This window comes from Lepeophtheirus salmonis, chromosome 6 (assembly GCF_016086655.4).
Source record: "Lepeophtheirus salmonis chromosome 6, UVic_Lsal_1.4, whole genome shotgun sequence".
NCBI classification, from domain to species: Eukaryota; Metazoa; Arthropoda; class Copepoda; order Siphonostomatoida; family Caligidae; genus Lepeophtheirus; species Lepeophtheirus salmonis.
Genome location: NC_052136.2, coordinates 14,773,390 through 14,845,478, shown reverse-complemented (window position 1 = coordinate 14,845,478; position 72,089 = coordinate 14,773,390). Strand labels below are relative to the sequence as shown.

At 31.9% G+C, this 72,089-nt stretch overlaps 1 protein-coding gene across 2 annotated transcripts; it reads left to right on the top strand.

The window, feature by feature from the left end:
• Nucleotides 1–18,473: 18,473 nt before the first annotated feature.
• Nucleotides 18,474–45,705, top strand: LOC121119943 (uncharacterized). Of its 2 annotated transcripts, none has more exons than XM_040714786.2 (6): nt 18,474–19,060; nt 40,867–41,098; nt 41,159–42,159; nt 42,229–42,408; nt 43,052–43,452; nt 44,737–45,705. In XM_040714786.2, the coding sequence occupies exons 1-3, from the start codon at nt 18,753–18,755 to the stop codon at nt 41,975–41,977; spliced, it is 1,359 nt and encodes a 452-aa protein (XP_040570720.1). In that variant the 5' UTR covers nt 18,474–18,752; the 3' UTR covers nt 41,978–42,159; nt 42,229–42,408; nt 43,052–43,452; nt 44,737–45,705. The 2 variants fall into 2 exon arrangements, with proteins under 2 accessions (XP_040570720.1, XP_040570721.1); XM_040714787.2 differs by lacking the exon at nt 18,474–19,060 and adding an exon at nt 37,937–38,145.
• Nucleotides 45,706–72,089: the final 26,384 nt, after the last annotated feature.

Genomic DNA, 72,089 nt, shown 5'->3' with positions numbered 1-72,089 from the left:
GGGCATCCTTCGCCATAAGAATCAAAGGAAACTGAGTCCAATTACGGAATAGTAGATGAGGAATGATTAAAATGGCATGGGTGACCCTAGGTTCTTTCTTTCCTTTTTCTTCTTCCTCTTCTTAAAATTCCCATGTACTTACTTACATTGTAAATAAACACATCTGGGCTAAATAACAGGCTCTAATAATAGTTGATAAACGAGCCATTGGGTCATACACTCACAAAACAAAAAAAAAAGATTTAAAAATAGTTTTTTTCTTTTTATTTAAAAAAATAGGATCTTTTCAAATATACAACATGTCACAACAATATTTTTTTTGTTTAATCCTGCGTAATATTTAAAGAGGTAACAGGGGTTGGTTACTCTTCAGTAATTACAACCCACACTCAGATTAGTGATGGCATGGATCTTGGGTATGAATCGGTTTTGCAAGCCGCTAAACTGAGAAACACGGGTAACCCCCGAATTGTTTTTCAAACAGTTAAAAGAACCCTAAATTTTGCTACCACCGTTTGCCAAAAATCAACCTGGCAGTTTAAAAAAAATAATAGAAGATTGGGTAATTTTCAGTTTTTAAATATATTTAAGAGAAGGAAGGTACATGGCATACTACAGACAAGAAGGAACAGTTCAAACATCCTTTACCAAGGAGCGGTCCATGCATCCCCCAAAAAAGTAGTAAAATATCATATATCTCCTAACATTAGGGAAAAATAACAAATTACTTAATACACAAAGATTATTTCCGCACATCTGAGGACTACCTAAGTACCTTATAAGCAATAGGTGGATACTTGCCCCTACTCCTTCCTTCTCGTCTCCTGTATTACATACGTAATACCTTTGTAAAAAAAATTGTTTAAAAAAACCCGAATCTCCAGCTTAATCAAGAAAAAAGGGTCAAATCCGGATCAGAATCACTCAAATTTAAATTAATACCTGGAAACCGTTGGCTAAAGCAAATATATCTTTACTCATTCTTGCTTGTCTCTATTATTGCATAACAAGGGCGTTCGTCGGGGCCGGGCTGGAGGGACTTGAGATCCCCCTAATTCTATTAACGTTTATCATTACTTCCACTCAAAAAAAGAAGAAGAAAAAAACTTTCCATGTCCTCTCTTCGAAGAAAGAGATGTAATTTGTTAAAATTAAGGCTCGAGCCCAAAAAAAAGTTAAGAACTTTCTTCTTTTAAAAAATTAAGCCCTCTCTAAAATAAAACCCAGTGGACGCCCCTGTATAGGTATTAACTTTACGACAACAACAAAAAGCTAAGAAAGAACCGGATCTCCAGCATAATCGTAATTTAAGAATCTGTTACATCAAGCACGTCTTTTTTTTCTTTTTTTTTTAGCCAAAAAATTATCAACACTGTTATATATTTACTAAAAAATAGGTTTATATTTATAAAATACTAGCAGGGGGTGCCCATGTTGCAGGGCTGAATTGTGGGTAATAGAAACAAAAATTGATGGTAGAAGAAAAGAGAAAACGAGAGGAATGTAGAAAGATACAGAGGGATAAGTGAAGAGGTGTGATATGAGAGAAGGAGATAGATATACATAGAAAGAAGAAAGGGAAATGATGTTTTACGTCGGTCAAAAACTGACTATTTATGACCTTGGAGGCCCAAAAAAATATGATAGGAACATGCTTGCATATTTTATAGGTCTACGTTACTAAATTTCAGACTGATCTGCTCCACCATTTTCGATTACATATGTAATTACACCAACAACAAACTTATAAATATATATATAACATGATAAATTATTTGGAAGTGCTTCAAAAAAACTTTTAAGAGGGATGGAGCACCCCCAGAAGGGGGCTAGCAAAGCCATTGCGTTACATCACTAGTACAAACTATACCTATAATTATGTCGTATAAATATATATGCTGATCTTGTAAGAAATAATATTATAATCTCTGATGAATGAGGAGGCACCTGGAAGGAATAATCATCAAACCTGGAAGAACTCTCAAAAAATAATAATAATATCCAGCATACCTTTACGAACCATTAGTCAGATACTTATTGTATATATTTATATATATATGTTACAACCCCCTATTTGTAAAAAAAAATTGTAAGAAAGAAGTCTCTTCTCTGTTTCTTGGCATTCTTCTTTTCCTTGTCATTATTATTTTTATTATTCTATATACAATGTATGTACAATACAAAAAATTGATTTCTGTAACAGATAAGAAAGAGAGAGAGAGAGGGAAAAAAACGATATTTTCTCCGTTTCTGACGAAAAGAAAGAAAAAATAAAGAAAAGTTTCTTGGACTCTTTTATTATTATTATTCTTATTATAATAAGGAGGAAGTCGTAAATAATTGTACAACATTCAGAAGTTGGACTCAACAACCTACTTGGATTGAGGAGTAAGGGGCTGAACAACACCTCACACGTACCCATAAGTTGGTTTTCTTACTCTAAATCCTAGGATTTCTTGGTGTTTCGCATAGCAATTTATAATACATTTTCGATAAAAAAAATATTTCCTTGTAGAAATGTATTATTGGTCACGTCATATATCTTAAGGACGCGTCCGTAAGATTCAATCTAACAGGTCCGTTTCCCCAATAAGTATATAACATTGTGATGAATTTTTTAACTCACAAATTCTTCATTCGTTCATTTTGTAAATGATTATAGTATTATTTTTGAGTATAGTTACAATTTTGACCGCACGTCATATTTTCTCTTTCTATCTCAAAATTGGAGACAATCTAAGCGAAAACTTACGCACGGAACAACCTTTTTGTCCACTAGAGGCTTTGAGTGAAATTTAATATTATTCCCAAATTAACCAAGCAAACTATAGGAATTCCCCTTTTTATCTTAACTAAAAACTGAATTTTGACAAGGAGAAGACTAAATTGATGCATCATAAATAAAAATTATACTTTAGCGTCCTTTGTTGTATTTTAAAAGTGACGTCTAGTGGGGAGAAACGTTTCTATATCATTTCAGCATTTTTGAAGATTCCAATATTTAAATAGTCTATTTTTGTTCTGCAATATGATAATTCACTCCCTTGTTGCACGGTTTATGTACCTGCATATACCCAAGGAATATGTCAAAGGGACTCAGAGATAGGTCAACTCAGGAACCAAAAATGGGTAGTTAGGTTGAACATCCCTTTATCAAGTTATGATTGTAGTAGTTGATGGATGGAAATGGATTTGGGTGTTGAAACATGAAGAAACATAAATTTCCAAGTGAGTGAACGAGAGGGCTTCGTGTTGATATTTATTTACCTGATGATGATATTTTGTCTATTCTTCTTCCACTTGCTGTTGTGGTTGATTATTATAGAGTCAAAAAACATCATGAAAAAACTGTCGAACGAAACTTGTAATTTAAGAATAATATGTTCTTTACAACTATTATTATCTATTTACAACAACATAAAAAGAGGTTTGTGTGTCATATTTTTGATATTTGATAGAATGGGGCATAACTACATAGGAATTTGAAGTACTCTAATTGTGGTAGATGTTTCATAAATAATACATCCCCTTAATAAAATTATATAAGGACTGAATGTTTTAAACCCATTTGATATGTCTTTTTTTATTTGTTTTGTAGGGGAGACACCAAGAGAAAAAACGTTTGCGGGACGGTCAAAGCAACAGTTGAATTGCAAAAGGAGGAAAAAGAAAGAAACAATTAAAAGAAAAAAGAAAATTGTCAAAAAAAAAAATTCTCATCGTAAACTTTTCCCCAAATAACATTATGAGAAAAGTTTGCTTGTTATAAAGGAGGGAGTAGAGAAGAGAGTTTTTAACCCACTCGATGTTGATTGATACGTCATGTTATATGTGATTGGTCAACACAAAAACAACTCTCAACATAAATTAAGAAACTAGAAAAAACCCAATTTGTTTTTAGATTTTACTTGTTTATAAATATCGAATGACTTTTTTCGGTCAAATATGGGTTATGCGAAGTTCTTTCAAAAAATAAGGGTCTTTGTATTTTGAAGCAAAATATATTTATTTATTCATAAATGAGTATGTTCTCCCCTTCAAAGTAATCCCTCTCAGATACAATACAATTGTGCCTATACTTTTTCCAATCATCGAAGCAATTCTCATAAGCACTTTTCGATTTAGACTTGATCTCTTCCAGTGATGCAGTCCTTATCTCCTCAATCCTTTCAAATCTCCGTCCTTTGAGAGGTTTCTGCAGATTTGAGAATAAGAAAAAGTAGCATGGGGCTAAATCCGATAAAAGTGGTCCCTCAGGCATGATTGTGTTGTTGTTCATGGCTGAAAAATGCGAGAAATTATTTTGGTAAAATTTAAGCAGTTTCAGAACAAACTTTGCTGACACCCGTTTCATTCCCAAAATTTTCAAACAAATTTTTGCACAAAAGCCAACCGTCAATATCATCAATAACTTATTTGATAGTAATTCGACGGTTTTCATACACAATTTTCTTCACAGCTTCAACGTTTGTATTTGTTGTTGACGTGCTGGCTCGTCATCTGCATCTTCCCAGCCATCATGGAAGAGTTTGTATTACTTGTAAATATATTTTTTTTACTCAGAACAGAATCACCATATACCATTGTCAACATTTCAAGTGTTTCTTTGATCCATGTTTTCATTAGCAAAAAATTGTCAAACACACAAAAAAAATCTAACTTTTATACCTCTTACAAACAAATTGAACATATTATATAGCTGAAATATTAAAAATATGTTCGTGGTAAGTGTACTAACATATAAAAATCGAGCATACCAAATGTACCTTTCCCGTGAAATTTGAAAAATCCTCTTACTTTTTGAACACACCAAGTACATTCTGATTTCTGGTCTAGATTAAGATAGGAAGGACTACATATAAGCTATTAGACGTTGTTTAGCTCCGGTATAACTTTTCAAGTATAATTTATCATATCATTTTTTTCTTACTGTTTAGAGAATTTTTACAATCCAAACTTACTTATGATAAAAATCCTAACACTTACATACATGAAATATGGGGCCTTTTTGGTTGATAATAGAACTTATTCTCAGGTGGTCCTTGTAAAAAAGAAAGAAAATGCAGTAATCCTTCTTAAAGGGATTTGAGCCTATGCAACCGGCAGAAATTATTCAACTGCAATAAATATGTATCTTCGTACAAAATTTGTCAAATATTTTCTTTATTTTCTAAGGTTACTAAAAAAATATGATTTTTATTCTTGTAAATGCACTTTTTTTTTCCTTTGACACATACTCAAGAGAAAAGAAAGATAGTAGTAAATTTTTTTAGCTTTATAATAATCCCTTCTGCCCAAAAAAATGAACCATAAAGCAATAAACTTTGTTTTTGTTTTTTTTTTCACTTAAATGTTCATGATCAATCATTTTTTTTTTTTTTTTTTTTTTTTTTTTTTTTTTTTTCAAGATTATATCGAGGATTTATTAAGGAATTTACTTCATTTTGTATACTCGTTTTCTATCTCTTTTTTTCTTTTTTCTTTAAGGAAGAGTTTGATAATTGGAGAAATATTTTGCCAAAATGAATTATTTCAAATATTGCGTTATTTTCATAAATAAAGAAAACTTCGATATTGTCATCAAAAGTAAAGTGTACAGAAAAGGGCCTTTGGCTCCCCTGTTGTAGCAGCAATACTCATCATTAATGTAGGTTATTTGTAATTAAGGCAACAGAGTTGTAAACAATATTCCCTCTCGGTATGTGTAAAAACTGAAACATGACAAATTTAAAAAAATGTTTTGGAGGCCAAGAGCATCTTATCTGTCATGGTGTTTTATTAAATTAGTTACACGCAGCTTTTTAGCGTGGTGTCATTTCTTATTTATTCGGTCGAGTCCATTTCAGTTCTAGGGTGGGTCCCATTAGTCCTTAAGACAGGCACTTAAAACTTTTTCAGTGATAATATATGTATATTGGTAGTGTAGTTTCACCCCTTATGTATTCGGTCCAATAGAGTGTTCGTAACAGCGTAATCAATCCTCGGGACTGATCCTTAATACAGTTCGTCGTCCCTCGAATTGTTAGTACATATAAGAACTGATTAAAAAGAATAAATAAAGTTAAGTGACGTCATGAAGGACCAACCATTATCAGTCTTAGGATTGATATACAGGACTGACCTGGACCAAGGCTGAAATGGAAAGTACTGCAGTCTTAATAAGAATCGATACAGCACTAGTGAGAGAAGAATAAAATAAACACAAATACCAGTCTGTATCTATCAAGGACATAGTTAGAAATTACTCCCACGTCAATCTACAATTCTGGTTTGAGTCCAACAAAGAAAATACACTTAAAACTCCCCTACAAATCCTTTATCATTCATGACCACTAGTGTTGGATCGGTCCTAGAACTGATTGCCTAATCAATCCTCCTCCCCCCCCTTTTTTTCATCGGTCCGAACTTTTTTACTATTCAACAGTCCTAAGCACTGATACTCATACCTAGGATTGACAAATAAAATAATAAATGATAGCTAGAACGTATAATATTAAGTTTTAGCCACACACTTCCTACTTAAAACTTATGATATATTGTCTAGGTTATGTTGGTCAAAAGATAGGACATGGTTAGTAATTACGTCATTTCAGCTGTTGTAGCTACCATAAAAGACCGATAAGGACCGATACTAGGACTGACAAATTTGATTAGGATCGGGTTGATAGGACTGAAGTCTTTCAAACCCGATGCAACACTAATTACCAAACATACTTTATATTAGTGATGGGACGATTAATTGAGATCGGAGAATAGGTTTTTTTTTCTGGAACGGGGATTGGTATCGGAAAAATAATACTTTAGGCTTCCTATTAATTTTCTAAGTGATAATAAAAAAATATCCCCCATACCTTTTTCAGGTTAATAACTAGAAAATTTAATATTTGAAGTTTAATATAATTTTTGTTCGAAGAATTTAATTTTCGAGAATAGCTGTGGATTTTGGATTTTTTTTCCATAAAATTGAATATCTGAAATTATTTTCTTAAAAATAATATTTTTTTACAGCTGTAGATTTTGGAAATTCTTCCCGAAAAAAAAAATTTTTTACAGCTGTAGATTTTGGAAATTCTTCCCGAACAAAAATATTTTTTTGAAAATAGCTGTAGATTTTTGAAAAATTTTAATTTTTGAAATTTTTTTCGATAATTTTTAATTTTTTTTTTTCAAAAAAATTCCAAAACCAAGCCCCCCCCCCCCTAATATAATATAATCCTGTGGACGGTCCTGATAGTAAAATGGTATTTTTTTTAACTATTATTTAAGGTTATATTATTCCAACTATATATTTACAAATTATTCTGGAGCATAAAAATATGCTTTGCTACGCGAGTCCTAAGTTCAATAATCCACGTCAACTCGGTTCAAAATAAAAAATAACCCCAACACATCCCTAAATAAAAATAATTGACTTTGTGTATAAGAAGTTGTCTTCCATGTACCATATATTATTTTTGTTTGAATATAATTCATTTTGTCTAAAATAGCGGCATTGAAACAAATGATAGAAGTTAACGAAGAGATCCAAACTGATTTTCCGTTTTAAAAAAGACAACAGTGTACTCGTTGTTCTAAAAGAACAAGGTTGAAATATCTCATTTACATGAAAATAAATGTATACATACTTTGTCTCCATGAACAAATGTCTCTTTTCAAGATTTCACTAATGAATTATAAATAAATACATAGAGACTAGTGATTATCTCCCGGCATTTCTTTGTTATTTATTATAAAGTAAATTTTGGGAAATCTTGCTATACTTAAATGAATTATTTTCATATATTTATAATATATATAAAACTAATATTTCACAATACATGAATAAAAAGTGGTTTATCTAATCGTTCGCAAGCACAGGAAAAAATAAGTAAAACGCAGCTGTGACTATATTTTTTATTCGATTTTTTAATTTTTTTTTATTTTCCTAAGAATTAATATTAAATAGCATAAATTTGGCTTTCATAAACCTAGGAATGACTTCTTGTCAACCATCTATTGTTCCTCGAGTTATGCTTCTGGCTTTGACCGAATATTTTTATCATCTGAGAAGAGCAGACAAGATCTTTCATGGAAGATTTCTGTTTTTTCTTTATCAAGGCAGTGGTTTGTGTGTGCATTTCCTTCCTGTTTGACAAAAGATGTCCCTTGCGATGTGCATAGCTGTGCTTTCATAAGTCTTCATTGATGAAACGACGGGCAGTTGAACGGGACACTAAGTCGATGCTGTCATAGATCGCGTTTATGGGCTGGCCAGGATTCTTCTCCATGTTTTTTCCCCAACAAAGCAGGACTTTGGACGATTATGGACACTTCCGTGTGTCAAGGCTTTCTGAAAAATTATCGTCAATGGGTCTTCCCCGTCCTATTTGACACGTTTTCTGACCTTTTGGACGAATCGAGTAGTACACCCAACCGCTTCACCAAAATAATTGCTGTCTTTTTTTAGCATTTAAATTGTACAAAATATACAAAAGTGAACAACGTTTTTGTTCCTGATTAAAAGAAGACGGGTGAACGTAGTCATAAGTAAACGTAATGAGCATCTAACGTGGTAGAGATATTCGTACCGGATTTAGACTCCATTAGTTTATATTTGTATTAAAACCGGTTAGTAGGGGGATGGGATGAGGCCAGGGAAAATTGCAAACTTTTAAAAGAACTATCCTTTAGACAAAGAAAATTTTCGTAGAATTAAAAGCTTATGGAAATCCATTCTACCTAAAGCTATAAAACAAAATGACAAAATGCGCCTGTCAGCTTGAGTAGATTCCTTGTCGTACTAATTTCCTTTTTCTCGCTCACTTGAAGAAGTCTGAGGACAACTTGTTCCACTTCTCCTTGATCACGGCCTTCCGGGTATCGATATTCAGGTGAGAAGTCTTGTTCTTCTTGCCCTCTCAGGCGCTCCAAATAGCAAAGTCCAGGGGATTCCCGAATCTAATAAGTCTGCCGGCCAGAAGGAAGCAATGTTACCCTGCAGAAATGTTGCACCTTCTTTATGCCTCGGGGTTTAGACGAAGCTTTTCAGGCCTAGGTCTTCGTCAATGGCTTTCCTGGTGGTCTTGAAGTCGTCTCCATCTCATTTGCCATCTTCCTCATGGATTTCGTCCAGCCCTTCACAATTTCCTCCTTGACCATGGCCACGAACTCGCCACTCCTCTTCCTGCAATGGCCTTTGCTTTCAGGCTTCCTGGAGACTGTGTAGGAGTTGTTCATCGCCTTTTTGGCCAAGGATACGTTGACAATGGTTGATATCTCTTTGGGATCGACTTGTGCAAGGTGGAGATCACACACCCTCTGCTGTTTGGATTGTTACTCGGACATTTCTGATTGCACAAAAACAAAACAAACATCAAATTGTAGCTTTTTGTCAGTTCTTTAAAATAGCTTAAGTACAAAAATGTCAGAGTTTTACAACTGAGGCTAAACAGCTTCAAGAGGATTCTAATTTTCGAGTCTTGACCCTATATATGATAAAAAATGTGGGGGAGGGATTCATCCCCCAATAAGTGCCTAACGACAACAGTGCTCAAGACTGTGAACTTGTTCAAGTGATGAAAGTGTTGATTGCTTGAGCTTCTTAAGGCTCCAAATCATCTTTATTGATATATATATTCATTAATTACATAATTATAATTATTATTTTTCGTAAAAATGTTATTTTATTCACAAATAAAATAAATTTACTCTGTATTATACAAACTTATGCTAAGATCGTAGTGATTCCCCGGATTTTTTCTTGAATTCCGTGATGACAAACAATTCATCACGAAATTCTGTGAAAAGTTGCATGACTCTGCTGTTATCATTATACATGACTTCATTTTTATGAAACTGCCCTCCTTAACCACTTTTGAATGGATTCTGTCCATCAGGCCTTGAGTAAAAGTACGGGAAACATACAATTTAAATAGGAGTATTTGCTACTGAGATGGTGATGTTAGAAATATCTATGAACTCCTTTTTTTGCTCCATCATCAAGTGTTCCTACAATACGAGGAATTACACACTCAATAAATAAAGATCCGAACAATTTTTTAAATTTTCCCGCCAATTATGAATTACCCATTTTACAAGTATTTTTACATGCGTGTTGCGTCTACAAGTACTATACGAGCACATCCCAACTTCTTCTAAGGAAATTTCACTTTAAAAAAAAATCTCAGATAGAGGTCAAGTTGAATTTAAAACAAGCTAATTAAAGCCCTTTTTCACCCCACTCTTCATAATGGCAACAAATAACTTTGCAAATGAATAGAAAATATTGGAAGAGAAGCGAGGTAGGATAAAGGAACTTTAACGAGTGAAAACTGCTTAGTGTGAGGCCCCAATGTATATATATATATACAAAAGTTTTAAATAACTTGAATATTTAATCATTTAAAATGAATCTCTCAAAAGAAAAGAATAAAGATTTTGTGGGGTATATTTATAGAAATAAATTTACTGTTTTTTGTTGTTGTTGTTGTTTTTTTTGCCTTACTTTGGTTCTCTTCGATCTTTGACCTTTGCCGAATATATGAGTATACAATATAACATGTATGGTTCCCCACAGTGGGGCCCTCTTTTTTCCTTTTTTTTTTGAAGCAACTTTATTTCCACATCATTAGAACTGTATCCAATCTTACAAACGTTGTATTTTTTGGCAATTTAAAATACATAGTGTAAAGTTAGAGACGACATCATCTACTGAGTTACATTGATAAGAATCTAAGAAATATGAGGGGGGGGAGGTAATGTTCTCTTTCATGTGGAGAGTTATGATCAATGTATATGAGTAAGTATCGTGTTACACAGGTAGGTAGGTGTAGATTGTTGGGTTTATAGGTAAAATTTTAGAAGGGTAATTCTTTTTGTACATATGTATATTGTTGTATAGGAAACGATATTGTTTGTTTAAAAGTCTAGCTTTTCAGAGGTCATTGGAGGGAGGATTCAGCCATGAACTATGGACATAAAATTTTATATAAAAAGTACTCCGATATTTAAATATTGAGAAGTTTTCCTTTTTAAACCCGTTCATGAACTCATGGACTGTAAGGTCCAGGACTACCACGTAGATGATGCTATTTTTTATTTCTATTCACCTCATTATAAAAATGACTGAAGTTGAAAATTAAAGACTGAGCAAACGAACTCGTTCATGGATTTTGTGACGTTCCAATGCTTAGGATTACGTTGCATTTTTTGTTTTGTTTTATAAATGGTTTGCTTCCTGCATTCTAATCAATCATCTATCCAAGGGCACTGAAACCCATTCAAAAGTGCAGAGCCAGTTTGACGAAGATGACGTCATTTATTGATGATAACATAATCATACAACTTTTCCCTGTTATTAGGTACCTCCAAAATGATTGAGACTGCCCTAATCATGCCACATAGTCTTATCCAGGTGGGATAACTTCGTAGCAATGTTTCTCTAACTCTCCATACTGCCGGGAGAGTTTCTCTTCCTTCACTAGCATCAAACCCCAGTGGACACCGCGTATAAGGTCGTCATCAAAATCGTAATCCTGGAGCAGGTGCTTCAGCTTACAGTAGAGAAATTGGCCACAGAGATTGAGATCCAGGATTTTAGAAACTCTGTTTGATCATTCCCACCTTTCTCCGCGTTAAAAACTACCAGGTCTTGTTGGCTATGTGGGCACATGCGTTGTACCAAAGAAGTAGAAGTTCCTTCAGGTGAGTTTTGTTCTTCTTTAGGCTGGAAACCCACTGGGATGGTAGCTCAAATAGGGTTTGTTCTTTACATAGTCCTTGACTTGGGCAATGTTGTTGGTTATCTTTGTCTCCCGAGGACGTCCTGATGAAACACCATTCTTGAGCTTAAAAGTGCCATCTCAGATCTCACCAGCCCCCCCCCTCGAAAGATGGTTGTACAACTAGGGCAGGCATCAAGGTAAATGATAGTGAGGTTAATGTGGATCTAAGACAATGTTTTGCCCACTTGATAACATTTCAAAAAGTAAGAGCCAAAGTTGTGAGTCTCCATTTTCAGCGATGAATGGAGAAATATCTGCAAATGTGTCATTCAGACATTAGCTATTTAGTCTCTGAATAACTATGGATTATTTTTCCACTCTAAAACTCATGAGAAAATTGATGCTGGTGAAATTTGTATATCGAATTCTTTTCCTTCCCTTCAAATGAACCTGTCACTTTGTTTTTGGAACAACCTAACATTATCCTTCAAAAAGTGGATAGAGCAAATGGGCCCTCATTGCCACAATAGAGTGTAAGCGGTCAATAGCTCTCTATTTCGATGCTTATGTGCATTAGTGCATCCATTAATTTGTACTTATCAAGGTTCTTTGTAACTAAGGCTATATGGCTTCAAATTACTCGCAAGAATTAAAATATCCGAGTAATACCCTGTTCAACTATCAAAGTCCGAATTTCAATTATGCATGTCTATTTATGCTCGAAAAAAATACGCAAGACCTTATCACTATCACGAAAGTTGATTATACAATCAGATTATCTTAAGCCCATTAGTAATGAAAGTATATAGTAGCAGATCGCTAACTTATCACTTCCGACACTGCCAACAATTTCACAGAGGCACTCAAAAAATACACCATACTATTATCATAAAACAGAGCTCCACGAGAAAATGATCATTATGTAAACATTGAAAGGGTCTGGTTCAATCTATTTATGTTTTTTTCTTCAAATATGAGTTTTAAAATTACTTTTTCAAAAATAAGTGGAGATTTATCTTTTAAAACAATCGCGTAACGGCGATTTTTTCCCTCTCATTTCTTTGAAAAGTTTGTTTATTTTAAATTCAAATATATTAACAGTTCGGCAATGTGTGTTGTGGTTCACATACTTTTTTTTTTTTTTTTTTGCATATATTATTACCCTTGCTCAACAATTTACTCAATTGGCTTTAATTATATGTATGAAAAGTACTTGGTTTTTGCATAAGTACAAACATCATATGGAGTCAAGCATTATACTCACTCATGGAATGAGATGATAAAAAATAATTTGGGAATGAATGGATTTTTTCTTATCGTAAAGAGACCCAATTTGGTGGGGGTGGGTTTTCTCTGACAAAATGTAAAAATTTGACATCATAAAAAACTTTATGACTTGGAAAAATTCTCTTTTTCTTAATTTAAAAGAATATATAAAAAATATTTTGTGAATCTTATCTAATCGCTCTTTTTTGAATAATTGGGGATTTAATATTTTGGTGCGCCTGTGTGTTTGAGTCAGTATCCAAGGGATGTACTCAATAACACAATTTGAGTGTAGTAGTCTTGTGTCAACTGAAACATTTAAAGGATCGAATTGACTCCCTGATTTTTCAAAACTTGAATCAAATAAAGTAAGTCAATATTCAAATTCGAAAGAAGAAGAGTCAACTACATATTTTATTGGTGAATTATTGTAATTTTCATCATTAAATCTCGTTAAATAGTGTTTTGAGTTTTGTGACACTAAGGGATTTGGAGAGAGGTTTAACCTCATCAAAAACTCTTAGTTGTGTCCTCTCGAACTAAATTATTGTCTAATCAATTCTAATTGAACATGAGCAAACTAAAAAATATATTATCCGCAAGGTGGTGGAACAATATGTAGCTTAATGTTTAAACTAGTTGTTAAAAAGAATGGCATATGCTAAATATAATTTTCACAACGCTCTCTAGTGTGTAAAATACACTTTTATTTATAATAATATTATCCTTTAGGGAGTTATATTCTTTACCGACAACTACGTTGCTTGGGTTTCAAACTAATATAAGTAAAAAACCTCATTCCCCATGAAGGGTGGGGGGCATATATTGGTGATGTCATCAGGGATGTTTGCAGAATTTTTTTAGGGGTGGGCCCATTGCTGTCGATTAAGCCTTTTTTGGGACAATTTTGATTAAAAAGTTTTTTGTTTCTTATTTTAATACCGAGTTTGAGAAACATTTTTTATTTGGGAATGTTCAAAGTTTTCTGAACAGACTAAATAAACAAGAATAACATTTTTTTTTTTTAGGCATGAGGAATATTTTTATTCAAAGCAAGAAATCCACTACAAGGTTCCACCACACGACACCACATTTACTAAAAGATATTACTAGCTTATGAATAGTCATCAAACAAAAAAACACAAAAAAATCTCCGTAATAGTTCCTGAAAATACGGTAAATAAGACATAAAGTACGCACTGAAAGTATGTAATGGAATATTATGAATAAATGGACAATGCCTACCAGTGTTCAGGCTCAATCCAAGACATATTTTTTCCTCATGTTTCTTTAATTGGTAAGATGGAGTTTCACTGATTAAGTATAAGTAAATATTATAGTATTACAATTACTTCGTCTGACCAAGGAATTGTCCTGAAAGCCCATATATATAAATGATGTATATTTCCTTTTCTAGGAACAACCGTGACGCGAACCTACGCGCATTGAAAATAAGAGATTAATTTCTCCGTTGAACCTTTGTCCTTTTTTTTTTTTTTTTTTTTTTTTTGCTTCTGTATTAACTTATTTTTTATAGACCAATCTATAACGATATTATGGACCAAATAAACATAAAGTGTAATGGTCTCAGACCGGTCAAGGATTTCAAGACTTAAATCCAAACACTACATAGTCTCAAAATAATCTTTTCTCTTTTATTTCATGGCTTAACTTATCTACCCAACTCGATTCTTAACACACATAGCCCCCTCTACAGCGTGCCGTCGTTGTTTAACAACGAACTTTGAGCGTATGTGCAAATGGACCATTGTTTTTTTTATTTTGGCGGGTAGTTAGAAGTGTTTGGCGTCAGTTAAATAAAATGGCATCGATCAAAGATGGGGGAATGTCCTTGTAGTCATTGGGACCGGACAAGACAATCCTAATATTATAAACTCCTTTGTCTGAAGAGTAAGGAAGGAACTGGAAGAGAGTGGAGGTGATTATGAATCAATAACAATACATATTGATAACAAGATAAGGTCAGACTGACAAAAGGATCAAAATTTCATTGCAAATATGGAAAAAAATAATCCAAATCGATGTGAGTAATTGCCAGGGATCTCAACTGTTCTAAAAGACGGATCAAGAAGTGTGTGCCAGATGATGATAAGATGCAAGAAGCTCAACATTGACCTGGTTGTCAGAATTATTTGTGACTTTATTGGACGCAGTGTTTGGCCTCAAATCTCCCCGGACCTCAACCCCGTGGACTTTTTTGTGAAGGCTGTAGTTGATTGACATCATAAAAATCCTACTGTAACATAAAATCGGAAGTAATGTCCAAGATCCGGGAGGAATTTTAGAATTTGCCACAAGAGACTCTCATCAAGACCTGTTCCCTCTCCAAGGTCGAGTAAAAGCCATTATTGAGGCCAAAGGCGATTATATTGAACTATAACGAATTTTAATAATTCATCTTTATTTGCATTTGTTTATTTTAAAGTCAGATGATTCGTTAAAACAAAAATCCTTTTATTCATTCAATGCTAATGGCGTTTGTTGTTAAATACTCGTATATGTTTTTTATAAAAAAAAGAAACTTGTCAATTGAGCACATACTTGACTACAATAAAAAGTAAAAAAAAACTATAGCCAATTCGTTCCGAATTATTATAACAGTAAATTCGATTTTATTTTTCTCCTTTTCTTCTCTTTCTCTCTAGGCTCTTCAAAGTTGAAAAAAAAGCGTACGTACTTTCATTCTACAGTGTTAAGCGTTCTTACAAGAACAAGAGGGGTGGTTTTTGTAGAATCGTTAGGATCTGTAATTATTATTCTCTTTTAAAAAACGGGGGAGAAAAAACTTTAAAAATAATTCTTCTAAACGATATATTAAAATACTTTTTCAGGAGTTGTACATATTTTGGTCCATCTCATCGACAAATTAAATTTATAAAACAGCGTGTATAACCAATATGTTGTTGCTATTATTGTAAAACTTGGTGGTATTTTGGTTTTGAGTTCGGGGTTCAGGTATTTTTTCTAGACCAAAATTCAGACTACGGACCCAATCTCAATCGTAGACCGTATGTTGCACAGGATCAACAGCGATATTTCGGTCTAGACTGTGAATCAATATTCAAATCAGATACCAAAATCCAATTCGAATATCGAAATTTCATTTTTATATAAATGTTCAACGTATTTTTTTTATTTTTTCAAATAAAAAAACTATTAGAACGTCAAGGGTCGAATCAAGACCGATTTAACAAATCGATTGTTATTGCTTTGAAGAAACTCTGTTCAAGACCGATTAATTTTTTATTTTGTAGGGTTACAAATTCAAATCATAGACCAAACTTCAAATTGAAGATCGATTATTTTTTAATGTAGGGAATAGTTTTGTGTATTCTTACAATTAAAAAATTCCTACAAAAAATGACGTGGGGCCGGATCAAGAACGATTTAAAAAATAATTTGTTATTCCTGCGTTGAAACTCCGTTGGAGGGAGAATTATATTTTTCGATGAAGTGTTGAGGGATATTTTCTAAGCCTTGAATGGAAATTCAAATCAAATATCAAAAGCAAAATCTCATTTTTTTAAATTTTATTTTTCATGTATTGTATTATTTTTGTATTCCTCAAACTCTTTTTCCTATATAAAAAAATGACGTGTGGCCGTTTCAAAATCTAATTTTGTAATGAAATCGGTCCAGACCCCAGATGAACATCATTATTTAATATTATAACAGTTTTCAGGGACTTCAACGGAAATTAATGATTTCGTTACATTACCAGAAAATTTAATATAATTTTTCACAGAAAAATAATTTTCTGTGAATTTCTATGGATTTTTGAAATTTGTCTTCAAAAAAAATTTCTGTGAAGAGCTATAGATTTTTGAGAATAGCTATGGATTTTTGAATTTTTTTTCCAAAATTAATTTTTTTGAGAATAGGGGTTCGAAATTATTTTGTGAATTTTTGAAATTTTTTTCAAAAAAAACTTAATTTTTGAAATTTAACTTTTTTTTTCAATTTTTTTTAATTTTTTGGCAGACAAAAACCAAGCCTAGGAACATACCCCCCTCCCACCCACAACAAAAAAATATATATATAATTTGCGGACGCCTCATGTTTCAAACCGGTCTAGAATTATTTTCAGACGGTAAACCAACACTAAATGTTATTGACTCAACTTCTTCTCTCATGGGAATTTGAGAATTTGCATACGTTGTTGTTATTGTAGATATTATGAGTCAATAATCATAGTTTATATTTGCATAAAATAATATATTTTTTGAATGCCTGAAATATTGATGGATTCTTGGACCTATGGATTTTATATCTTTTTTTATAATTATTTTCATTAAAAAGTAAATATTAATTAACTAATGCATTTTTTAAAAAGAATTTTAGAAAATATTTCAATTATTGTATTATTATTATTTTCTTATAGAATAACAACATCGTTTTCAAGGAAGGGATTATTTAATTCTACTCATCTCTTGCTTTAAATAAATAAATCTATAAAAAGATTCACTGATTAATGATGCTGGCTTCATATTGGAATTTTTATTTTTCTTGTATTTATTAATTCTGTAAATAAATAAGATGTACCTAGTTGTATTATCAAATGTTGCCCGCTAGGGACAGTCTCTCAATAAAAAACAGTATGTTGTACATATAAATGAAAAGAGGGAAAACTCCCTCTTGAATGAACCTTTTCAACAAATACAAAAATAACTTTATGGAGCGGCGTCCGCAAGGGATGGGCTATCCCCCCCTCCCCCCTTAAGGAATTTTTCCTTTTTACTATAACTTTTTTTGGCCGATTATGCAATAGAGCAAAAAAATTACTATTTGATTTTTATTCCCCATTTTTATTTTAGTAGCTTTTTTTTTTGAAATTTTTTGTGAATAGCTGTGATTTTTTAAATTTTTTTTCTTAATATTTTAATTTTTTTTTTAAAAGTTAATAATTGAAGTTTAATTTTTGAAATGATTTTCCAAAAATTTAATTTTCCACCAACATTTATGGAACTTTTGTAAAAAATTTCAAACAGATTTTATTTTTTGTTAATAGTTTAGGATATTTGACATTTTTTCCGAAAAATTTAATTTTTGAAATTAAATTTCGCAAAAATTTATTTTCTGTCAATATCTATGGACTATTTGAATATATTTTTTTTCAAAAAAAAAAATCTAAAACCCAAGACCGCTTCAAAATATATTCCTGCGGACGTCGTTTTATGAGTCAAGACAACATGGAATATCCACTCAACGTTGAAGACCTTATGTCATCGTCTCTATTATATACCCACATTTATAAAAATTGGAATAATTTTCCTAATTTTAATTGAATATTTTGTGTACTGTACAGAATATATATTTGTAGCTTTACAATCTACGTTCAGAATAATAATAACATAAATGTGTATTTAAAAAGAAAAGAAGGGATGAAGGAAAAGCACACGCCCGTAACGGTATAATGCAAGCCCGGCTTCTTCTTCTTTTACCAGAAAAGAAAAGGAATAATAATAATAAGTAAACGCGCATCATGTTGCCGGAAAAAAAATATGTAACTAGTTCTTTAATTCTGTACTTACTTAGTTAGACTTTTTCGATCCTAACGTTCAGGTGCTGTGCTGTGGTTAGTAGTGGAGTTATTATATAGCAAACAGTTTTTCATTCAATTACTATTTGCTTATCAGCTGAGGAGGGGGTATTCTTCAAATATTTTTCGTGATTTGTGCCCTTTTTGTGATATACAAACCTATTGTTAACTTCCCCCTGGATGCGGTTTTGAGGGAGGGTTTTGCTTTCAATAGCAGCAGGAACATGAAGGTGGAAGTGAAAGAGGAATGTAAAGGGATGGACTATGAGGACTTCCTTCTATATCGTTGGTCCTCCCTTGCTTTAGGTGATGGTGAATCCTCTTCCTTCGAAACGTTGTTTCCTCTCTTCCCGCCCCCTGGAACGGATAAAGGAGGGATTGGCAAGAAAAAACATAAAAAGTGTCGTAACTGCAAAAGGAAAAAACGGCGCCTTCTCAAGGAGTCTAAGAATGAATGGAAGAAATTAATGAAGAAGGCGTTGAGTGGCGCAGATGAAGGGGAATGCGAAAATGGGACTCAGATCAAGAGAAGGTAAGATATTCGTGGACAGTTTTTTGTTGTTTTTTTTTTATCAAAGAGAGTACAAGAAACATCTTCTATTAAGGGAAACGAAGAAGAACCATGTTCTTTTTATTCTTATTATCGCTCTCTTGTTCCTCGTTCTTTCAATTCTCATAAATTAAAAGAAGGAATATATAGTCATTATCCCGTCAATCTTTGTCGTTTTTTGTTTTTTTGGAATGAAAAAAAAATGGTTTAATTTTCTACAGAAACAATAACAACCGGCTACGAAAAATAAATAACCAACCATCCTTCAAAATTAACAACCCCTTCCATTCCAACTATATCTCAACTAAAAATCCCTTACCATTATAACAAAAAGAAATACGTGAAAGCAAAATTATGGGACCAACATTTTGTTATTTAAAAAAAAATTAACATCTGGAGCTCAAAAAGTAGTCATGAAAGACGGAAAAATAAAATATAATCGATATAAACATCATTACCATTAACTAAATAATAAAAAGATGTGACGTCACACAACCCCTCTCTTTGGGGATAAGGATCTTCCCTAGCCACACCATCATATTTTGTGTGTGAATGTTAATATGTAGACAGCTAAACTTGAGGATCAGGCCCCCCGCATCCCCTGAAGGTATCAGGCAAATAGTTAGTACAAATATAGGAACATACATAAATGGGTTATCCAAAGGGAAAATTGTCAAATTCAAAGGATTTTCTATAAAAAAGATATTCGTATATGTACATATTTTGATTCAAAAGAAGCGAGTATTATAATCATAACAAAGGTGTTGTCTACCACTTTTGGGGGGTTTGATCAGGACCACCCATGTGCTGGCATGTTCCATGCCTTTTATATAATATTTTTTTTCGCTTATCTTTATTATTTATGGTGGAAGGAGCGATAGGCAGACAAGATATCTAATGAAGTCTCCGTCACAAAATGATGATTCTATTCAAATGAATTCATCGTTTGATCTTTCTTAGATATGTATATCCTACGATCCATGTACAAATGTAGTTATTCTCCCCAATCAAAAAATATCCTTATTTTGGCTAAATTTAATTTAAATATTTTTGTAAGTATTGGACAAAACGATACGGAATGTCTAGAGTTGTATATTTTAAGCATTTTGACGTGTGATTTTTTTATATAGTATTAAGCAATTAGAAAAGTGTTTTTATTTTATTTTATAAAGCTGATAAATATATATTTCTTTAATTCTTGAGGAGATAACATCTAAAATAACCACCTGTACGTGTGCTCATGAAATATAGAGAGTACCTCTGAGGATTTGTTGTTGATAAGTTATTATTATCATTGTTGGACTCAGAGTAAGATTGAAGGTCGACAACGGAGTTATTACTTCCATGATCATCGCTGGATACGGTTTGGGATGTGTGATTATTTCCTTTCTCTAATGGCTACTTGAAGCTAATTAAATAAGCAGGCTACTTAGCTAAGCTGCTCTCGGCCTTCAAAGTAATCTTTAAATGTCAGAATTATGTGAATTACTAATCTTATCTTTAACTCAACACAACCTCTTATATATTATTTTTTTGAAAGAGTACTTAAAAATATGACCTAAAATGGTAGCAGGGCTTTTTTTGGTTGCAAATATCGAGTTACTTTGGTACGTAGTTACTAGATTTAATCCTTGTTGGACTCAGAGTAGAATTGATGATTGATATCAGAGTAATTCCTGCCAATATCCTTGCTCGATACGGAGTGGTATTTGTTTGTTTAGTTCCTTTGTCTAATGATTTCTCTCAGCCTTCAAAACATTCTTTAAAATGTCAGGAGTTTCATGTCAATTACGGTTTATTTTATAACATACCGGTAGTGTCTAAAATGGGCATCTCTATTATTGGGGGTCACTCATGGCTTGGTCTGTTCTCGTTTCGCCTCTTTGATTAATGATGATTGCTCGCTAAACATTATTTTGTATTCATTTACATATATATAAGCTCATCAGCATGTCTCAATTTAGCATAAATATAAATTTCCGTACATATTATGAACATTTTCTGATGATTCATTCTTGTGGTTCATCATCATCCCCTCTTGCTCACAGAAACATAAAACACACAAAAAAACAAAACAATGATGATTTCAACTAAGCAATAATAATAATTTATCATCGGAAGATGATGGAATCTTTTGTAAACGTAAAAATAAAGATGGAAATTGAATTACTATTTGTAATGTACTGGATACGAATCCCCTCATGATTTACCAACAATATCAATGGATATTATTGATATACTTAAAAATGATTTTCAAGGCCATGACGTAGGATCAAGTTTCAAGTGGAGGTCTTATGATAAAAGACAAAAATAATATTAAAAGTTTCTTATCTTTTAGCGGAAATTTAATTTTATTTGATAATCTATAATAGTCATAATCCCATAATGTCATCATTCAATGTAGAGCATAGTAGGGTAATTTGAGTCTCAGCGAAACCCCTCCTTTAGTTAGTCAGGGTAAAATTATTTCTTTTCTTCTGTTTTCGAAAAGAAAATAATAACTATTTTTTTTTTTTTGCTTTTGTAAGTAGGTTTTTTCTTTCTTTTCTAAAGGGTCGTTCGTTTACTGCCTATAATTATTTGAAGGTTTGAATACATTCATAGATTTCCGGTCAATTCAGCTGTTGTGTCTTAGTCATCATCATTATGCTATTGAGGAGCACTGTTTTATTACATACAGTGAACTAAAAATGAAAGAAAAAGAGGGAAGCCGAATAATCCATAACGTTTTTAAAGCTCAAATTTCTTTGGTGTTGACTCCAAGTCAATTTTTTCCCCCGAGTTTTTTCTTCTTTTTCCTTTCTTTCTGTTTCTATCCTCCCTCCCTTCCTCCCTCCTTCGTTTGAATGTTGCTGTCTGACATGATGATGCAAATTCATCTGGTAATAATTAATCAAATTATACCAACATCGACATATAACATGTAAAAACATGTTCAGATAGTATGTACAAAAATCCTCACCATGTACCATGTAGCAATTTTTATACACATATGAACGATCATATTACAGTAACCGGGAGTTCGATGTCTCAAAAAGGTGTTTAGTATGTAAAAGTAGTTGTAACTACTAGTTATTACTACAAATTGAAACCACAGTGAAGTGGTTTGTCAAATGCTATATATTTTTTTCATGTTGACCTATATTTTTGTGGCCAACTTTATGTGTTGTAGAGATCATAATTACCGATCAGGCTGACCAACTATTCATTTTCCTCTTTTAATTGGCAATAAACTAATTAATTTATCATGCAATCTATTTTTGTACAACTTGCAACCAAAAAATACGATCAAGCATTTTGAATGAAGACTTTATTTCCTAATTGTGATCAGAACAATGCAATAATTTAATATTCCCTCAACAATCGCTATATTACATATTGATGATTTAATTATAATATGATCAATTATTACTTTGAAGTATTATTTATCACATGATAAAGTTCAAATACTTGTAGTTAAATACTCATAAATACTGTATAAATTTGTAATTTTAATAGATCGGAATGAAATGATAGCATCCATTATTAATTACATACAGTATAACTCGATCATCTTAGTTCATAGCTCAAACAAACCCTCGAAATTTGACTTGAATTCTATAAACAAAGTATAGTTATTGTTTCAGTCATCTGAAGCTAGATGGCGTTGTTAGAAACCATCATTGTATACTGTGTTACCCTTATCATTTAAAAAATACAAATGTATAGCTACGCTTTTAATATATGTTATATTACTAAGCAATATTATAATACTATTTAGGATTTTAATATGATGAAATGTATGTAATTAATTCATTTTAAAACTTGTGGAGAAATAATGTGATAATGAAAGTCGTCTGGGAGTACTTTAGAGAGAAATAACAGTCGGTATGATTGAGTTGTTTGGCTAACTCCCAGACAATTTAGAGGCTTTTTTCTGTTTCTTTTTGGAAGGACGTGTGTTTTTGCTGTATTGTCGTACTTTTTGTGTACTCTTTTAGACAAAGAACACGAGTACCAACTAAGACATGGGAGTAAACTTACTCATGTTTCTATGAGACGTACAAATTGCAACTTGTGCAGTACGGCTATAATATGTCAAAAAATATACAAATAGAATAGATAAAAATGGAAAGGGTTCCTTCATATAACATTTACTCAATTCCCAGAAAAGTATTGTAGTTGGTATTTTTCATCGCCTTCTTAGTAGGAGTTGATAATAGGGAAGAAACCATAAATTAAAGTCTGTTCGAGTGAGTGAATAAGTAAGAAAACGCCAGAGAGATAAAGTTGAAAATATATATATTCGTTTAAGACGAAGATGTATTTGGGAAGGGATTACGTTTATATTTATTTATGTATGTATATGGGACGGAGCTGATAAGTAGTCATGTTGGTAGTAGCCAAAGGGGATTGTCCACGATGGAGAAATAGAGGAGGTTCAAGAAGAAGAAACCTTCCTGATGAAAAGAGATTCAAAAGATTATTCATGAATGGATTAACTGAAAATTAAATTTCCTCCCATTCCTTTTGATCAATAATGAGGAGAGAAGCGCAATCATCGTAATAATAAAAATATATTGTATTGGACTAATGATGCTTTCTTCTCTTTTGACTCAATGCAACCTCTGGCATCCTTATTTTTTGGCAGAGATGTAAAGAATATGACCTAAAATGTATGTAACACTTTTTGAAGTTGCAATTAGAATAGTGTTTTATATTTGTTTTTATTCTAGAAGAGCGAACATCCAAGTATCCAGATGATTTGTTGCGTAGTTATAGTAGTAAATCCATTGTTGGACTCATAGTAGAGTTGAGGATTGACGTCAGAGTAAGACAATGTCCTTGCTAGATACGGAGTGGGGCGTGTGTTTATTTCCTTTCTCTAATGGCTGATTGAAGCTAATTAAATAAAATTTGACGACAGCTAAGCTCCTCTCAACCTCCCAAATACTACTCAAATGGTCAATTTTTGGTTTCTATTTTACCATTCTGGCAGGTTATATTTTATACAACTCTAAGGTATTAAGTTCATTTGTTAAAAGTAATGCTGTGTAGACTCGAAAATGTATATATTCAATTGCTGATGAGTCGATTTTCACATTCGAAAAAACTTAGTCGATTTCATATTTTATAATTGAGTCGGCTTAATTGTATTTATCACTAAACCTCTTTAAATATTTAAAGTTTCCTGCCGCTGCTGTTCTCAAGAGATTTTCTAATAAATCAATATTTTTATTTAGCTTTGTCCAATTTTCTCCCAATAGATAGACTAGACATTTATTTAGCACGGTATTGTTACGTATTGCACGATCTTACAGACATTAAAAAACACTATTTGGCATAAGTACTCATTTGGGTCACCATTCAATTCAAGAGACTTTTATTATTTTCGCTTTTTGGGAAAAATTTGTAAAACAGGTAAAAATAAATAGGTGATTTGGTCAAATTCAAGGCCGGCTTAAAAATGTTAATTATAAAATTTTTGTAGAAAAAAAATAATCCTGGGAACGCTCGCTTTACTGAATAGGAATTAATAAATGGACAGTTGGCACTCGTGTAGCTACTTAATTTAATTTTTCTGCTGTTAATATTTCGACTCAAATCGATACAAAACTGGAAATCCTGCGTTCTTCTTCTTTTTAACTCCATGCAACCTCTCACCTCCTCTTTCTCCTTTGGGGGTTCTTTTTATTAAAAGTGTGTTTTTAAAAACAGATTTGCAGAATGAGAATATAATCTATTAGCCTGTCACTATGAGCACGTGTTTTGTTTCTCCACGGATATGCCATGTATAGGAAAGATGATGTCATCAGAGTATTGATTTTTGAGTCTCCTTCTTTCATCTTTGTAGCGTATTATGTTTAAATCTACAACAGATTTTGGGGGTCTCTTTAAATGAATAATAATGGCATACACATATGATATTGTAATAATAATACGTACATAATAAACATTAGTACTCAATGTTCCGTTCAGACGGAAACTTTGATAGCTAGTTAAAGAGAGAAAAATAAAACTTGATAAAAATATATATATATTTTTTTTTTTTTGAGAATGTCACTGTAATCTTCTTAACGATGAGAGAAGCTTAGACGAACCTGATATATATAATATATATACTTATAGTCCTATCTTTTCTATACATATGTATTGATCCAGGAGGGAAGACCTTCTTATTTAGTTAAGGTACATACATACATATGTTGGGAGTTAATACTAGCGCTGAAATCACGGGTTTGTTACTTGGGAGCCTGATTGGAGTAAATATAGATAAATTTCCAAAAATAAACATATATATAGTGTTGTGTTGGTCCTTATTTAGGGCTGCAGTCCAGTTCAGCCTCAGTCCTGCATATCAGTTCACAAACTGATATATTTTGCTCCTTGATGACCTCACCAGGGATGATTGTATCGTCATAGTTACACAACCATACCATTTTATTGCTTAAATATTCTACGGAGTCTAAAAAAGTGGGTAAAGGGGCTATGGCCTTTTGGCCCTTAAGGTTCCAGCACTACTGCCTTATCACAAAAACAATCTTGATAATTAATCAAGAAAATGAAAAAAATCAAAAACAAATTGTCCACTTAATTTTTTTACATGATATTTTTAATTATAGACTTGGTATTTCTAATTTCTATTATGAGTTGATATATCTACAAATTATACTATAGTTTAAAAGCTTTTTTTAAATTATTAATGTGATTTAATTTGGCCCTGATACTACCCACTTCAAATCAAATCTATTAATTGGGACAATTATTTTTTTATATAAATTAAGTACTTAACTCAAATGCTTCATAAGAATATTCATTTGATAAAAATGGACGATAATTAGTGAAAGATAACATATGTACTCCACACTCAATTTTGAGAAGAATCAGTGTAGCTTTCTTTTGTGTTGACGAGTCCCTCGAATCTATGTTCGATTTATGTATATAAATAGAGTACGTGTACGTACTTAATAAAGATGAATTTCATTTTAATTGTAATTGATTTATGTCAAAAATGTTTCAAAAATATATACTTTTTATAAAATGTATATGCATAGGAAGGGAAGAAGGTACTAGGGAGGAAGGTTGTGTGCTACTGCTAGAAGAGGAAAAAAAGGAGTTGTTGGAGAGGGGTGCACCCCCTTATTATCAACTTTTCTTTTTGACAAGTTGAGTCTCAAGTGATTACTCTCTGATGCATCAGGAGTGTATTGAGGAAAGAAAACGATGATGAGCTGTAGTTTTGATGATTCAAAGTTTTCCTTTTGTTATGCGAATGAAGGAAAGTTATACCTTTCATAGTATTGTAAGACTTTACATCACATTTCTGCAAAACTTTGAAAAACCACTATTTTTTGCTTATTTATAAACAATTAATATTTAACAGACTAAAAAATATTTATCAATAAGTACGCAACTTTTACTCCCATCCTTAAACACGCAACCTATCATTATTTTATCTAAATCATTTTTCTGTCAATGCATTGATAATAATCATGGTCGTCTTGTCAATTTCCATTTCTCTTTCTTTCTCCCTCTGTCTTTTCCCTGTGTCATCATCAATCACGAATTCAATCAGGCTGATATATATATTTATACATTTCGGTTCTTTTATGGAGCCAATGCAAAGTTATTCCACCTACTCTAGAGGACTATCAATCATTTATCCGCTCAATAAGATCTTGGATGAAATGAAGCCAAAAAGATGAAAGAACAAAGTTGAAGATACAAATCCCCATTCTTTTATTTAGGGGGGTGTTATTTACACGGTTCGAACTAATTATTATACACTATATAGATGTGTATGTATAATATTATACCATTATAAAATAAACTGCCCTTATTAGCAGACGTGGGAAGAAGTGAATTTAGGCACTGCAAGTCCAAGTCTAGTCTCCATGGAGTCCATTTCAAGCCCCGCAGAAAATAAAAGATACTCTAATTGCAAGTACTTTCTAGTCCAAGTCATGTTTCGAGTCTTTGATTGTCTAATCAATTCGAATCACAAGTTTCTATCCCCCACCTTACTTATTAGTTGTGCTTTGAACGTTGATTGGTTGATATAGATTCCTTTGTTGTTCTGGGAAAGTCATTATGCCATTTATAAGTAAGGATTACAATCAACCTATTACCACAAAGATTCAAAAATAAAGCAGTAGGTATGAAAAAGATGCAGGTGAAGTCTTGACGTCACAAAGCAACATATTTGTATTTCAAAAAGCCTTATTTTTTAGTCAATAACTTGATTTAATCTACGGATGTATACATATTCACGCACAAGAGACCAACATACTTTGATGAAAGCCAATTTGTTCGATCGTGTGGATTCTTTAATGAAGTTATATAAATAATTGCAACATTTACTTCTTCTTCATTTTTTGGGAAAAAATCCCCTGATCTTTGAGAGTTTTTAAGGCCCTGCTCATAACTGAATTTGAACTTTTTGTTTTCTCTCTCTCTTTGAAACTGAGAAGGTTGAGAGATAAGTATAATCAGTGATGCATGTCCTGTATGTAAAAATAAACCTAACCTAAAATGAGCGTGATGATCCTGACAATTTGAAGATGGGAGACCAGCATAGCTGGTCTGACGTTATATTAGATCAACTGCAAGCAGTCGTAAGAGAAAATAAATATATATAAATCCGACTCCTGATATTGCAAGGGTTTATAGGTAGGAATCACTTAAATGTGGATCCTCAATTCTACTCCGAGTCCAACAAGGGCTTAACTTATAGCTTCCGAGCAAACCATCATTGTTACTCTCAATTTTTCATGAGCATACGGGTGTGTCTTGACTTTATACTTCGATGTTCCCTTATCAAGTATTAAATAATAAGGAAAACAGCTCAAAACCCTTTCTCAAACTCCCAACTAGAAAAATCCGCTCCCGCTTTCCAGGACATATTTTATACACCTCTATAGTTTGCTATGTCCGATAGTATACACTCATATTTTCCTTGTCTCTCTTGTTGTTAATCTCCATATCATCTGTGTTCAACAATTACGTCATTATAATTGAAAATGACAAGATCTAATCGTGTATTTTTGGGATTATCAATAAATGAAGACAATAATTGGATATTATAATTTTTTTTTCCTTCATGAAAAGAGAGAAAAAAGAGTGTTTCTTATTTTCAATAAAATGGAGGTCGGCGACAAATTGTAAGGGGGATTTTCAGAGACACAAGAGGAGAAATCCAGAAATATCGACCATCTGTTACCTTGTAATCTATGACGATGAAACAACAAGGAAGAAATAAAATAAAAACGTTTCGCTTCTTAGTCAAGAACTTGGACATTTTTTTATTTTTTATTTGTTGTAAAGAATGTCGCTGTTCGTTCCACGCTCACATAGAGGGAGAGTCGTCCCCCAAAACGTGCCCTATGATGAGATTATCCCTCCAGAGAGAGAGAGGAAGAAAGGAAAATGAATTCATATTTTTTTATTATTATTATTTATTTATGAGTTCCTTTTTTTTTTTTGTTCCGGAAGCAGGTTTTTGATATTCAAAAAAGTTTTTGATAAACTTTTTAAAGTTCTCTTACTTTTCCATCACCCTATCTTTTTTTTTTTTGAAGAGTACCCATTTTGACTCCCTCTCTCTTTATACAAGTCACAATTTTTTATTAAATTTTAAAATGAATATTATTTATTCGGGAAACTTTTTCACGGTTATTATTTATATGTAAATTTATTTCTTTTAAATATATATTGAGAGCTGTTCATTTCAAATGTACATATTTATATGCGTTTTCTGGACAACTTCAAAGATCTTCACATCTGATAGTAAATAACAACAGAGGTGCACACCTGAATATTAATAACTACTATCAAGAGTGACAAATCAGTTTTTGTTTTTCAAAGGAGGGGACTTATAAAACAACGGGGATTGGATTTGTCATTTGATGTACAAATATTGGCAATCTATTTGGGATGGGATGAAGGGGTTCGTCACTTTTGAAAATAGAATAGAGGAGGTTACAATTCGGTAAATGAAATTGAGAAATAAATTAGAAAGAGACTAGGAATGGGGAAAATAATGTTTAATTTGCGATTTTTATTTATTTCTGATATTTAATTATTTATTACTTTTCTAAGTTATGACCCCCACCTGCCCCCCCCCAAAGGAATATTTGCTTTTTAGTAAAAAATTTAATATTTGAAATTAAATTGAATTTTTCTTATAATTTTTCCAAAAAAATTATTTTTCTGTGAATAAAAATATTTTTGAAATTTTTTTCAAAAAACAATTTTATTTTGAAATTTTTTTCAAAAACAATTTTATTTTGAAATTTTTTTCAAAAACATTTTATGTATGAAATTTTTTTAGAAAAATTTAGTGAACTACTTTGGATCATAGAATTTGTCTTGTCAAAAAATTTAAGTGTCATCATAATTCTCGAGATGAAAAATCCATTTTTTGCAAAAAAATGTTATTCTTTATATTTAGTCTCTTCTAAAAAAAATAATTGAAAAAAAAGAAAAAAACAATGGGCCAACTCCCCGCGCAAACCTGAAATCCTGCAGACGCCCCGGATGACGTCATCATACTATAATTTGTCCCCCCCCCCCTCACATGTATATACATTCTGGCGCCGGTGATCAAAGTGTGCACAAATCCTCGAGCTCTGAGATACTCTGATTCGATACAATCATATTGACTGCACTGAATCTATTATATTCCATCCCGAAGCGAAGTTGGAAGCACTCTACGAATTTCGGGTATTATGCTTCATTTTCTTAATATGACTGATAGTATCTGTACGTCTATTTATGTACCGTATGTCTGTCTTCCTTATTCTCCTCTAAAGTTAAGGAACCATTCATTTCAAAGAGTACTCAAATATTTTTTTAAGAATCTAGGAAGTGAGGGGGGAATATTTTGCATTTCAATGTAATGATTCATCATTCAAATTATAATAACGAGGATATAAACATGAGATGTTTGTCCTTTTCCATAGTTTAAGTGCTTCTGAGCTACACGTGCAGTTTATGTTGTTATATTTTAAAAAATATGTTTTTTGTCAAAAAGGGTTTTTTTCTATACAAAAAAAAAACGAGGGGAAAAACGTTCTTCTTTTCTTTTATTTTCCTTTACTCAGCTTCTAGTCCTGTGGAAAAAAAGATATAAGAAGAGATTTTTATCATCCATTTCGTAAATAAATCTTTCTGTCATCCTCGGAGTATGGGAGGAGGATGAGAATAGCTGTCCACCCTTCATTTTCCTGGATGATGATGATGAACATACCTGCTCTTTCTTCTTAAAATTCATGACAGAGACTCCCGACAACAAGTTGAATTAATACGTTCCTTTCAAAAGGAGGTCAAAAGTGCAATCATAATAAAAATGATCACACAAAAAAAAACATCAAGTTTTTAATGGCCTCGTAGAAACGGATCAATTATATATTGATAATTATGTTTTGAAACTTCTTTTTCAGAAGGAAATAAAATATATTTCCTAAAAAAAATCGCGCGCGCGCGATAAATTCGTTCGACTCCGAACGCCTCTTTCATTATTTAAATATCATATCCCTGCCTCACGACAGAAGAGGATGCAAATGTCGATCGTGTCGACTTCTCCTACCAAATAAGGACGATAAATAATTAATTACCAACCATTGTATTGTTAACTAGATGTACAATATAGAAATTGTAGCGACAAAAGATTCCTACATTTATATGGAACAATGCATTTTATATTTCGCCAACAGGAGGTTTCGTTTTTCCCTCTTTTCTTCTTTCCTACCCCTAATTATTCTTTTCTTGTTGTGTTTTTATTGATTTCCCTTCTTTTTTTTTTCTTCCCTTTATTTTTTTCCCATTCCTCCCTTTGATCAGAACTCTCTGTTAGTACACGTTTGCGACGCTAGAGATGGTGGCGCCGATGGTGGAAAAGCATCATAGTATCCTTCTTTTTTTTACCTCAGTGATAACCGGATTATATACAGTACTGTGTATTAGAACTTCTGCGCCTGCTAGATGGAGATTCTCCCCTATATAAACATATGGTCCCAGAAAAGAAGAAATAAACGAAAGACTTAAGAACATTATGAAAGAAATTTACTACTTTTTTTAAAATAAATAATAATATTGTTTTTGTTTGACAAAATTCGAAAAACATTACTTCTTATAAGTCTCTCAGAAAAGAATAATTAAAAAAACAAATGGTGTTTTTTTTTAACTATTAAAATAAAATGAATTATGATTTTTTGAGCAGTGTCGGCTGGCTATTCAGAAAAAAGTTTGGAAGGATACATTTGACCCATGATATTGAAAAACCTTGCAGAACAAGTACTTTTGAGTAATTAACTCATAAAAAATGCTGGAATAATTTATAATAGCTTATACTATCAAACAGGGTCATCTAATGGACCTTACCCTCGGGGCGGGATATTTTTAATGACTCTCCATAATAATAACAATTATATGATTATTATTTTAAAGTACTTCTCAATTCAATAAAAGATTCTTATCTCTCCGTAAATTCCAGCGCAACTCTTAGCGTTTCTTTTTCTTACGAAAAAAAAAAAGTACTCCGTCGAACGGCAACTTTTTCTCGCATTATAATCATCTATATCACAAAACCTCTCTCTTTCTTGTAACTAAGATCGTATCAATCTCCCCCATGTCTATGAAAAATAAGTAATGTCTCCCTTGAAATAACAACAACCCCCGTCGACCCCCGACAACACCGCCACCCTCCGCTAACCAACTTTCAACAACATCGCTAGACAGGGAAAAGGTATAAACGATACGAATACATTTAAAAAAACGAGCGCGCGAAGAAAGTTTGGAGAAAGGTTGCGAGGAGTTGGTTCTCTTTGATAAATGTTCCGAAATTTTATTTACAAAAAGGAAAAGAAAATCGTTGATATTGGATTTCTGTTGCGTTTAAATCCACGAAACGTTTTTTTTTTCTCTTTTCTTTTTGTTCCCGTATTTTATTTTATATTTTTTTTGGAGGGGATATTTCGACAGATTTCTGTATAGACTAGTTTATTTTTTCAAATGAAGACCAGTGACACTCTTTAATACTTATAACTACACTATGTGTGTGTTATTCAAAATCTTTGGAAGCATGATTCGTTTCGCCTTATTATTTTTTTGGTTGCTTTCATACAATATAGATCTCCCCCCTCCCTTCCTTTTAAATTACCAAGTACGGAAATTAAAAGCAGTCAAATAATGATATGGCGCGCAACATCACATCAAAAATTTTTACTCCGATATTCATGTCAAGAAAAATGTAAAAAAATCTGTTTATTATAGTTAAATAATGAAAAACTAAAGGAAAAAGAAATAACGGGTGGCTCTAATGACTATTTCACATGAGACAATTTCTTTTAAGAATGAATGAATGAATGGCTACTGATTTCGAGGATGATAATAATGATTTAAAATTCAAGAAGTGATTTCCTTATCATTCATTCCGGGTTGGGGTTTTCACCCAATTAATTATTGACTTATTTAAAAAAAACTTTTGAGTAATCACTATATCAATTTGGGGCGTCTGGGAGATGTGAGGACAATCGTTTTATCTTATCACTGAGGCTACGCCCTAAGCAAAATAGTCTAATTTATGCTTATTTTAACTATTGTTGCCTTGTAGTTTTACTCAAACGCTGAAAAATAGTCAACAATTTGCTGAAAATGACTTCTACTCGTCCTAAATATTTTGGGAAAACTCAAATTTATCTGAACTTAAATAATTAAAACTCGCAATATTTGATTTAAGTTAGTTTGGGGATAAGTTTTAGTCCTTTAATATTTTTAAGAAGTAAAGTTCGAGTCTTTAGTTTTCTTTGGAGTATGTTCAAAGCCCATAATGATGATTCAAGGTCTATAGTCTTGATGCTTTTTTTGAATTAAGTGTAAGCTAACTTTTGAGTAGAAGTTAAGTTACGAGTATTTGCTATCGAGTTCAAGTGGTATCTCACGTCTGTTTTCTTACCTCAGTCAATAATGTAGTAGCAAATTTTTTGGAAGGATGTGGGACTAAAATCCTTTTGTCAACCTAATATTTTTGTGTTTTAAGATATTGACCGATTCCATTTATGATCTTTATGGGTTTTGGAATATGCAAGGAGGCTATTTATTTGTGAAAGTTGTAATATTTAATGTTCTGAATCAAATAGCGAGTCTTTGCTATCGAGTACGAATGCAGTCTCAAGTTTTCAGGATATGGACTCATATCCAAGTTTAGTTGCAAAAGTCTCCAATACATCACTCCACCTAAGTCAAATTTGTATTCCTTGACGTACTGAAGCATGCTCAAAAGCTCGAACCAACTGAAAACGTACATTGGTATATTGGCCTTACAAAAATTCAAACTAAAAAACTTTTGACTCGAGTCCAACACTACTTATTATTAATATATAATTGTTGTGTATTGATTGAGATACGCAATGTTTGTTCAATGGGACTGGCGTTCATAATTATAACCCTATGGTATCTAAGGAAGAACGTTAATTAGAGCTGTAGAACGGAGGTACAAAGAATGAACGGCACGACAACAATAAGAATGGAGTTTGTACTCGTAATTGCTGTTCTATATAGTTATACTCCGCTGGCCTGGTTTTTCCATCCTGGAAAAGCGACTAGATTATTTCAATTATTATACATAAACCATCCGGGGTTTTTTCCTTTCTTATATATAATAAGGGCCACAATTGATTTTAATTACCCTGTGTCTTGTCAAACTCTTAATTACTCTACGTCATGAAGAGAAGGCCCTCTCATGATAACAAGAAAAAGTACTCAGATGACATCTCTATATATATAGATATATATTTTTTTTACATGAGAGGAACCGTTTATTAGGATTTGACAATCTGATGAAATAATAATATTATTATTTTTTTTTTTTTAATTGTGGTCTGTCAACACAAAAACAAGCTGGATTGAACGTGACATGATCAGATGATTACATATGCATTTATCATTGTTGCTATGTAAAATCACTTATTTTTACGTAACCCAGAACTGCCCAAAATGTGTAGTCCGTTTACATTTGTTCCCCATCTACACAAAAATAAGCTAGAATAATTTGGATCCAAATTGAGTCAGGATTAAATTTCATTTTATTCTGATGAGTTTAAATTGCATTTTTAAAGTAGCAAAAATGCATTTTCACAATGTAAGAATTAGAAAAGGTCATATCGGAGACAATTTAAGCCCCATTAAACTATAGTTAAAATTATTGGGTATCTCAAAATTATACCAAAAATTAGAATATAAAGCCTATAATTGATGGAACTATGCCTTTAAGTATTGTTTTTGTGTTAATTTATCTCATACATATGTTTTGTCTAATGAATTGACTTCTTATAATATAAGAATATGAAAGGACTCTCTCCATTGTGCTATGTATGTCTACAATGTACAGGGCCAGTAATCTTATAGAAAGGGGTTCTTGTTGAGTAAATGAAAAATAAAAGTGAGAAAATAATAATAAATGAAATTCGGGAATGAGAAAGGAAACGGAAATTTATGTACTTTGAACCCACATGGTTTGAATATGTAAATTACGATTATATCATCACGTCACACATACATATGTACATGTATACGAAGCAAGAAATTGATATTTTTATTTTTGATAAATGACCAGGGAGGAGGATTTTTTTAAATAAAAAAAATGAAGGAAGATATACTTTTAACTTATTAAAAAGTTTTAACAAAGAAGTTTTTACCGAAATTTAATTTCAAATTCATTATTACTACGCTGAGATTATAATAATAAAAATGAAAAGAAACATTAAGTTGTGAATTAACACACACAAAAAAATCTTGAACAAAAATCTGGAAAAATATAAATGTCTAATATATATTTTTTTCTATATCATGCATGGACTCTTTTTGTTCAATTATAGGGTTTACATTCAAAATTTTGGGATGAGTTAAGATAGACAATAATATTGGATATAGTTTATTGCCTTCATTTTATTTATTATACTTAATTTGGCCCCGATATGGTCGTTCAAATATTATCTATCAGTTACTAATGATTTCAATGTGACAAAGAATTTTTTCTACATTAGATGTAATTTGCGACGTCTTGAAAAGATGAATCAGAATAATCTGATAATATAAATTGACTATAACTATATAACTCATATAAATAGATAAGATTGGAATACACTTTTGTTGATAAAAGCCAATAATGACTCCCAATAATAAAAATATATGTATTTGCACATAAATGAATCAAATTACGAAGCAATGTTTATCCGACGATGTAATTTGATATGATTGTTTCGAAAGTTTTATACCAAAAGAGAGGGGTTTCTTTTAGTTTTTGCGAATATTGTATGTACTTTTATTGTGTCAGGCAGCCTTTGCTTGGATAAAAAGTAGAAGAACAAAACCCCAAAATCAGTTGGTATTCATAGTTAGCCCATTCTGACCAACTATGGAATTCTTATTCAATAATTGCTAGGAATTCCTCCTTAACAGGAGCTGATTCGAATTCAACCAATCAACGATCCGAACTCTGATTAGGGGAATATAAAAAGAAAGATCGAAAGCTTTGTTTACCTGAGATAACGCCATGATGTGTATAATGTGCAGTGATGAAAATTGGTGGCATTTTTTACTCGTGCATTTTTTTGGAGATGGCTAACTATAGAGTGAACTTCCTTTCTACTTTCATTGATATATCCCTAACCAGGGGCGTTTTTAAGAAAAAAAAAATCCAAAAATGTCAAAAATCAATAGCTGTTCATAGAAAATTAAATTTTTTCGAAAGAAATTTCCTAATTTAATTTTATAGAAAAAAAAATCAAATATTAAATTTCAATTTGACGATTTATTGCAGCGTTATAATTGTAGATCCTTGTTATACTCCGAGTGGAATTAAGGATCAATGCCAGAGTAATTCTTACCTATGTCCTTGTTTATCCCCATCTTACCTTCCTCCCTTGTGACAGCTGTTTATAGCTGATCTAATGATACGTCATGACAGCTTAGCTAATATCCTCTTTAACATAAAAAAAAACGAGTTGTCATGTTAGCTTTTGGTTTCACTTTTCGGAGCATGCCCAAAATGCTCTGGATTAGCGTCACTGGTAATGTGTATATCAATTTAAAAACCAAGAAGGTTGGGTGAGGACCGGAGGGGGGGGGGACTTTTAAGTTTGTAGAAAAAGAAAATGAAGAAGAAAACAAGTAACTAAGGGGGAAAATTGAAGGGGAAATTTCTTCATCATCATCATAAAAATAATCCCCCTTCCCAATTTTTTTTTAGCATTTTTTTTATGAATATAAATTGCGATATGTTGTGTGACTAAAGGAAAGAAAATATGTATGAAATTATATTATATATAATGAAGGAGAGGTTATTGCAAAAAAGAAAAGAAAAAAAGATGGACTCCATCTTAAATTTACTCTATCCCTTTCGAAATGGCGAAATGAGATGAACATCGCTTTTAAAGATATATTATATTTTTTAGCAAGAATGTTAAACATAGAGGGAGAAGAAAAATTTAAAACACAAATCCTGATATTCAACAAAATATCCGTCTAATACCTTCCGAACCCTAATGCAGGTCCGGTTGTACCGTGAACGGATCCCTTTTCTTTGTTGTCTTTTTCAATATCGGATTTTTTAGTAATGTTTCAATTCGGAAGTATTTTTTTAAATGATCTTATTTATCGGAAAGTAAAGTGGGTTTTTTTTTTCCCCTTTTTTGAACAACTTTTTCTTAGTATTTATTACGTTGTTTAAGGAGGAAAAAAAGAATGCTATTTTTGAAATGAACTATTTTAGAAAAGGCCCAGCTCAAAATTTCACTCATGTTGTTTTAAAAAAAATATCTTATTTACAATTACCCATGTCTTGAAATATTTATTGGAAAAGCCGCAACCCTCTGCATATACATACCAATAAATATATGTTTTTTTCACTTAAAAAAATATAAATAGTGATTTGGTTTTTAGGGTTCTTATTCTCGCTTGAAAAGAGATTAAGTTTAAATTTTTGTGGTTCTTATTTCTCAAGTTATCGCATCTTGTATAAGTATTACTCAATAAAACCCCACTTTTAGCCCACTTCTGTCAACCAATACATGTTTTGTATTATTTTGAATGTACATATAGTCTTTTTTCGCTTGATAACAAAAAAATAAGAAGATGAAACTTTGCTTCATTTCAATAAAAAGAGCGAAATTTATTCACGTTTGCGCTCAGATTAAATCTTTAAGACACCCTCCATATAAAAATCAGTTTCAACCCATATTTTTCTAAATATAAGATTTGAAGGATCTTTCTAGTATATATTTACAGATAAAAAGCTGTTGAAAAGAGGGGGAAAACTTTTCTACTTCCCTTTTTTAGATCTCTTAATGTAATGAAATAAAAACTTATGAATTCATCAGCTAAAATAAATAGTCTTTGTGCGTTTTTTCTCTTATCTGTCTTCCTTACATTTGAATATATTTAAATAAATTGACCCTCCATATTTTTTTTTTTTTTACAAATATATATATGTCTATAAATGTAGCAATACTCTTTTTTTTTTTTTCCTCCAGAGGGAATTGACCAAGCTTATTTCCCGTTCTAGAGACGTGCCTTCATAATAACTACTACCCTTTACGAGTCTACTGAGACGTCAATTTAGATAGTGAAATTTGTTTAAATTCTCAGAGGTTATTCAATAAATCTCAACCGTGTATGAGTGGATTTGAAGCCGTTATAGACATAGACATTATAGGAAGAGAGGAAGAAGACCGTTCGTTCTTTTCTTCTTCTCTAGATTCTTGTTACCCCTTGAGGAAAAAGTAAATAACAAAGAAGGAGAAGGCGTGCGTGAGTTACCGCGCACGCCTTATTTTTTAATCATATTTCCGTGATAAATCCATGTACTTAAATGTTTAAAGTAGTTTATTTTTGTTAGTAGGCCAAGGAGGTCCGTGATTTTTTTTTTTGCATACGTTAATTTATAAATAAGATATGTTCAATTATGAGTGTGTGTGTGATAGTGATGATCCTTTATTGAGAAAAATGTGTATTGTTTATGTTTAAATCTCTTTCCTCATAGAATAGAGCCAAAAAATGCCTTGCTATAGAACCAAGTTTGCAAAGTATGGGTAAGGAAAGATTTAAAAAACTATTTGAGCCGTATAATTTTTGTTTCTATCCCCCCCCCCTCCTTTTTTTCTTTACTAATCAGGTACTTTCATATTTCCATCAACACCATGATTATATAGATGGTGAAAATATGTGTATATTTTCTCTTTATAAAATAATTTATGGGACTCGGCAAATTAATAAATAAGGAACAACACACACAAAAAAAAAATATTGAAACGCCCATTGAAAGGAATTTTTTTTTCCAATAATCGTATTTCAAGTGTTTTTGCGTGTGATGGAGAGGTTATTTCATCCCATTCCCCCTTACCTCACCTTTTATAATTTGAAGTCTATGAAGGAGAAAAAATTATACTTCTCAAAAAGGTTTTTTTTTTTTTAAACGGAGAATAGAACAAAATCAATCAAGTCTCTTCTAGTGAAAAATGCCCCCGTTATTTACTAGTTTTTCCCTCCTTCTGAGGGACAATATATCCCTCCCCCGTCTTGATACACATTTAGGACACTTGGAGGTGTACTATATGTCTGTATAAATACATTACATACGTATTTATGTAACATATAGAAAAGTTGAAAACGCATGCGGAATGGAGATCAGGCATTGAATGAAGATTTTTCTTTTTTTGTTGTATTTTACCAGGTGGGAAATTTAAAGGAAAGGTGATCGATCCCTTCCCAGTATAATATGTAGGTTGTCACGCAATTCCAAATGCAAAAAAAAAAAAAAAAACCTCCATCCTCTTACACTCTATTGCTTCTTCTCTCTCTCTCTCTCTCTCTACAACACGAATCTTTTACATTCTTAATGAATTCCAATCTCTGTGATTTACTCAACTGTTCTTCTTATGCAAAGTACCGGATGCGGTTTTCTTGTCCAAAAGGTATCTTTATCGGAGGAGTCCATCATAGAAAGAATTGGTAGCTGGATAAAATGGATATTGATTTGTTGCCTACTATGGACCGGATGCGGTGTAGCAGAGGTTGTGTGAGTTATTTATATATATCCAAATACTTTTTATAGGTATTGTGGTTTTGTACGAGACTAAATGTCATTGATGAATAAGCTTTTTATTGTACAAAAGGGAACTTTAGGGGAGATCCTTTAGATTTTGGCAACTTATTTATTATTTTGTGTTGTGTCGGTCCGTATTTTAGGACTAAAAAAGTACATTCCAGTCTTAAAGTATTCTGAAGTTTGGTCCTTGATGACGTTAGTCACCTTTATTTAGTATTGTTGTAATCAGTTCTAATAAGGGAGTCCAAAGGACTGGTCCTAATACTAGATTAGACCGAAGAAACAAGGCCCAACGCAATACTGATGCCTACTATGAACCCGATGTTGTAAGACAGATTTTGCGTCTGGTTGAAACTCCTATTCATTGTTTTTTCGATAATTAGTGTCCTTTATTTATTTTAGTGTGTACATTTTTTTGTCCAAAAAGGAGCTTTAGTCCATTCTAGTAGGTTGTTGTGTCCTATGGATCGGATGCGGTTAAATATAGGTTACATGGCCTTATTATAAGTATGGTTGTGCTTACTTTCGAGAACTCGTGTCCTTTAATGTTTTGAGCGAGTATTTTTTAATTAAAAGCGATTTTTTAATAAGTTGACTTCCATCTTTTATATTATTGTTATTATTATTATACTTTTTTTTAGGACAAAGAAAAGGGAGTCTCAAAGAAATGCTCCAGAGAGAATTAGAGATAAATATACATTTATATATGTGCGAGTCGTTATAATAATAAAATGACGGTCATAAAACTTTTTCTCCATTTTCTCTTTCCTTCTCTTCTTTCTAAACACGGTAGGGGCGTGTTGTCCCTTTCAGTGTCCTAGTATCGCCTCATCCCAAGGATCCCTTTTTGTTCCTTCTTAAACGATTGCTGTCAAATCGTTTCTTTTATTTTAGAGCTATTTTATTTCCTTTTTTTACGATGGATTCCCGCGGATTTTATTTTCTTTTATAACCACCCTTCGACTCTTTAATTAAGAGGAAGCTACAAAAAGAGGAATCCCTTGTGTATAGGAAGTGAAAGCCTAGTATAACGTCTGTATATGACAAATATACAGACTATGTACACATATTTTGAGATGGGTTCAGTACTCCAAGGTCATGTTGTTTGTATATGTAAAGATGAGGGGCACTTAGAGTCCATCATCATTAAAGAACAACCATTTTTTGTAGGAGGTTGAAATATCTATGTGGACAAACTCTTTAAATACCTCTACGGATGACACAAAAAGTTTGAACTTCTTATCGATAAGGAGGGGGGGGATTCGAAATATGTATTTTATTTCATTTTTTACTTCACAAAAAATATAAACAATTATTATTTTATTTTTTGTGTTCAAAACCTACATCATTAAGTGAGATTGAAGGAATAACAAAGATTGGGGATAATAAGAGTCTAATGGTGTAATAAGCAGGTGAAGACAATGATTTTTTTTTATACTGCTCCTTCCCTTGATAATCTCTCTTTTTCTCCTTATCTCTGATACAAGTAATATGGATTATATATAAACTCTACGCAGTTGAGCAAAATTGTCTCACCGCCCCTTTCCAGTGTAAATTAATTTGTTTTGAATTTATTGACTTTGATATATATATATATATTCCAAGTCCATTATGACTAGGTGTGTCCCTCAAAAAATATGATCCCATAATCTAAAAAGCCCTATAAAGATAATTTTTTTTAAACAAATTCTTCTCTTATTTCCAGCTTAGTCTCCTCCTCCTCCTCCAAGTCCATTCGCTCCCTTCTCTCGGACTCTTCTTCTACCTCGGGTATCAGTGATGATCTCTCCTCCGACTCTGGCTCCAAGTCGGTAAAACAAACGCCACAAAACGCTCAAAATGGAATTCTAAGTGAAACGTCTGACTACCAAAGATCCACACCTAGTCCAAGAGATGAAGGCCTCTACCTGGAGGAGGTGGCCTCCATGGCATTCCAAGTGAGTTTTGGTCTTCTTTTATGTAATATTTCATATATGTATATATCTTCATGATTACAGGTCCATGATGAGTTTGTGGATTCTCATTTGCAAAAACCAGACCTTGGTTTCGAAGACTACTCCCCTCTCTTCTCCTCGTGGCCAGAGTCTCCCAATGATCGGAAAACCATCTATCTTCACAACCAAAAGCTCAAAGTCCTTCCAGATTTTGTGTATGATCCCAAAATTATGTTTCATCGCCCTGAAGTTCTTCTCTCTCCCATCAAGAAGGAAGAACCTTGTGAAGAGAAGAATAGTATTTGTGGCGATGGGGATGTAGGAGGTCTGTTAACTGTAAAAATGGAGGATTCACTCCACGAATCCCATCAACACCGCCCTCACCACCATCGAAGGAAACGCAAGAAGCGGAAACGTGGGGATTTTCCTTCAGCCTATTGCAAAAGCTTCATGCAGAACCTTATTAAACCAGCACGTTTTCATTTCTTCAGTGACTCCAAGACCCAGGAGTCTATTTCATCTTCTTCGTCTTCTTCAACCAACAAGTTTTCATCCCTTCCTGGAGAATCCCACAATCCCTTTCTCCCCATCTGTAAAAAGTCATCCTTCCTTTTCGGAAACGATGAGGAATTTGATGAAGCTCCTCCGATTCTTCAATTAGAGGATTATGAGATTGAGGAAGAAATTGGAGTCATACTTCATCCAGAAAATGTCAAACTTCGCGTCACAGATGAAATTGCTCCGAGTTCCTCAGATGAGGAAAAACTATTTCAAAAGAGCATTGTCGAGCTTCAAGAAGAAGGAATGGATTCAAATTCGAGTACATTGTCTCTTCATTCTACTCATCTTTTTACTCCTTCACCAAAAAGGAGGAAGACCTAGAAGAAGAGGAGGAACTAGAAGGGGACATTGAAGAAGAGGAGTCCTCTACGTCTCCAATCCCCATCATTCCGAGTAAAATTCGATTCCCATCTCAAAACCTTCATAAAGGAACCATTGACTGCAAATGGGAGGGCTGTAAGCACTTCTTCATTTCCCATGGAAAACTATCCGATCATCTTAGAGTAAGTCAGACTTAAAAACAACAACATTTAAGGTTATCTATTTATCGCTTAATTTATAACTCTTTTCAGCTGTATCATGTGGAGAGTCAGTTCTCAGAGTCTACTTTTATCTGTCTTTGGGACGGTTGTAAAGTCTATGGTAAAAAGTCATGCTCCCAGTCATGGCTAGAGAAGCATGTCCCTACCCATGGTGGAAAATATTCCTTCTCTTGTATTGTCTCTGGTTGTAAAATGCGATTTAGTACTGAGGTGAGATTTTTTATTATTTAATAATAAAAGCAATGTCATTGTAGACTCAATAGTTTCAATACCTTCCTATCAATGTGTATGTCTGTATAATTATTACTATTGTTTCCTGAGACCATTAGTCAAAGAACTATCATTAGTAGAGTTTCTACCACCAAAGACGAAATAAGCTTGCACATCTGCATGGCACTGTTATTCCGTCTTTTGTCTCTAAATAGTGGAGCTCTATCATTACCATTATTAATTTCAACGTCAAAACGGCACACACACAAAAAAGTTATGTTAATATTCAGCAAAGACATTAAGCAGCTGTATTAAGGAGGTTCTTCTTTGGTTATTTCCTCTTTTCTTTCTGAATATATGTACCTATGGTATTTTAGTATTCATGTCTTAATTTGATTCAATCTCTATCAAATTCGTTCAAAAACGTCTGAAGAATGAATAATAAAAAGATACTCAAAGAATGAAAGAAAGGATGGGAAACCTTTTCTTTATCCGGTCGGTCTATTCGTTTTGCAAAAAAGGATATACTCATTTAACTATCTTATAATCATAAAATATTCATACGTGATCTTACCAAAAAAAAACGTCTTATTTTATAATATCAACTCTGAGAATAATTCCGCAAATCCTGTTTCTCTTTCAGAAATTCCTTCAACGCCATGTCAACAACCACTTCAATGACCGAGACAATACCTCATCATCGGATCAATCCTCCACAATGGCCAAGAAAATCCTTGCAGAAAACCCCTCAGAGTCATCCAAAAATCTCAAACGGGCTGGAGTGAAACTCAAATATCGAAGAACCGTGTTCTCAGCTCGGATATTTGATGTTTTCGATATTGGAGTCATGTCTTCAATCAAGGCTTCTGTTCTGGCGTTGGAGAAGAGCAAACGAGCTTACTCTGTTGAGGAGGATTGGGAGGATGAAGGTGGGGAGGATGTGATTAAGTTTACTATTGCCTCTGTGAAGGGATTTCGAAAGAGAATGAATTCCGAAGGGATCTCGATGCGGGAGGCTCTCGTGATGTGGGCTCCAGAGAACATGTAAGTACTGACATTTTAAAAATTGCTCCTTGTGAGGTCTTCTGGTTATTCCTTGTTGTTGTTCTACAATGAAGTAATGAGACTTTTGATAAAGATCTCTTGACTGGGGTTAGCTCCAAAAATATATTTATTTTTTTTCATTTTGGAAAAGGAGAGAAAATTATGTACAACGATATAAAACTGACGCGTGTCGTCATCAAACATAATAAATTGTTTTACTTGATATGAAATTATTATTTTTAATAATAAAGACATAATTGTAATTAAAGGCAGGGGGAGTGGAGGTATGTGTGTGTGTATGAGGGGGGGGTAGATAGGTAAAACAAAGAAAAACGAAAAACAAATACTTTCAACAAAACGAAACATTAAACAAAAAAATGTACTTATTGAAGTTCCTTTCTTATTTGAAGAATATGGTTTTAAATTAGTGTTGTCAAGATCAGGACCGTTGTCCAGGCCGCCTTAGCATAATGGTAGGCCCTGTGGCATATTTTGCACATCAGTTCTTAACTTGGTACTCCCCTTGACTAAGCCCAGTTTATTCCTTGCATTAAATCGGCCCTACCAATTGGACAGTTGTCCCCTATCCTACGGATATGGCAGTTGAAAAAATGGGATATAAGTCGGGAAATTTGTTGTATATTGCGTTAGAGTCAAGGGTCTTTTTTAATTCAATAACCAGGGAAAATGAAATGTATTTATTAAAAAAGTAAATGTAATTCAAAGGAACATGTTTTTTTTTTCGAAATTTAAGAAAAATGTTAAGGACAAAGTATAAAAGTTTGTAATTACTATACATAATTATGTATTATTACCTATAATTATATGTATCTTAGGTGTAGTACCTGACATTGCCTGGAGTTAAGGCGTTGACAAACATACATATTTTGCTTCTAGAACATAAAGGATAAATCCCCAATACATCCTGGTCCGTTGATCATGAACGCTCTCACACGTAGCTACCTACTCGATACTTAAACGTCCTTAAACTCGTTGCTAAACCTAATCTAAAGTCAAATTCGCTTTTGTAAATGTTAAAAAATGTCCTATTTTTGATTTTTTTATATGAGCTGAACTAAACGAGATTTAATTCATTTTAAACGGGGCTAAAAAGTCCCGCCCTTCACAAAAAGATGGCCCTATTTTTATTTTTTTTTAATTCTCCTCATTTTCAATTAATCCCGACCTTCAAAAGGCAGCTGTCAAAATGTCATGACAATCTATTATTTAGTAGATGAGTTTTTGCTAACTGTTAAAATTAATATAATATTATTTTTTACATAGATTGGAGGATGAATGGATCGAGGCCACAGGACTGAAGGATCTAGAAAAAGTTGTTCGACTACGTGAACTACCCGTGGAGTCCAGGGATGTTCTTGGAAAGGCTCTTTTTGGATCTAAAGAATCCAAGTCACGACGAAAGCGGGCCAAAACCCTCGTTGTATCTTGATTGATCTCAGAGGAGCAATTTAGCTATCATCTCATTAAGATATATATATATATATATATATAACAACCAACGGCTATTCCACCTATGAATATTTGATTATATTTTTTTGTTCAAAAAACTGTGATATTTGAAATATGAAAAAAAAAAAACTTATATATTTATATATTTTTTTTAGTACCTGATTTTTTTAATTTTTTTCTTTTTTTTTCTAATATAATTTTGTCACTAATTCAATTCATAGTAATTGATGAATGATCTCGTTTTAGTTAGGACATTTCAATAATATTATATAATATTTTTTTCACTTTCATAATGTATTTTTTTATAAATTTTCTATCCACTATTAGTTAGTTGTTAATACAAAAATGTATGTTTTTTCGTTCTGTTGGTTGTTTTTTTCTTTTTTTTTTACAATACCCTTTCGATAAACCCCCAACCCCCTTACGGAGCAAAAGTGCAATAGTTGTAATTATGCTATCAACAGGAGTTAAATAACTAGGCAGAAATTACTTATAATAACTTATAACCTCACATTTGTTTTTTGCATCTTACCTTCACACCTTTCAATTTGTTAGGAAACGAGAGGGAAAGAATGAGCAATTAACTAGAGTTTAGTATCATATTTAGAAATATAAAATAAAAACCCTGGAAACGTCACTGCCAAATTGTACTTTAATTGTTATTTTTTTACTTTGTTTTTATGTCATTTTATATCACTGCCATACACAAACTAACTCAATGTTGATTTTCTTCTGTCAAAATACATATGTAGTACTGCCATGAATAAAGATCTTAATTAGTTACGAATGTTTTTTTTATTTGTTTACTTACTCTAATTACTAACCCGGATCTGCTCCGTTTCTTTGTTTTCTGAGCAGCTGAGGGATAAATGGTGTAATTATCTCGAGGTTCAATTGTTGTTTTTGATTTGTGAACATCATGGAAGAAGCGTAGGTAAGGAAGGGGTGTTGGTGATATGGTCAAGCTTATGTCATGATTACGTTTAGTCTTGTGTCCTTTCTTATATTTAAAACATTCATTCATTACTATCAGCAGGGGAACATGTAAAAATAACTTTAAATTGTGGTGCCTTTGCATTGGTTTGTGGGTTAGATCTCCTACTGATGGCCGCCCAAAAAGTGTTCTAGGGATGTTGCATTGCTCAGCCAGCGTCCAACATCAGAATTCATTAAGAAACTAGAGAGGCTGGAGACGCAATGTCCTTGAAAATGCAAGAAAAAAAAATTGGTGACCAGTTTAATAAAATAAATTATATAATTAATTATTATTTAAGAATAATATATGTTTGTATAATATATTTAAATTTAAATATTCTGAAACTCGTAGGCCAGCTCCCAGCCCCAAAAGGGCCTACATACGCCACTGCTGATGTTTCTTAATCATTTTATTTGTAAACTCATTATTAAATTTACTTTACGTGGAATAAATACGCTTTGATAATCTTTGGAGATTTTTCTTTTCAAACCGATCTCGTTTTAAAAAGAAGCGTATTATCAAATGATTTAGAGAAGGATGAACCAATCCTACTTGATGTCAAATATCTTAGTATAATGCAAATATTCACCATTTTCAATAACCTAAAAAGAATGGAAATGTTTTTATTCCCACGAAATTTGGTTGATAATCCCTTTAGATGGCTGACATCAATAACGTTCATGTAACATGAAAAGGTTTTATTGGTAAAAGTTTACCGATTAATATTTTTATTTGTTTTCCCCCTAAGAGATCCAAATCCAAAATTTTCCAAATAAATAATTTTTTTAGTATTCATAACCATTGAAAATACAAATGTGACCAGTACAGTCATTTTTAAATTAATATTTTTGACCTTGGCAATCAATGTAGTTTAACAACCCTTTAAATAACCTTGATGTAAAAAAAAAAATGAGAAATTGAACATATTATTTCTTGTAAATATTACTTGTTATACACATGTAAGGTACTCTACATATATTGGGCTTAGATTCCTCGTGTAGCGTTGGTTAGGGTTACTCTACGGTTTAAAAATAATAGGAATTACAAATTGAGCTTTTAATAAACTATCCACAATAGAAGCTTCCTTCATTGATGTTTTATAGACCTAACTAGGAATGAAGTTTGTTAAAGCACTCATATATTTCAATTAGTTACCAAAGATGCAATAAACAGGAAATTTCAACGTACAGGGGCGCCCGCAGGATTATATTTTGTTTTTCTTTTCAATCAAAAAATTAAAATTTTTAGAATTTGTTTTTCTTTCAAATCCATAGCCTTTCACAAAAATCTATAGCCATTCAAAGATAATTAAATTTTTAGTAAAAAAATTTCAAAAATCAAATTTCAAATAAATGAAAAAAAATCTCCTTTGGGGGAGGGGTTGTACAGCCTCTCGAACCCATTTCCTGCGGATGCCTCTGACGCATTTTATCTTTTTCTTCTGTCTGCACGTTAAGCTCATACCTGAAATTTTATTTCTGACTTACTAACAAAAGGATACTAACTAATTGATATTATGTGAGAGTTATAATTATGTTTGGTACTTTGTTCCATTTTTTAACTAGTTTTTAACCCTGAATTATCGGTCTACAAAATAAATATCTGTTGAGCCTTTATTCAAGTCTGTAGGTTTAGAATAAATTTTGTTATCAATTGAATTGGTCCTGATGATGATTTTACTTTGATTGAGTTTATGAATTAAGTGTTTCCAAGATTATGGCTTCCTTCATGAGGATAATAACCACTAGTTGCTTTCCTTTATGATCTTGTTTCCAAGTTTAAATGCTCTGGTGTTTATTATATCTTATTCATCATTTTCTATTTCATCAACTAAAAGAAATCAATTTTTTAAGATTTTATGTACAAATGGCAAATCATTACATATCAAGTTCAATAAATATCATTCCGGAAATGAATAATTTTAAATTTATCTACTTGCAGGGCTACATCCCAACAGCCAACCTGCGGGCGCCCCTTATCTTACTAGATGATTTAATATTTAACTTTTTTTTTTAAAAAATAAAATATTTGAAATTTAATTTTTTTTTAAATTTATATTTAAAATATAATTTTTCAATTTATTTCCTACAGAATTTAAATTTTTGTATATACCTGTGAATTTTTTAATTTTTTTTTCCAAAAAATTGATTTATCAGGAACAATTGTGGATTTTTGAAATTTTTCGAGAATAGTTATGAATTTTTGATATTTTTTTTCCAAAAAAATTAATATTTTAAATTCTTTTCGTATTTTTATTTTTTTGTCGATTGGCTGTGGATAATTGAAATTTTTTTTCAAAAAATTTAATAATTGAAATTAAATTTTGGAAATATTTTCCGAAAAATTTAATTTTTATTTTTTTTTCCATAAATTTTAATTTTGAAATTAAAAAAATAAACCCCCTTTAAATATAACCCTGCGGAAGTCCCTGCGAAACATCTAATATAATCAAAGAATCAACGTTAAAAACTATAATTTATTCTAGGGAAAATATTTAATAATAACTAATGATTCTAAAGAAATATTCGCACTTTTGGTTAGAACGCAATCCCCTCTTTCTATTATCGTTCTCCATTCACTGAAAAACCTCTTTCGGGTTAATACTTTTATAATTTACTTACCCGAGAAAGGTTAAACCCTGAGTTTCTCATATAAATATTAAAATGTATTTACAACTAATATCCTAATATTATTAAAAACCAACTATTTATATTAAAATCATTGCAGGGAATTTGACTACGGCGAGTTTACATGGCAAATGTTTACAAGGGAAAATGAGCGCATTTGGCGTATAAAAATTAACTCGGTCTCTTTACTCTCTTCTCAAATTGTATCCTAGAAAGTTTAAAAATGTGAGGGTTTTTCTTTCTATAGTAGTTGTACAATTAATAAAAACAAAAAAAAAATATAACTCTAGGTTTTGCCGGTCTTATTAAGCCAAAAATATATATCCTACATAGTATTAAAATAATTTATGTGTTTTTTGATGTGCTTAGAAAAACAATAATAAAAACGTATTTTTTCTACAACTCAAACATTCAGAATTTCGATTTACGAACGCAAGGCCTTGCTTAATTCTGATCAGTCCAGCTTCAGAAGCTCTTGAGGGTAAATTAAGTTTTAAAGTCTTTTTTTATCTATCTCAAATGAATACCCCTCCTTACACGTATGTTCCTTATCCCCTCTGATGCACTTGGCAAATTTATCCTCAACCTCTTGTTACTATGCCTATTTTATGAGGAAAAATGAAATAAATTATGGCATTTGCAGGACATAACAAATAAAAGAAAATTTAAATTGCAAAATATACATATTGAACAAACATGTTTGATATGTATATTATTATTTTTAACTGATTTTGCATAGAGTTGAAATTAAGTCCCTGTTTTCCGTACATATGTGCAATTTATGAAGACTAATTTAATATACAGGTGAGCATGACATAACGAACGTAGTCCGTTTGAGGCATTTGTTGTTTGTAAACAGAAACATTGTTTGCGTCATCTAACTGCATTTGCCTTTCTATCTCGCTGGTTAACTTCATTTTGTAAGGAATGGTTTGGGTTATATTTTTCGAATCGAGGAGACTCAGGTAATTGAACTTCAGGCTCGGGTGTAACTGGATATTTTAATGCCGTTAGAATACCTTCACAAGTACAAAATACTGAAATAATGCAATTAAGTATAAGGGGACACAACGCCTCTGCTCCCAAACCGACACTTTTAAATAAATGTAGCTCCATAAATGGCCCATCCCCCTATCATTTAAATCCGTAACCTAAGTTACTGATATAAGGATAGGATTTTTGTAAGATTGTGAATAGATGGTGGGAGTGAGACTGTTTGCTCAGTCATCATTTGCAAATACTCCTGTGTTAATTTTGTCATCTTTGACTAGACTAAATGTATTCGTCAACGAACGTTTTTTTTTTCAAGAAGAAAACGAAACTACTTTTTTAAATGTTTTTTATTAAATTCTATCTTCCGACGAATAATTACCTGCATGTTCATAGCCGGAGTTTGCTGGAGGGCCAGGGGCCAGGCCACCCTGACTCTCAAGAACATATATATACATTATATGAACATGTATATTTTATAAACTTAGTATTAATAAAATTCAAATAGCCCCCCCCCTCAAGAAAATGTTGGGACGAATCAGTTTTTTTTTAATGAAGATAAAAAGAAGTGAGAAGTACATACATAAAGATATAAGGCCCTCCAATATTTCACTACATCTTGTGGGTTAACTACCATTTTATAACTAACTCTCTACCAACAAATATTTTGATTAGAAAAAAATAGATTGAATTTGTACTATGTATTTTCAGATGTGTACTTACTCAGGAAAAAGCAAGAGGTAAGATGATACAGATTTTAGGACGCCCTTTGATGACCGAACAACAAAATCAAGGGTAAAAAATGCTCTGATCCGGAAATATACAGCAACGTTGTATATTATTATTTCACTGGATAAGATACCAACTGCCTTGTCAGCAGCAAATTTGTTCTGAAGTCCAAGGCAAGATGGTTCCGTCATGGGATGGCCACCTCATCCCTCTTCGTAAATAAGTTAGAAGAGAAGGAAGAAGATAAAAAGTGTACATTCTATTGTTCTAGTCTCTTTATACCTCACGCAACCTATTTTACGACTGCCGTATGGTGAAAAATTTAGTGAAGCTAGCTAAAGGACGTATTGAAGAGCCCTTCAATGTTGCCGTGTCCACGGTGGAGTGGGTTTTTATAACATATACTCTAACATATGTAGAACTATCTTAAAATAGGTTTTTTGATCAACAAAGTGCAGCTAGCGATATATGGTGCCCACACAAATATGTCCAAGATCCCCCTGGGTTAGGACAGACTCGTGGATCGAGCGTTGGACCTCTTAGCGGTGCTTGACAAATACGGAGGAGAACTAAGACTATGATATATTGATATTGCTTATATTTGCTCTGTCAAAAACATCCATAATTTTTTAAGGGTGGGATTAATAAGCACTCGCTTATCCACTATAATATTTTAGTAGATTTAGCTTTTGTTGTCTCTTTTAAAAATTTAGAAAATATAATGTTCTGGTGATTGATATTCTTTATGTACTTAAATTCACTGTTCCTTGAAAGGCAGAGAAAAAAAACCCAACAGAACAAGTTCAAACTCTGCCAATGCTAGAGTACCCAGGGGTGTCCGTAGGATAATATTTGGCTGGAGGAGGGGGTTACTTCGTTTTTGGATTTTTTTTTTTTTTTGAAAAATTCATTTTTCGAATTTTTTTTTTTCAAAAATCCATAGCTTTTTACAGAATAATACATATTTTGAAAAATTCAAATTACAGTATTAAATTTTTAGGGAAAAGATATCGAAAATTAAATTTTAATTATTAAATTTTTTTTTAATCAAAAGTTATTTTCAAAAAATTAATTTTTTTCTGAACAAAAGTTCAGAAATATTAATTTTTTGGGGAAAAAATTTAAAATATTAATTTTCTGGTAAAAAGGACAAATTCCTTAATTCTGCAGGGAGGGGCTACCTCAAACAGATACCCCTGGTACCCGTTGTTGTGAATATTTTTTACAACTATGTTTCAAGTTCGAGTATTACGGTTTCAGTATGCTGCGCCTGTAAATTAAATTTTTGGTTCGGAACCCTCGTAGAAAGTGCTTATAAAATAATGTTTCTGTACCAAAATTCTTAGTGGTTTTAATTAGTTTTTTTGTCAGTTTTTATAAAGAATAGATTTCCTGCTTTCTTCCACTTTTTCTTTTTTAATTTAAAAAAAGAAATATAATTCCATGATTGAATTCAAGACTGTATTGTACTCTATAATCAACATACATATATATGCAATAATAAAACTTTTTCCCTCTTTTTTTTAACATGTGATGATTATTCTTTAAATAACTTTATAATTAAACGTCTTTTTCCTATTCACAAATTATCAATTTTTTCCCAAGGGGGAAATAATAACCAACCAAGCATATGAAAATAAAAGAATTGTGATGGAGAAAAAAAACCAGTTATTCTTGTCTAAAGTTCCAACAATAACAGAAAATAAAGTGAGGAAAAGGCGAAGAGTCCCCCTTTTAACAGCACTTCAAATCACCTCTTTTATACATTACTAATGTGCTCCAAATTATTCTTATATGACTCTCCATTAACATCACAACTATGAAAAACATGGATAGAGTGGTAAAAAATAGAACATATAGGTACGATAAAAAAAGTCTGGTAACCCTGACAATTTGAAGAACGTTTAGATGAATAGCTGTCATGACGTTTTATTAGATTAGTTGCAAGGAGCCGTGAGATGAAGGAAATAAATAGAAATCTCAGACAGTATTTATCAAGGAAATATTATGTTGGATCTATTCCGATATTAATCTCTATTCTACTCTCATTACAACAAGTACTTATAACTCCTCAGCAAATCATCAATTTGATGGAGGCTGTGAGTTAGTTATAGACTGTGATGTATAATTATAGTTGAGTAGTTTCTAATGAAAAAGTACGTTTAGAAATTAAAAAAGGAAAAACAATTCTTGCGTGTGCTCTTATTTTATTATTTAATGAATCGTGGGTGGGTTAACATCTACCTCTAAAACAAGAATCCTCGTCCATCCTTGGTACAAACTGATTTTAAAATGCATCATAATATATTAATTTAATGTAATTACAATATTTACCCTACTTTTGTAAATGTAGAAAATTCTCCTCTTTATAGTCGTAATTTATTTTCCCCCAAAAAACCATATTGCAGGTAGCTTATCTTAACATGGGTCTTAATTTAGTTATAACATAAATATCGCTCCTGTATTCTCCTCGCCCTCTTTTTTTCCCGTTACAAAGATATTATTAACTCATGTAATAATAAAAGAACCGGAAAATTAAAGTGTTCACCTTGATAATTTAACGAATGTTTGGATGGAAATCAGCTTGGCTTGGATTATGAAATCAAACACAAATACTACAACGTATCTCGCAAGAACAAGGGCAAGAATTTTGCCAATGTAGTGCTGTTTGAAATACCGGTATTGGACATGACTTCTCCACTATCAATGTTACTCTCTGGAATTCATGTGCACACGAACTAGTAATTACTTTATGCTTACATATTTTATTTAATAAGAACGATCAGGGAAAGATCATAAAATTTAGTAAATTTATATTTATGCCAAATTGTGATATGCTGCTGAACTTATGTATACATTTGTAAATTTACTGTATACCTATTGGCGAATAAAAAGAAGAGTATAAAGTTATCATCCCTTTGAGGAAGTGGAAACGCCTCTAATATTTCAAATTCATTTGATTTATTTTACAAAAATAAAATCTTATTTTTTAACGACTTTTTATTACTTTAAATATGCAAATAGGAATTTAGTATGAAAGTATATTATTTATATATAATATCACTCCGTATCAAACAAGGACATAGGCAGGAATTTATCTGATGTCGATCCTTACGCTTATAAATCTCCAACCAATCCTTAGCGTAACTCTCTTTCATACATGTGAACCTCACCATTAACTTCTCATACTAAAATAGTTGTAGAGTAATGATAACGGCTTTTGAAAATTTAAAAAAAAAAAACCCTACTCAGATCGCCATTGACTAACAATAAAAAATGCTCAAAATTTATATTTGTACGTTGAGTCAGACCCCTTCAAATACCACTTTAAGTCACCCTAATCCCCATCTCTTTTATACATAAGTAATGTGCTCCAATTTATCCGTATATTGCTCTCACAGTGTGTGTGCCTTGACATGTATGCCCAAGCCACAGGACTTCTCTCTTTCTCTCCCCCAAACCCACACGTTGTTGGTTGACACCCCTTTATTTATTTCAAGGGTTAATTCTTGGCATGATGAACGCAATGATATGAACAAGGCATATTTGGTCATTCTATCTTATTATTTGACATGGGGAGACGTAAAAAATAATATATATATATATATAAATAAAAGACAACTAGTGAATGAAAATTATTTCATCAACTATATCCAAATATGGTTCAACATATTATACACATAAATATATATATAAGGGTTTCGTATTTCATATTAAAATAATGCCCTACAATTTCAGGGTAGTTTGTATTGTATATAACATAGACACATAATATACAAAAACAAAACAAAAATTGCTTTAATTTATGAGGATTCAAGTGATTGTTTAAAGTCCTTTGTCTCACCGAAAAGTACCTATGTTTATCAAAAGAAAAAATAAATGGATATAATGACTAATAAATATTCTAATTATCAAATTGATTTATCGTATAATTAATGGAGAACGACCTATACGATTGGAATAATAAGATATAAAAAGGTCATAATTCACGAATCCTCCATTCCTTCTTATATCATGAATAATATTCCTTAGAAGCTGAAAATAGATGATTTGCTTTGACTAATTCTATAAAATACAAGTATTTCGTTACTAAGGCATTACTGTGACCCGTATTGGTCTCAAAAATATTTAATTTTTGGGAAATTTTTTTAAATATGAAATATTTTAGAAAAAAATTTTAAATATCAAATATTTTAGAAAAAATTTTAAATTTTAAATTTTTTGCCCTGCTCGATATTTTGCCTAAATGATGTTTTTTTAAGAAAAACCGTAAAAAATAACATTTTATTCCTATTTTCGAGTAAAATCTAGAAAATAGCCAAAATTCCATCATTTGGGAGGATGGCTACAGCCCAACCCTTGCGGACGCCCCTGTAACTACTCCATACTTATATCAACTCAAACCATGAGTACTTTATTCTCTCTCTAGCTATTAGAAACCAGTGTGACCCGTTTAAAAACTCCTCTGAGAGTTAATTCATTTTTACATAGCACCGTTTATGTTTGATTTAAATATGAGATACATAAGAGAGAAATAACAAGAACAGACGGAAACCGTGCTGTATATTCGATGCTACAGGGTGAGGACTCAAAAATGAGAATACTCTTTGAGGCCGTCTAGCCTTAGTTATAAAAGTCTTACAATTATGTACTTGACGCCATTCGAAAGAACTGAAAAAAAGCTACAATTTGGATGTTTGTATTGTTTTTATGCAATCAAAAATGTCCGAGCAACAAGCAAAAAGGCAGATGGTGTGTGATTTCTTTCTCGGACAAGTCGACAAGTGGACGCTGTTCTGAACAGGAGAAATGATCACTTCGTGGTTGAATCAAGAGCTCCGATCAAGGGAACCTGAAGGACCAAATATCCAGCTCATGGTCATAGTACTCGGCGTCGTGGCGTCCGACGGCAGCAATATGTCTCCTTACTTCTTCAAGGCCAACGAAAAAGTCAACACGGTCGTCTACTGCAAGATCCTCGTACCTTGTCTTTCCATGGTTGAAGAACACGTTCCCCAGGGACAACTTTGTGTTTACCCAAGATGGCACCCTGGTACACACGTCCAAGAAGATGCAGCATTTCTGCATGGAGAATATGGCCGCCTTCTGGCAGGCAGACTTCTGGCCTTCGTCTTCACTGACCTGAGTCCCCTGGGCTTTGCTGTCTTGAGTGTCTTGCAGGCAAGAGGAACAAGACTTCTCACCCGAATGTTGATGTTATGAAGGCCTTGGTCACGGAAGAGTGGAACAGCTTGTCTTTGGACTTCATCAAGGCCAGCTGTGCTTCTGTTCGTCCCCGTATTGAACCCATCATTCAGAATAAAGGGGACATATTTAATAAAAAGTATAAAAAATTGTTGAATTACCAACTTTTCCCTCAAAAAGTTGCCATAAAAATTGGACAAAATAAAAATATGAAAAAGTTAGAACGGATTTTTTCATCCTGATTTAATTCTTTAATTTGGGGAGGCGGGCAGTTCAATCCCTATGGACGCTTTTGTAGCTACTCAATACTTATATATACTCAAATCATGTGTTCTGTCTTCAAGGATTGGAGAATAATAATTACTAATAAGAGTTGGAGAAAAAAAAATGATGGGATGAATCATGAGTACGTTATTCTCTCAAGCAAAAATTTACAGAAATAAACAAATCAGTGCTCCCCGTATGCTACATACAAAACTTCTCCGACTATTTATTCCTTTTTACATACCAGCGTTTATATTTTATTCAAATCTTAATATAGATTTTATTGCATATGAATTATGATATACATAAGAGAGCAATAACAAACAGAAACGATGCTGTATAATCGATGCTACATGTACACGCCTGCAATATTTCATTAATACTACAAGATTATTTTTTTTTCTTGCATCAGAAATAAGTATATCTTATACATTAGGGATCATTATATACAGTCTATCCTCTACAAATGCTCGATGCTATATGCACACGTCTTCAATATTTCATTAATACAACTACATATGTTGTTATTACTTAGATCAAAATATTGCTTTATTAATATAGATAAGCCTTTTCGATATGCTAAAAAATACCCAGAAAAGTGACGTGGTAATCCCAACAATCCAAAGAATGTTCAGGATAAGAGCAGCGTAGCTGTTATGACGTTGTATAAAATCAGCTACAAGCTGTTATGAAAGGAAGGAAATAAGTACATATTCAACTCCGTATCTAACAAGGACATACGCAACCCCCCCAACAAATCATCCCTGTTACTCTTCTTATTAATTTTCTACTCAAGAATTAAAGAATAATGTTAGTAGCTTTGGAAAATAAAAAAGTATATTCCATACCCTTAATCATTCGCATCAGAAAACGGTTGGCTAATAAAGCCAACTGTCAGGGATAAGCCTAGATCCCCAAAAACAAAAGAAAATACAAATCAAGCTGTCAAGGAGATATAAGAGGCCAGCTGTTTTTATTTCAAACACTATGAACTAGAGTTGTATTGGTCCCTTCACCGTCCGGCGCATATTATACGTCCTTGAAAAACGTTTTAAAACTTTAAACCCTCTCTGCAAATCATCTATTTAACTTATATTTACTGTATGAATTATCTGAGTAAACCTTTAAATATCTTTACAACACATGAATATTTGGCAATATTCTTAATTTAGGTCAAGTTAAAGTCAAAATTAGGTGTATGAAAATTAACAAAGATTTATTTAAATGATGTCACTGGTGTATATTTATGATAACGTCATTTATCGAAGATTAATCTATGGGACGGATTTTGCATCCGATTAAGATGTGTTCATAAGATTTTAGGAGGGACGTGCAAATTTTGTGATCGACTCTTTATTATTTTTATGGACTTTTCTAAAGAAATAAGAAGACTGTACAAAAGTATTTAAGGACCTGGACTGATGGGAAAAGATTGGACATGGGCTTGTAGTATACGGAATGTTTCCCACCTTTGCATATTACGATTTGGTCTTTACTCCCATATTCCAATTGTTGGATATCATTTTATCTTATTTTAATAGGGAAATAAAAAAATATTCTTTACCAAACATTCCTTTTATTTTATTTTTTATTCTGCTTTTTAGTGACTGATTGCACCTTTATAAGGATTTCAATTCAAGAAGGAATAATAAAAGTAAAAAAAAAAAAGAGAACTCAATAAAAATCATTGAAATGACGATGACAAAGAAGTATTTCTCTTTCTATCTGACTCTTCCATCACAATAATATATTTAGTTTTAAATGATATAAAAAACTATTTTAAAAATGTAGTATTCTTGTTTCTGTTCTTTTTATTATTATTTTGTTGATGACGACAAGGATTGTATATATACTGGGTGAGGCTTTGAAATTTCCCAGTTTTTCATTTTTTTAAAGGAAAAGTCCATATGATTCAGGCCTTTACTCAAAATTACGGGGTGTTTTACTATTAGCATAATCCTTCTCGTACCTTTTATTGTATCTCATAATCTTTTCTCCGAATAGAAAAAGAAGAAGAATTCTTCGAAACTATTATTTATCAATAGGGACTGTTTAAAGTCACATACGACTTATTTGCAAGGCGCTAGTATCGCGGCAGAAATCAATGGGGTTTTAAATGATGACTGAAAACATTATGAAATGTGAAAAACAATCGATCGAAGCAAAAGTTTTTTGCTATAAGGAAATGATACTACGAAGTCGTTTAACTTTATTGACAGAAGTTAAACTTTCTCATAGCGCTTACAATTTGATATCCTGTGAGGTTTTGATGGAATAGAAAATTTTTAAAAGAACTAATCTACATAAATATAATCCTTTATACAAATATTTTACCTATTCCCTCTCTCGCTCGCTCCCGTATACTATTCAAGAAGCGTTCTATAGTATTCCTTGAACTATTTGTTTTCACTCCTTGTCTCAAACAACATAGCTAATGGTTTGGAATTGTTCATAGCTTAGCAAGAGCTAATTCTTTGTTTAAACAATCAATTTGGTTCGAAGCACTGATTAAGTGAAAATAAACATAAACAGCTGTCAATAAAATGCTGTGTCCATTTTGTGTTAGTGTGGTAAGGTTGTCATATATAAAAGATATTGAAGAGTAATTAGTCAATTTTTGAGCTTCTCAAGGCAATACAATTCTCTAACCTGAATGTAAGTTCGAACATACTCAACAAATTTCTTCCGAATTAATAGACTCCTATTCATATTCAAAGGATGCTTTGAAAGCTTCATAATAACGGTTGTATACTTAATAATCCTCTTTATAAATAATAATTAAGGGGAATAATATCCATGCATGAGGATGGCCAAGCCTCCTTGGACTAGAATTAAATGACGTTGTAGGAAGATTTTTGTATACTTTTTATTTACTTTTGTTGCATAACAAACCCTCAATCTGAATAATTTGCTTTAAGCCAGGGTAAGAGGACATATTGGAGAACATATGTACAAGACTGAATTCACTTTTATCCTATTGACAGGAAATAATTGAAGCAGCATCCCTTATTTCATCTGAATCATATCTCCAGAGGGATCCCGATCCTTTGTGTCACTTGGAGGACTGTTGTGGGACTCGCATAGATTATCTATTAATGAAAATTTGACAAAGAGGCGTAGAGTAAGCAAATATGCTTTTTTACCTCGTTGTTGACCAAAAAGTAACAGCTCCTCTATCAAAAGCTTAAAGTTTCTGTTGTCAAATAATGTTATTTTCGAGGGGCGTTTGTAGGGAGTGGGCTAGAAGGGCTATAGTCCTACCCAAATAAAGAAATTTTTGCTTATTAATAGAAAATTCAATTGAATTTTGGAAATATCTATGGATTTTTAAAATTTTTCTCCATAAATTAAATTTTGTTAATTTAAAATTTCTAAGAAATTTAAATTAAATTTTGTTAATTTAAATTTTTCTAAGAAATTTAAATTAAATTTTGTTAATTTAAAATTTCTAAGAAATTTAAATTAAATTTTGTTAATTTAAAATTTCTAAGAAATTTAATTTAAATTTTTGAAATTGTTTTCAAAAAATTTTTAATTTAATTCTTGAATTTTTTTCCAAAAACTTTAATTTTTAGAATTTTTCTCCAAAAATTTAATAGTTAATTTAAAATTTCTAAGAAATTTAAATTAAATTTTTGAATTTATTTCCAAAAAGTTTTCAAGTTAATTCTTCAATTTTTTTTTTAAAACTTTAATTTTTAGAATATAAATATGAATTTTTAAAATTTTTGTTCAAAAAAATTTAATTTTAGTTCGCAGCTGTGGATTTTTGAAAATTTGTGAGAATGGCTCTGGATTTTTAATTTTTTTAAATTTTTTTTCCAATAAATTTAAATTTTTTTTTTTTTTTTTTTTTTTTCAAAAAAATTCCAAAATCCAGCCTCCCCCCTCAAAAAAAAATATATAATCCTTTGGACGCCCCCGTTATCAAATCTAAAAGCTTTAAAATGAGCAAAAACCTAAAAGATACATTTCAAAGTGTCACCCTGTGTGTATATATGAGTTGAAGATAAAGAAAGATGAGTGGAAGTTGGTTTTAAGACGTTAAAAAAGAGTTATACCTATATATATTATATATGTATAAAAATTTCCACTAAAAAAATAATAGCTCAACTTATTTTTGGCTCATTTTAGTCTCTGAAGTTCCTACTCAATGCTCCCCTTCTCCTCCTTCCATTAAAAAAAAATGGTTCTATATATGTAAATATATTTTAGGTATGTATAGAAGGACGACAATAACAAAGTTGAAAGTGTTCAAAGGAACAAATGGTTATTTTAAGAATGTAACAGTTGGGATAGATATATCATTTCAATTTTAAATTTGTCAATTAAGTACCTGGTCTTTATGAACTGAGTTTATTTGTATTTATAATCAACCTCTCACCTTAATGGAATGAATAAGACATGTTTGTCTGTATCGTAATATCTGGTGGGTTACGAGTAACAAAAGAAAAAGTATCCACTCGAAATCCAAAATGTGCGTTATCAATGTTTCCTTCATAAAAAATGGTAGAAATCAATTTGTAAAAAATACTCAAGTAAAGTTTGTTTGTATGAAAAACAGTCACAGGGTGCCCTGTAGTTGTAATAATAATAATAATGTAGCCGTGTTTATGAATTATTCCAGGCATGCAAATATAGCATCGAACGTTTATATAGGGTTCACTGTATATAGTGAAACCCAAGGTTAATAGAAGTACAAGGTTATACCATAACGCGTGTACAACTGATGTTTGACTTCCACCACGCTTTTAATATTGACGTCATGGTAAATGAGTGGTTGCATATTTTGTCAAAATCTGTTTTTTCTTGCCCAGCAGTCGGTAAGATACATTAAATTGACAATTCTACCAATCGTGACGTCATAGACTATGAATGGTTGCATGTTTTCTCCAAATCTGCCTGTATTACCCAGCAGTCAAGAACAATACATTTTGCTTGAAAATTCTAGCAAGCCCGATTAAATAATGGTCTAACCTCGTATTTTTATTATCCTTGGTGAATCCTGATGTATAGTATCAACATATTTTGATCTAATAAATAACAATAAAGTTGTATAAAGGAAATATTGCAGGCTTGCACATATAGCATCGAACGTGTATATAGGGTGCACTGTAAACAGTATTCCCTGATATAGGTATAACATAAACATATGGCGAACTAAGAAATTATAATCTAGTCGTAAATATCACAGGTTTGTGCATGTAGCATCCAATATCCAGTACTGTTTCTGTTTTATTTATCTCTTAATTATTTCATAATTCATAGGCCTTTTCAGTATATGTTCAGATTTGAACCAAATATAAATGCTGGTATGTATAAATGAATTAACTATGACTCCCATTTTATATGTGACATTATGTTACAGACTAATGTACGCATCAGTTATCCAATTATACTAAAAATAAATTGTCAAACTCTTATTATGATTCTTTCATTCTTGAGGAGATAACACAAATTATGAATTTATATAAGGATTGAGTAGTTACGTGTGAGTGAATCTTCTATATTACTAAAGCAAATTTTAACTGAGGCCTAATTACTCTGACCAATACTGAGAATATGTTAATGGTTTTTGTCTAATGTTGCACGGAAAGGATTCAGCCGTGAAGATTACTAGAGATATTTTAATGCAAGAGATAATCTACTTAATCTCAGAGACTTAACTAGTTTAGGGATTCACCGTTAAGTTGAAAATGTAAGCTTTATGCTATTTATCCTACGGTAGGATCTACAAATATTCTCAGTCCCAGGGCGTAGGACTAGGTTAGAACAGCCTTAGGGATGGAGATGATTTATGGAAGATCTTCTCATATGGATTTGAAACTATTTATCATGCGTATTTAAGGAATGTCTGAGTCACGTGTGAAAGAGAATCAGGTGATTCTAATCAAATAACGATGTGTGAAAATATGTATAAGGTGTGATATAAGAGAAAAGAATTAAGGAATTAAAGAAAACAAAGGTAATTAAGATATTTCTTAATTACCACCACTTCTTCCTATCTTCATTAATTACAAAGAGTATCTAATAACTATTATTGCTATTTAAATTAAAGCGAAGAAAACGATAGGAGAATCTAATTAAAGTTATTTTTACAAAGAATGCGTTTAATTGTAAATATATGTATGGTGTATACATACAAAAAGTTTATAAAGGTATAAATAAATGCTATAAAATATCAATAAAATACCGGTAAAAGGAAAATCATTTATTTTCTATGAAAATAAAGATTAAAAAAAAAAAAACTCATAAAAATTAACAAAATTATTTTTTCCCCACTTTTAATAATAAATTAAAGAAATAGATCGAATTTCAATGATAATAATACTATTGCTACCTATATACTTATAGTAAGTGCTCTTTTCAGTTGATTATAGAGTTGGATAAGACCGGTTAATACAGAGAGAGGGGGCAACCAAGGCTAGTTTTAGGAAAGCAGGTGCGTGCACCAGACTCCGTTCTTGACAGTGGGCCCAACGTTGAATATAAATTTATGTATGCACACTAAGAATAATTATCTCTTTTAAATATAATGAAATATTATTTTCTTACGAAAACTTTATAAAGTCAGATACATATATATTTTTAATAAGGCAATATGAAGCTTTTTTTTTAAAATAACTGTCCCGAGATAAAAATAAACATTATTTTCTAAAATAAAAACATGGTTTGATGAATATTACAATTTTTTGTTTATTAAAAATGACCGCCCAAAACAATAGCAAAAGAAGTGAGAATATTTAGAAATTCAAAATTTAAAAAAGGAATGATAGAAAACGTCAAATTTTAAGGAAAAAATTGTCGAGCAATTCAAGCCTAAGATTCCCGAAATTCACATTCAGAGTGGGAACCCAAAGCTTGTTGTAGCATGTCTAAATTATGAATAAAGTGGTTTTTATGGACTCAAGAAAAAATAACTCAAAACAAATTTGTGATATGGTTAAACACTTTATATATCTATGTCATCCTTCACAAGCAATAACATCCTCCAGCAAATAAATGGACAGCTTTTGACGATGAAGGTCTTGTCCCTGGTATAGCACCCTATCATAATGGATGCTTGGAGTGAGTCAAAATTCAGATGTGAGTTGCAGCAGGCATTTTCCCCAAAGGCACGCCAAACTGTAATCTCCAGGTGCTTGAGGTCAGGGCCACATGGAGACAGGGCAGAAATCAGCCATAATGTTGCTACATAAGTTTTGAGTCTTATTGGCTGTAAGGGGCTGTAATGGACTTCTTGGTATTCTTTGCAGACTGGATGGAAATACCATTGATTTCTGCAGCCTTTTCCACACTGACTCTGTTGCAGAGGAGATTGAACAAGCTTTGCTTTTTTTTTTATGTTGTTCCGACAAAAACAAAAGGTCCTTATTTTCGTTTCAGCTGTCGTTCGGTTGCAAACGAAACCTCATAATTAAGAGTAAAGGGGATAAAATTGTAACTTAATTTTTGGTTCCTCCAATCTGTAACAAATATGATATGAACTGCACCATAGGATAAATAGGGAAAAATACATTTTATACCGTATTATTAATTCTCCCAAGATGGCTGACGTCAGCTCGTATCTGGCTACCTATGTATATTAACTTTTCCCTTCTTTTTTTTTTATAGAAAACTCCAGGCTAATTCATTACTTCACAATTATCTTTTAATTGTTCCTTCCCTCTTATTAATTACCATTATCAAGATCTCCAATGCTTCTATATAATAATTATATATGTATACAAATATATTTTATGATTGACATTAAGTTTAATGCTGTGTAGCCATTTGCATAGGCTTTTTTTTCTCTTCTGTGACAGAGTGGTTGTTGTATCTTTGACTATTATTATCCCCTCTTATACCATCAACTACCACCCTTAAAAACCATTAAAATAGACCCCCCATGTCAAAATAAAAACCTTCAGGTTAGTACATACATACAACTATTGTATGGTTTATCTGATAAAAATAACCATATTCAATAATAACTTACTGTATGTACAGAGAGAGAGAGAGAGATGATGTTTCAAAATCGTGCTACAAATATGTACATAATTATAAATTGAAATATGTTTGTTGTAATTAATCACTTTTCACCTGTAAATTGTATATAGTTGTAACATGTACGAACGAATTGTAAAAGTTGCAACCAACGAATTAAATGAAGAATTTTAATCCATTGACGCTCATTGTAATCATATCAAGATGTTAATTATGTATACAATTAAATGAATACCAGACTAAATGAATCCACTTGATTTGAAAATATAAATGACTAATTTTAGATATATTCTTCAAGGAGTATCTGTGATAAATTGCAACTGTTTATAAATATACTAATTCATCCTTACTTAATCTTAGTCTAGACTTTAGGTTGAATTATTCACAAATATTTGCCAAATTAACTGAAATATTTTTTTATTATAGTACTTTAATATGTCAATTTGTAGTAGTTTTATATTGAATTGATAATAACTTCTGTAGTTCATATCTAATTTTTCTTACTCAATCTTTTTTTCTTCAAAAATTTGAGGATGCCTTATTCTAGACTTTAGGTTGAATTATTAACTAATTATGACCCAATTAATTAAATTGCATTTGAAGTACTCTTCCATTAAGGTCCTATAATACATTTTCCCTCCGACTTTTGAAGAATTTATATCGAGAAATTGAGGATAATTTAAAATATGTAAACACAGGCTTTTTCTCGGAAAAAGGATACATAGTACCTAGCTTTATTCAAAAATATTTATCGGCTTTAAATTGTTAAATACGTGGTTTTCAAACTGTACATAGTCTGAGTGCACATACAACACTAAAAATAGTTGCTGGCATACTGTATTTAAAAAGGACTAATGGATAGTAATTTAAATATATAGAAAAATAACGCATTACATACGTCACTGGAGTTTTTTTTTAAATTCCTGTTCAAATGAGAAACATAGCTGAGACTAATTGCTTGATTTTATATATGGACCAGATAGAATGTATGTATATTTGAGGAATGCTAGGGAAGGCAATTGAAAAATTGTGTTGAGCACCACTGCTCCCCCTCCTCGCACACATTTTGAGAACCACTGGCTTAAATGAATAATTTAGAATAATTGCAATAATGGTAATGTAATAATTAAATAAACAATTGACGGTCAATTTATTTAAGATGGGATTTTTGACTTTTCTATTTAAAAAAACAACTAAATAATAAGTATTTTGTGGGTCATTTTTGAGATCAAAAATTATATACATATATACTGGTTGAAAATAAATGATAAGTTATTCATTTTAATAGATCAAAAGAAAATGATAGCATTAATTAAAATTACGGATGCTATTATTTGTAAGAAAAATGAGACTTAGTTGTTTTAATCATTCCCGAGGGCATCTTATTAATACTCACATGTTTTAAATGTCATGACGTCATTAGTATGAGTAACGTCACTATTACATTCCATAAACATAAATATGATATAACCATACATAAAATACAAATACCACACGCTAGCTGCAACCTATACAGTTTGTTTTTATCTCGTGTCCCCAAGTGTGAAAATATCGGAGCAACAAAAAACATATTCAATAAAAAGAGTAGAAAATTGTTGAATAAGCAACTTTTGCTCCAAAAGTTTGCCATAAAAATGGCACAAAAATAAAAATATGGAGAAGTGAAAAGGGCTTTTTAAATTATCTAATTTTTATCCCTCACCCTGTATATACATATATATATAGATATAGATGATACAGAGTCCAAAATCAGTGGATTTACTAAAAATACAGCCATTCGTCATAACAAAAGGACGTCATTTTGACAAGTTATTCATATAATTACAATTATATTTATATTGTACAAAAAAAATATAACCTACAAATGGAGCATTATATGTGTACATTCAGGCGACTAATAATTCAGAAACACCGGAAACAAATGATGAGAAGATCGTTTCTATTGTTGGTATACATATGTAGTTGTCTCATTTTTGTTCATGATAAGAAATAAGGTTTATTTTTTATGTAACTACATATTATTTTTGTTTCATTTGTTGATCTGTTTCAAAGTTTATTTATTTATTTATATATATATATTTGGGGCTGTCTTATCTTTAAGGCACACATAAAATACATCTCTAGGATCCATTAGTTCTATCATTGGCAGGTGGTTCCCCTCTCTACTATGTATATCTTTCTCCAAATATATATATATAGGTATATGTTTATAGCTATTATGTATGAACCAAAAATAGAAATTTATTGGTTTGAAAGACAAAAAGGAAACAAAGATTCGGGGCATTTTTTAAATAGGGTATGAGAAGTGTAGAGTTCATCAAAGGCTTACTCTGACTCAGGGCCATGAAAAGGTTTTTCCGTTTTTTAGGTTTACTTTACGAGAAAACTTTTGAAATTTATGATAATAGACTCTTTATTTATTTACCGGTTAAGAATTTTATATCAGGAAAATTTAAGAATAATGTATACTTCAATTATTCTTTCCAAAATTAATTCAGCCATTCACAAATCTTTTGTTCTCACATGTAGGGATCCATAGGGAAGTTAATCACTCAAACCAGCCACCTCCAGCCTCAACCACTCCCTCCAACCTGGCTGTGAACCTGTTTCAGACCTTGATGAGGATCCCTTGTTCCTGTTGGTAACTACTTCGAGAATTGAAGCAAACGAGGGATGAACAGTGTTAAGTGCATCTTATTGGACTCTCTTACCAATACGTCTGGCACAAATCTGGTGAGGTCACATTTCCATTTTCTATTTGCTACGTTTTTGCTTTCAGAACGAGTATGAGTCTTCCCTGTAGATGTTTTCCGATCCGTCCGACTCCTTAGAAGCTTTAGAAAAATAAACTCAATAATCTTCTTGGCCATGTGCCTGTCATGGAGGGGCACAATATTGGTCATACAGCGTTTGTATTCATAGAATACTCACAGATTTTGTATTTTTTCTTTTACAATTTGGTCTGCTAAATCTTTGAGTACACTCTCATAAACATAGATCTCAGGGGTGCCAATATATTTATGTCTAAGCTGGTTCCAGATTTAAAATCACTACCCTGTATATAAAACTTTCAAAAAATCCTTTTGCATATTCATAAAAAACGGGTTTTTTCTATTATATGTATATTATGTGGAAGTCAAAATGGAACCTACCAAAGCTATAAGCAAAGTGAAGAAAGGCCCTTATTAGTTTTTGCAAAATATTTTCTTGGTTGCTTTTGAGACACACATTTGAGGAAATAAGTATTTGATCTCTTGCCAATTTTTTAAGTTTGCCCACTGACAAAGAAAGAAATCGTCTAAATACTGATTGTACCGGGTAGTCCATTGAAATATGAACACTTATAAATTCAGTAATAAATGAAGTTTGAGTTATTAAAATTAATTTATATTTCGCTATATTAGAGTATAAACATTTAGTTACAAGACTAAACAGGCTTGAGCTCTCTAGCTTACGTACAAGTTGAGAAAATTACACTTGAACGTGAATGACGAATTTCCATTCGTGCAATCCAAGCAATTGAGTGCCTACAGGACCTCTTTCTACGTCGTCAGCAAGTTCGAAACGTTGGAGAGGAAGAAGGGGTCTGTCAAAAAGGCCAGACTGGACTCGGAGGAGTTAAAGAAAATAGCCCAGCCCAATCCCCCAATAAGGGTCCATGCAAGAGATCTCGGGGTTTCAAACCAGACTGTCAAGAGAGCTATCAAAAAAGTGAGGGAAAAGAGCCTTGTGAAGTAGGAGATGCCTTTAAAAAAAAGCATCTCATCCGTTGCAAGACTCTTTTAAATGAGTCTTATGAGTTCTTTTAAACTAATTTTTGTCAACCCCCCTTGACTACACCTTTTGGTTGCATGTCGGCTAAGGGAAGCTACATTAATGATTAAGAGAGTTGAGACACACATCTATTTATAGTATTAGTTTTGTTGGAATAATATTGTTACTAGATAAATTCTATTTTGTTGAAGTTTAAAATATTAAGTGTTCAAAATTTTAATTGACCACTCGGTAACGACAAGAAAACCATCGCCAGTGTCAAGTATAGGAATAGAAGCAGTATTTTCAGGGGAGGGGGGGGGTCTCAGGCCAAGAACAAAGGGGGAAACATAATGTTTTTGGACTTCCCTGAAGGTATGGAACTGAAAATAGGTTTTCCATTACGGCAATGCCCCTAAACATGCGTCCATGATAACAAAACAGTGTCCCAAGAAGAAGTAGACTAAGGTGATGGAGTGGTATCAAACTGTGGACAAACTTACAAAATCAACAAGGGATCCAATAATTATTTCCTTCACTTTACACAATGACGTTATTTGATCTTTCCCCCCTCCATTTTGCAGAATGCCCCTTGTTAATTGAATTAAAAGTTGTAATTCATGTGCGTTGCACACTAAATTATATTTTACGATTTCCTCAGTGCTCCTAGCGTCTAAACAGTATTCAAGTAATCTCCAAAATTAGGCCTCAAAGCGATGACAAAAGGGTTATGGGCTCGCCAATTCTTTTATACAAACAAAGAAACTTAAATCTTTACCCTCTAACAAATATATATATCTCTTATATCTAGCTTTATGTATTATACGTGTATATCAGATCCTTCTACGTGTTTGAACAACATGTTACTAGATCGTTAAACAATCTTATTTCCATAGTTTCGACAATAAATTACATGTTGTATTAGAAAGGATAAAATGTTTATCTCCAATTAGCCTAATTATGTCATCCCTAATCCATCCAGAACAGAACCCATTTTAAAAAGCTAGCCATTTACAAAGAATTTTCAGTAAGGACAAATTTAATTTAGTTCAAATATTGCAGTTTTCCTTTGACATCAAGCTGTATTCTATACAATTGTTTAGTCGCTTATAATTATTCAGTTCATTTGACGATTTTATGGGGAAAAAAATTTGTCCTTATAAGTCAATAAATACACAATGCCTCTATCATGACGTCATCTCTGTTTATGATGCAACTTGTGATGTCAGTAAAAATAACTTTTCTGAATAAATTCCCTAAACTATTTAGGACGAAGATATTTTTTTCCAAACCAAAAGCTCATATACTTATAATATATTTACCTCTGTCGGCAACGTCTTAAAGTAACTGTTTTCTTCTTCGTCTTGGTAGGTCTTTCATTGTATGAATTTTTTTTTTTGTTTCAGTTTATTGAGCCCCCATAAACCCTATATTTAGCACCCAAATAAAACTTGTGTTTTATTTTAAAAAATTTGAAGAATTTGTAACATCATATTAATTTGGGTTCTTTACATACACGGCCTCATCTCACTAACAAAAAAAAAAATACAAAGCATTTTGATTTCAGCTTTTCACTCTATTACCAGCGAACGTTGATTGGTTGAGTTATAATTAGCTCTTGTTAATATGTTCTGAAAATTTGTTATACAATGGAAGAATTACCTTTAAATCATGGGGCTCCAAGGAAAGGATTGACAAAACGGTTGAAATATCAGGGGCGTCCGCAAGATTATTTATATTTTTTTGAAACAATTTCAAGAATCCTGATTATAAATGAAACAGAAACACAATAATATATTTTTTTGATTATCTACAAAAATCCCATCCCTAACATTGGACCAAGACAAAAGATGAACATCCCCATTTTAAGCTTTTCAGTAGTGGAGATGACAATTTTTCCTCCATTCATATGCTTCTCGCCTCTTTCTTTAGAGTAGCATTAGCTCTAACCAAAGTTAAATATAAACCAAGTATCTAAAAAGTGACCACGTTGTCAATAATTGCCTACACGGTAACTTTTTTGTACTGTAGAGGTACCAAGTATATTTACTTGAATATGACTTTAAGTTTAACATACAACCTCTAATAAGACAAGGAATCTACTCAAGTTAACAGGCATGGTTCGTCACTTGGTGTATAGCTTCTAACTATCAATTAATTTTACGACATTTTTTCTGTTTCATGCTGGAATCAAAGGTTAAGAAAAATGTCCTTGCTATAGTTTGTAGATATCTCAAATGTAATCTTTTAATTGATTCTATGTTTTAATCCTTTAATTTAAAATGAGGATTGGAATATTCAAAAGGGTCTTTCTACGTCGAACCAGAAAAACAAGTATTTTTAAAATAAGAGGTTTTTTATTTTATTGTAAAAGTGGATGGAGAACCGTGTTATTAGCTCTTACACTGTGGTTACTAGCGTATATAACCAATTCTTTCAAGAAGAAGAAGGAGGGGAAAAAAGAGTTCTCACGACAATAATTCAAAGTGTAGTTTTTTACCCCGTATTTTGTGGGTCACAAACTTTTCTCTTTGCTTCAAAAAAAAAAAAAAAAAAAAAAAAATTACAGCGTTTAAAAAAAAATGGAAAAATAGCCTAAATGCACTTTGTAAAAAGAAAAAATGTATATTTAGAATATATAATTAGCATATTATAAAGAATATGTACTACACAGATCTCAACGATGAGACGAACCGAACATTAAAAAAAAAACCAAAAAAACAACAACACATACTTCCGGAGTAGCAACAGCCTATTTAGATACTTTAGTATCGCATTTCCATCTTGACAGATTTTATGTGGAACCATAAATTATATCTGACTCCCTTTTAATTATTATTTCTCATAAAAAAATTATTATAATTATTTTTCGGTAGATTCTTTAATAAATGTATAATAATTTATTTTAAAAAGGTGTTGCTGTTACAATAATAATTGCAGATAGCGTTTCGTGGAAATGATTTATGCATCAAAATTTAAAAATAGATTCACTAATCCCGAATTGCTTTCAAAAGAAAAAAAAACTGTTGTATTTGAACCATAGAATCAATTAAACCAGAAGGTAGAGACCTTGTTAATTTATTCAGCTGTGACTAGACGAAATATACTCCTAAACGAATTTTTTTTGTATGACGATTACGAAATGAAAATAAAAAAACACAATTTTTTGGTTGTTTCGTTGGACTCAAATACAAAATCTTTTTTTTATTTCTTGCTGAGTAAAGACAAAACTTTAGGGTGGTTACCACATCTATCGTGTATGTAAACGTAAACGCATATATATATTAATACAAGTATACGTGAACACGAGCAATAGATGTATAGTTATGAAAATAGTGTGTATTTTGGGTATGTTAAAAAAAAGAAACTGAAACTCAGAATGATAAATCTGAGAATTTGAAGAATGTTTTGGAAGAGAGCTGCTTAGCTGTCACCTACAATCAGCTGGGAAAGGGGGTAGAAGTGGAGAAGGAAATAAAAAATACATTGGTAAGAATTATTCTTGATTTCGATCCTAAATTCTACTCTGAATTAACAAGGACTAAGACATATAACTCTTCAAAAAACAACCAGGGTTACTCTCCATTTTCTATGAGCACACACGAATGTTCTATAAGGTTTTGAATATATTTGAATGTCGTAGCAAAATAAGTTCACTACTCTAGAGTAGACAACAGCTGAGGAATAGAAAAAATATTTCTTTCGATTACCAATTCAAAAAAAGTGGGCAAACTAAAAATACACAAGATTTACATCACTACAGATGTGGTAACCCTTCTTAAATGTGATAAATATGAGTCAGAATGTATAAAACAAAATGTGACGAAACAGGACTAAATTTACCCTGCCCTTAAAAAATTGAAAGATTAAAAAAATCTTTAGAAAAGAGATGTATCATAAAATATATTAAATACTTTTTTTTTTAAAAGAAAATGAATCTGATACCCAATATATCCATTTGAAGTTGAGTAAAAATAATAATGACACTAGACGTGAATAATTTTCAAAATTAATTTGATTTAATCCGTCCATATCACTATTATTGAAAATTATTGTTGTTAATTACTCACTACTATGGGTTAAAGCTAAGCACAATTAAATTAATTTAAAGTTTTAGAATAATTTTATTGAACAGAGTTGTATAATTTTTAAAAGTATATTTTTTAAACCATTATTCATTAACAGAGAGGAGAAAAAACTCAACGGTTGATTTTTGGAAAAAGGACGATTTCTCCATTAGTATCTTACGAATCAGTTTGCTTTTAAATATTTTTGATATTGTGTAACATACATATATTATGGAAAAGATGAAAAAATCACTAATCCTGGATCACTTACAAAAAAAAAGAAAAAAACTGTTGTAAGTATTTGAACCATGCCACCAATTTAACCATACTTATATATAGCTTTGAAGAACGTATTTTTCCTCTCTTCTAATAGAATAATCGTCTTGCTTGAGGGGTGAAATAAAGTAGTTATGTATGTTACCCATATTTCTTTGAGAGAATCTATCTGCCTTGTGGCATTTCTGTAACTATAAAGTAATTCAAAGGTTACTCTTTTTTCCCTTCAAGTGCTTTAAGGCGGCGTTTGAAGGATCACTACCGATTTTTTGAGGGAGAAAATACCGATAACCA

What these genes read in the sequence shown, in the direction of transcription:
- LOC121119943 (XM_040714786.2), top strand. Translation starts at nt 18,753, where the DNA reads ATGAAGGTGGAAGTGAAAGAGGAATGTAAAGGGATGGACTATGAGGAC. An exon ending in GGGACTCAGATCAAGAGAAG is followed by an intron (nt 19,061 to 40,866) that starts GTAAGATATTCG and finishes TCTTATTTCCAG; the next exon opens with CTTAGTCTCCTCCTCCTCCT. An exon ending in TGGCCTCCATGGCATTCCAA is followed by an intron (nt 41,099 to 41,158) that starts GTGAGTTTTGGT and finishes TCATGATTACAG; the next exon opens with GTCCATGATGAGTTTGTGGA.